We start from the raw sequence: 72,089 nt of genomic DNA on the forward strand, positions 1-72,089 counted from the left end.
AGCCCTTTGGCACTTTCTCTAATCAAATCGAGCATGTATTTGATAATTACCTAAATTCTTTACCTACCTACTAAGTTACGGCTCTGAGAGTACCAACCGTCACTGCTATTTAGTTAATGAATTACACGTCGGTTGTGAATTCATGGAGGGTTATTAACTATGCAGCCGACGTTTCGAATGCCATTCATAATTATTGCCATGAGTAGTTTAGGTAAGTTATAAGTACCTACTGAACGTCAAGAGCTTCATTACTATAATGGAACTGAGAATTTCATTAATTAACAGTGCCAGCGCGAGCTACGCGCTACGAGCGTAGCCAATAACATGGGAAAACAAAACCGTATGTAGCGAAAAACGCCTACGGACAGAGAACCCGCCTAGCGGGTCGCTGGCAGTGAATGTGTTAAGTACAGACAGATATAGTGCGACATAAAATAGTAGAAATTAAATAAAATGGAACTAAAAAATGTTCATACTAAATTGTTGCCATGTTTAAGCATTTTACGTCAAAAATGTGACAGTTTCTACAATTTCTTTTCGATAGATATGAATTTTTTGATAGAGGTCAATCGATTATTATCAGGCATCGTAAACTGCGAGCGAAATCCATTGAAGTACTAGGGTTGTAACTGGTTGTCATACACGGACCACCCAGTTTTTCTGTGTTGTCATACGTCATTTCAATGGATTTCGCTCGCAGTTTACGATGCCTGATTATTATACTTCCCGTGAGATTCAATCATCATCATCTTCCTCGCGTTATCCCGGCATTTTGCCACGGCTCATGGGAGCCTGGGGTCCGCTTGACAACTAATCCTAAGAATTGACGTACGCACTAGTTTTTACGAAAGCGATTGCCATCTGACCTTCCAACCCAGAGGGGGAAACTAGGCCTTGTTAGGATTAGTCCGGTTTCCTCACGATGTTTTCCTTCACCGAAAAGCGACTGGTATAAATATCAAATGATATTTCGTACATAAGTTCCGAAAAACTCATTGGTACGAGCCGGGGGTTTGAACCCGCGACCTCCGGATTGAAAGTCGCACGCTCTTACCGCTAGGCCACCAGCGCTTCTCCCGTGAGATTCAATCGTGTCTACTAATAATAATCCTGCTATCTATTGTACCCCATAAACGTAGTACATATAAGTCAGTCAGTGCCATAAACTTTCAAATTGCGAATAAATGTGGCGCGGGCACGGTGACGGTGACGTCACACAGCACACCCGGCTACGCCAAAATGTATTTTCGTTAGGGAATAACAACATGATTCTTCCACTGTCAAACACATTTTTATTTACTTATTTTTTTATATTACTTATTTGTATCTCCTTGGATTTCATAGGCTTGCGTGGGGATATATATGCATTTGAAGTACAGCCTTCAAAGAAAATAATGATAATAAAAATAAAATCACACATCACATAGTATTAAATATTTATTCATACATCATTAAGTCAAGGCATCTGTGGCCAGAAAATTAAAACAATAACGTTAGTGCAACATTGTTTTTAGAGTCTTACGAATAGTTCCGCTAGCAAAGCTAAGAGGACATTTAGTAAAATAAAATATGTGGCCATAAACGACACAAAAATATAGATACGAGTCGCACAATTTAATCTCACGACACATTTAGGTCTAAACTGGGCCCATTTCCCCAACTTAATTTAATTGATACCTGACACTGATAATTACGTACATTTCGTGGTCGGTAAGCAACGACGTTACATAACGTCAATGTTTACTTAAAATTGGACCAGCAATGTACGGCGAACTGTCAGTCCATGTCAGGCGACAATTGCCAGTCGAAACAAGGGCCAGATTTTCTTTCATACAGAACTAAATTGGTAATTCATTGAATAATCGTGAAATAAAATAGTGAACTTTGACAATACTGGCATCAGCATTAACCAAGCTTATTAAGTGTAACTAATAACGTACGGACATACTCAGATATATCTGATAAATCCACATCCATACTTTGTTCATATTGCGTGTCAATGCCTCAACTGCATTCGCGGTCAACGCATGCACCCTAACAAAGTTATAAACGTAGTGAGATGCTCTATACCGCATCAATCGGTAAATATTTATACATATATAGGGATATGTTACTGGTGTAAAGTAAGCAATAAAGATTATTAAAAAAAAAACAACTGGGAGGCATAATAAAAATAAAACATATTAAAGCTTTAAGACGTACAAATGTGACTGACGCAATATCACCGAGAAAGCTGAGCCACTTTACAAAAACATTTCGTCCATGTAACTAAAAATAGATGTCGTATATCGCTCACTTCACACCAGTTCACCGATACAATATGATTACCTGGGGAACTCTGATAGACGGTTTTATTCATTTGATTCCATATTATCTTTCTCAGGCTTTTTTAACATAACGTAAGATAGAAAATCGAATGACTAAAACCGTTTGCCACGAGCTTCAGATAATACTATAGATCTAACGCTTAACTCGGACGGTTCATTTCATAACACGAATACGGGGCGAATACGGCGCTGTTGCAAGTTTGCTTCGTGCGTTCCAATGAGCGATGTGTTCCAATGTGTGATTTTAGTTTTTAACCGCGCGTTACTGGGCGTTTTGCTAAAATAAATATTGAAAACTTGATTCTTTCAAACCTGGACATTCTTGGGCTCATTCTACTCAGAATCGACAGCATTCTCCATCCTGCCATTAAAAAAAAGATGTCCCAAAATTCCATTACGTCACGTTTTAGTGTGTTTTTTTTCCACTTGCATGTGCGTGACGTGGAATGTACAATTTTCATACAAATTTTTGGGACATTTTTTTTATCATCAGGTTTGAATATATATATAGTGATTTTGAGTTGAAAGAACCCAAAAACACCTGTGAGAAACAGGTTTTCAATATTAATTTTAGAAAACGCCCTACTAGTACGCGTTTAATCTTCTGTGCTTTTGAATTTAGAATGATGAACCGTCTCAGTCAGTCGTCGCCCTTGTTCGTAATGGTGGTAGTAGTAGTACGGGCGACCTAGCAGGGGCGGTGGTCAGGCTGGCGACGGCGCGGCGCGGCCTTGAGGATGTTGTCGACGCGCAGGATCATCTCGGCCGCCTCGGCCGCCGACTCCAGCACCTGCCGCTTCACCACGTACGACTCCGTCACGCCCAGCTGCTTCATGTCGCCCACCACGCCGTTGTTCATGTCTGTGGGAAGACGTTCCGATTAGGGTTTTTTTATGACACTATGAATGAATTCCGTTCATAATGGTAAATTCCGCTGTACGTATTGCCTCATTTACATTCATCCGAAGTGAGCAGAGAAGTGGGCACGATACTTCTCATGCCCCTGCCATTGCCGCTCGCGCTGCCTGGCGCTCCCCAAAATGGCGGTTTTTTGTGCGGAAGTCAAAGGATACGTGTTCACATTCTGCTCCGTAGCTCAGTACTCGCCGAGCGCCTGGAGGAGAAAGATGTCTGCCATTGCCGAAACCCAGCAGAGAAGTGTGTGTGTGTGTGTGTGTACTGACCTAGGCCGGCGGTGACGTCGCCCCTCGCGTGCGCGGCGCGCAGGCGCGCGATGAGGTCGGCGCTGTCGTAGCCGGCGTTGTCGGCGACGGCGTGTGTGTGTGTGTGTGTGTGTACTGACCTAGGCCGGCGGTGACGTCGCCCCTCGCGTGCGCGGCGCGCAGGCGCGCGATGAGGTCGGCGCTGTCGTAGCCGGCGTTGTCGGCGACGGCGTGTGTGTGTGTGTGTGTGTACTGACCTAGGCCGGCGGTGACGTCGCCCCTCGCGTGCGCGGCGCGCAGGCGCGCGATGAGGTCGGCGCTGTCGTAGCCGGCGTTGTCGGCGACGGCGGCGGGCAGACGGCGCAGCGCCACGGCGAAGGCCTCGGCCGCGGCGGCCTCCTTGCCCGGCGTGTGCGCCGCCGCGACGGACACCGCCTCTGCCATCAGCATCTCGCTCGCGCCTGTAACAATCGACACGTTTATTATCTGTGTGGCTAATTTGATCACAATAACAAATAAAAACTTTTATAAAAAAAAGATAAACCGACTTCAAAAAGGATGAAATAAAATATTATCCTTTTTAGGGTTCCGTGTTTAAGTATATGCGTTACCAACTGATATGTTTGAAGTCGGTGCCAAGCCAAATTTTAAACCATATATTCATAGTGATTTTGGTGCAATTCGATAAAGATGCGGCTATATAAGTATGTACGTTGGATTACCTAACGCAGCGTATTACGTAGGCGAACAACACGCGAATGCGAAGCGGCGCGGCACGGCGCCTTAATTAATCTTTTGATACCTATATGTAAGACGCAGCGTTAGACGACGACATTAAACGAACTTTCTGTACACCTCAGAACAGAACACACGGCACACGGTTGAACCTTCTTGGCGCAGTTCGTGCTTGTCGGCACGTTAGTGTAAATCTAATACGTTTTGTCGTCGTATTTTTTTTAAGAGCATTTCGTACTAATTCTTGAACAGTCATAGCACGCAAGTGTGGGATTGGGACTGAGTTATTTTCTGTCGCTTATCCAGGGGACTATATTTCAAAATATAAAACAATTCAAGGAACCTTCATGCAAAATTTCTGCTAAAGCGGTTGGTTGTTTAGCCATGAAAAGGTAACAAAGAGGCAGACATAATTGCTTTCACGTTTATAATGTTTGTACAGTTGTAATGGGATTTATAGACATAAAGCTGATTATTTTTGACTGGTATTGTTACTACTTGGAGTACTTGGCTTGGCACCGACTTCAAACATATCAGTTGGTAACGCATATACACCCCTAAAAAGGATAATATTTTATTTCATCCTTTTTGAAGTCGGTTTATCTTTTTTTTATAAAAGTTTTTATTTTTCCATTTTTAGTTTTAAGACATTGTTAAGAGCGTGACGCATGAATGAAAAACATAATCATGTTTAACTGTAAATTCGTAAACTTTAATAAATAATAAGAATTTTCCTCGAGTCCGTCTGGGAAATCATTCCTGTCACTAAATCCATTCTCCGCCCCGCCACTGACCCAATCCCTCAAACCCCCCGATCACTCAACCTCACAGCACTTCAACCCCTGATCACTGAACCCCTCGACCCTAAACCACCAACCCTTCAACCGCCATTCCCCGACCCCTAACCTTAGACCCCTTAACTCCTAACACTAACCCCCCCAATCCCTTAACTCCCAACCCCTCAGTCCCCGACCCATCAACTCACCTCCCCTCAACCCCCAACCTCAAACCCCCCAAACACTAATACCCTCTACCTTCACCTCTCAGTCTCTTTGGTTGTTTTCAACACTACCTACATCAAAAATCATAATACACATACGAGGGAAGTTATCAGTAGCCTTACCACGAGTTTGACATTGATATATTCGCTATCGTGTGCGTAACTTACTGTTTATGCATCTCGCTCGTACTGGCATATTAGTGTACAAAGTAAGTTACGAAGAATATTTAGTGTCAAACTCGTGGTTAGGCTACAGTTGCACTACATCAAATTGGTGGTTTTGGGGAGGAAATGCTTGAGTTACTTTAGAAAACAGCGAAATTACCATACACGTGCCTTTAAAAATTGAGGAGTTTCCTCAATTCCTCACGGATTCCATCATCAGATCAAAACCAAAAATATTACGAAAACACCTTGTAGAGGTAACTTCTTTCAAACAGAAAAAGAATAACTCAAATCGGATCATGGGTTGGGAGTAATCGCTGAACTCATTATCGTCAAAACAATCATCATCATCAGCTCCACTTCATCAAATTGGTGGTTTTCGAGAAAAAATGCTCAAGTTGCTTAAGAAAACGACCAAATCACCATACATGTGCCTTTAAAAATTGAGGAGTTCCCTCAATCAAGAACAGCACCAGATTAATGTGGGACCACCTTGGAGGTAGTTCCTTTCAAACAAAAAAAGAATTTTTCAAGTCGGACCACGGGTCTCGGAGTAATCGCTGAACATCCTACATTAAAAAAATCATCATCACTATCTTCAAAACAATCATCATCATCAGGTCCACTTCATCAAATTGGTCGTTTTCGAGAGAAAATGCTCAAGTTGCTTATGAAAACACCCAAATCACCATACATGTGCCTTTAAAAATTGAGGAGTTCCCTCAATTCCTCAGGGATCCCATCATCAGATCAGAACCAGATTAATATGGGACCAACTTGGAAGTAGCTCCTTTCGAACACAAAAATAATTACTCAAATCGGACCACGGGTCTCGGAATAATCGGTGAACATACATAAAAAAAAAAAAAAAAAAAAAAAAAAAAAAAAAGCCACAACCGAATACAGAACCTCCTCCTTCTATGAAATTGAAGTCGGTTAATAATAGTACATTATTGTCGAGGCTCGGAAGTAGCTACTTGCTGGCTGAGGATTCGTTTTAAACGGACGACCTTGGGAGTCCTTTTAATTGAATCCAAAGCCAGCAAGTAGCCTTCCAGCCGAGTCATATATAGTGCTTTTCTCAAAAATGGCGCAATAAATGCAAATATAATAGAAATATTTTACAGACGCAACGTTCTTATGTATATATTTTCACAGAAAAAAGTAAAAGGATTTGCTTTGCCGCCGTTTTATTTTTTTTATTAAAAATGGAAGTGTACATTTCTGCTGAAAATACGCCAACCTATTTGAGACACCTAAATAGTCGCGGTACCAACATTATAATAATAAGTACTGATCATCTGTTTGGCTGTTTAATGGACCTATGCCTTCATTTGATATGGTTATTTCAACTTTTAAGATGTTTGCAACTCGACAAATAATGGAATTTGTATGCAACATTGCAGTCCCGAAATCGGGACTGCAATGTTTTTAACTTAAATTTTTGACTGACCATAAACTACGCACTTCGCGACCTACTTTTTAACCGGCAACGTCGACTTTGCCGTCCATTTTTGAGAAATAGTTATTTGTTTTACAAGGGGGAAAAGTTGTTGTTTATCCTTTCGTGCTAATTGATACCCGAGCAAGCGAAATATTCCAAAATTGAAGTTCAAACGATGGAATCTTGAGGGTTGCGAGGGTTTCAAGGCACAAGGGTTAAACAAATAAAGTAGTGAAACACACAATTTTTCACCACACCAACACAAGCAAAATACTAACTGTAAAATATCAAACAAAATCAAAGCAAAACGATTCAAAATGAATGTTATTAAATATTTATCATTGAAAACCATCATTTATAAGTCAATTCTACCAGCAAACATAAGAAAACGACTCAAAATTTATATTTGATTACTTTGCCTCACATGTGAATAAAATGCAACTTTCTTATCAGTTGTTGAACAATCAAGAGAGCCTTTACCAGCTGGTGTGGAGAAAACATTGTTTTCTACTCCAGCATTGTAATTTGTCAGCAAAATTAATGACAGATATATTGTTGATTTTATTACTTTTCGTTACGTTAATTTCTTTTCATACAACAACTTTGGGTGGAGGCCGGATTTTACCATCGCGGCTAACGCCTTGATCCCCTCTAGACCACTCCATCACGAGACGTGATTTTCCTTAATATATATCATTTATTTCTGTTCATGATTTTCATACAAGTTTATTCGACAGTATTTTTTTATTGTAAAGGAGACATACGATGTTTTTCGCCATAATTAAATTAATATTATGTTATTTCACTTTTAGAAATATTGTGTGATCTTATTATGAAACGAGAGAGTAATTAAACCACACTTCTGTTTTAAGGCCTCTCGTTGCATAAACTACTTGCAATTCAGTACACACTGACCTCCGCCGTAGATGACCTTGGGCTCTCGCACGGTGGCGGCGAGCACGCAGAGCGCGTCGTGCAGCGAGCGCTCGGCCTCGTCGATGACCTGCTGCGTGGCGCCGCGGGCACCTACAGTGTACACACTGACCTCCGCCGTAGATGACCTTGGGCTCTCGCACGGTGGCGGCGAGCACGCAGAGCGCGTCGTGCAGCGAGCGCTCGGCCTCGTCGATGACCTGCTGCGTGGCGCCGCGGGCACCTACAGTGTACACACTGACCTCCGCCGTAGATGACCTTGGGCTCTCGCACGGTGGCGGCGAGCACGCAGAGCGCGTCGTGCAGCGAGCGCTCGGCCTCGTCGGTGACCTGCTGCGTGGCGCCGCGGGCACCTACAGTGTACACACTGACCTCCGCCGTAGATGACCTTGGGCTCTCGCACGGTGGCGGCGAGCACGCAGAGCGCGTCGTGCAGCGAGCGCTCGGCCTCGTCGATGACCTGCTGCGTGGCGCCGCGGGCACCTACAGTGTACACACTGACCTCCGCCGTAGGTGACCTTGGGCTCTCGCACGGTGGCGGCGAGCACGCAGAGCGCGTCGTGCAGCGAGCGCTCGGCCTCGTCGATGACCTGCTGCGTGGCGCCGCGGGCACCTACAGTGTACACACTGACCTCCGCCGTAGATGACCTTGGGCTCTCGCACGGGGGCGGCGAGCACGCAGAGCGCGTCGTGCAGCGAGCGCTCGGCCTCGTCGATGACCTGCTGCGTGGCGCCGCGGGCACCTACAGTGTACACACTGACCTCCGCCGTAGATGACCTTGGGCTCTCGCACGGTGGCGGCGAGCACGCAGAGCGCGTCGTGCAGCGAGCGCTCGGCCTCGTCGATGACCTGCTGCGTGGCGCCGCGGGCACCTACAGTGTACACACTGACCTCCGCCGTAGATGACCTTGGGCTCTCGCACGGTGGCGGCGAGCACGCAGAGCGCGTCGTGCAGCGAGCGCTCGGCCTCGTCGATGACTTGCTGCGTGGCGCCGCGGGCACCTACAGTGTACACACTGACCTCCGCCGTAGATGACCTTGGGCTCTCGCACGGTGGCGGCGAGCACGCAGAGCGCGTCGTGCAGCGAGCGCTCGGCCTCGTCGATGACCTGCTGCGTGGCGCCGCGGGCACCTACAGTGTACACACTGACCTCCGCCGTAGATGACCTTGGGCTCTCGCACGGTGGCGGCGAGCACGCAGAGCGCGTCGTGCAGCGAGCGCTCGGCCTCGTCGATGACCTGCTGCGTGGCGACGCGGGCACCTACAGTGTACACACTGACCTCCGCCGTAGATGACCTTGGGCTCTCGCACGGTGGCGGCGAGCACGCAGAGCGCGTCGTGCAGCGAGCGCTCGGCCTCGTCGATGACCTGCTGCGTGGCGCCGCGGGCACCTACAGTGTACACACTGACCTCCGCCGTAGATGACCTTGGGCTCTCGCACGGTGGCGGCGAGCACGCAGAGCGCGTCGTGCAGCGAGCGCTCGGCCTCGTCGATGACCTGCTGCGTGGCGCCGCGGGCACCTACAGTGTACACACTGACCTCCGCCGTAGATGACCTTGGGCTCTCGCACGGGGGCGGCGAGCACGCAGAGCGCGTCGTGCAGCGAGCGCTCGGCCTCGTCGATGACCTGCTGCGTGGCGCCGCGGGCACCTACAGTGTACACACTGACCTCCGCCGTAGATGACCTTGGGCTCTCGCACGGTGGCGGCGAGCACGCAGAGCGCGTCGTGCAGCGAGCGCTCGGCCTCGTCGATGACCTGCTGCGTGGCGCCGCGGGCACCTACAGTGTACACACTGACCTCCGCCGTAGATGACCTTGGGCTCTCGCACGGTGGCGGCGAGCACGCAGAGCGCGTCGTGCAGCGAGCGCTCGGCCTCGTCGATGACTTGCTGCGTGGCGCCGCGGATCACCACCGTGCACGCCGCGCCCAGCTCCACGCCCGAGAAACGGATCAGGCACTCGTCGCCAATCAGCACCTGAATAACGACATGTAATTTGGTCTGTAATTTTAAAATGAAATAGAACGAATTCACGTGACCGCGGAGTCAGTAGGGTTCCCGAACCCACGTATATTGCTAATCCAACGGGTAAACATTGACGCTATGTGCCATTGTTACTTACAGACCCAAATATGTACAGGAAATTGTCAATGTCAACTTGGTGAAACAGACGCCTGGTTTTTTTTTTACCTGACTTAGGTTTTATACCTCTGGGGCAGTAGAGTAATAGGATTGTGCAGATAGAGTAAGGTACTCTGGGAATTATCCAGGACCCTCCCGCATCACACCTGAGTTTGCGACGATGGAATACTCCTACAGAGTTTGCGCGCCAATAACATCAGTTGAGCGGTCTCAACCTGATCTGGGTGTGGTGAGGGAATCAAGCTAATGGGAGTTTTGTTGCTGGTTCGCTAAACCTAGCATAGAGAAGACTCCAACTCAGCTAGGCCCAGCGACTGTCGAAGTAACTATTCAGTACCCGGTCGATAAGGGACTGAATGAGTCGATGTGTACGCGTTGTGTCCGCTAGGGACGGAGACGCGTGGTGTGACACGGACCTGCTCAATAAGTTTGCAGTGCCCCAGCGTGACTTTGTCAGGCGAGTCGAAGGTGGAGACGATCTCGCCGCCCGTGACGAGCGCCAGCCGCTCGATGCCGTCGAAGTCCGCGTGCTCTATGGCCATCACGCCCGCGTCCGCGAACAGCTGCTCCGGGTAGTTGTAGATCAGTTGTCTGAAAACAAAATTACTCTTTATTCAAACAGAGCATAGATCCCTAGTACTAATACACATTATAAATGCGAAAGTAACTGTCTATCTCTTCACGCTTAAACCGCATTGATTTAGGTAAAATTTGGTATGGAGTTTGAGGCCCAAGGAAGTATATATAGCTGGGGAGCCGACGATGCTAAATGTGTAGTTACTCGAACGTCGTAAAGACCTATTGGAATCGAAAGATTAGATTAGAAGAAAAAAAGGTTATATAAAGTTTTCTTTTCCAGCGAGCAGGATAGCGTCCACAATGTTTTTTAAATTTCAGGGGGTTGGTGGAGGGTAAAAAAAAAATCGTTAAGTAGATTGTGGATTTGGTCGTTTTGGTCCAAGTTAATGCTATAATTTTTCTATAACTTAATATGACACTTATTTGTACGCATTTCCTTAATCTGACGACCACAAGTTTGACGCCCGATTTTTACATTGTAACCGTCAGATTAAGGAAATGCGTACAAATAATCATCAGATTTACTAATAGCACAATTATGGCATTAATTTGGACTAAAATGACCAAATCCACAATCTGCTTAGCGATTTTTTTAACCCCCCACCAACTGCTCAACATAGACGACTAAAAGTGGTAAAGGTAGACTCCATGGGATAGCAAGATTTCACTCATATCTAAATCTGACGCGCTCGAGTAACTACACAAATCCCCTCTTGGGCTCCCCAACCAATAGAATAGTTTTTATCAATAATCATTCATCAATATCATCATCATCATGATCCCACGCAGACGAAGTCGCGGGCAGAAGCTATATAGAATAAAGAACGAGATACACAAACAGCCGAAAAAATGGCCACACAGACGATAGCAGTTGGTAGAAGTAAACTTTTTATTGTACAAATGAAATAATAACATAATACTTAGAATTAGGAAAAAGCTAAGTAAAATATCACCGTCGAGCACAGATGGGAATAGGTGTTATCATATAAATCATTCCCATTTGGGACTTATGTATGGCGGCGGTTACGTGGTGGGGACAACTGGGAATACACCAGATGACCAGACAAATCGTGGACTATAGAAAACAATCTGTCCCCTCATTAGTAAAAGTTGGCATTTTTGAAATCCCATTTACACTACTCTTATTTATTTATTTATTTAAACTTTATTGCACATAACACAAAAATAATGTTCAAATAGCGGACCTAATGTCAAATGGCATTCTCTACCTGACAACCATAGGGCCAAACAGAGACATGTAAAAATGTTTGCTCACTTACCTGTTAATGAAGACATTGCACTTGTGTGCCAAGATCTTGTTAACTTTATCCTTCATCTTTTCCTTTTCGGCCACCTCCAGTTCGGCAATCTTGGCCATGGAGTCCACTTTGATGGTTGAACCAAACACCTTAATCTTGTCTGTGTCCATGGGAGTGTTGGCGATCAAAATGTTGGCGTTTTCAAGGCGTTTCGGTTGATGTACTCCCACCTGTTTGGTCATACAATTAAGTTTGACAGTTGAATATTATAATCTTGATTCAAATAAATACCTTGGACTTTACCTAGGGCCAAAATTTTATAATAAACTTCCAAATATCATCACTGAATTATCTGTTAATAAATAAAAAATATGTAAAACGTAAGCTTATCTCCAAAGCCTATTATAGCACACAAGACTACCAGAAACACCGTGGGATTGTGATTGAAAATAATTAATTATTTATTATTATGTTAATAATGATGAAATTGATAATTCAATTAATACCTATATTAGGTAATCCGTATTTTTTGACATTTAGATTTTTATTGTAGAAAGTCGAAAACGCTCGACTTAAAATACGTGAGTGACCCGTTATTACTATGTGGTATTTTCTATAAAAAGGGACCTTATTGTCGATGGCGCTTAGGCCATTATTAACAATGCTCCGATATAAATACAATGCCGCGCGACGCTGTGCGGCGTAAGCGCCGTCGACAATAAGGTCGCTTTTCATAGAAAATGCCCCATATGTTTAATATGTCTGTGTCTCACGGAAGTTTTGTTATTAAACCTATCTCTTTTATTTAAGTATATTTTTTTTAATATAAAGCTTGATAATAACTATAATAAGTAAATGTGTTATTATTTGTGTTGTGTAAATTCCGTGTATATTTAATGTTACTTTCTGGTTTGTTACAGCTTCGCATACCTTTTTGTTTAAAAGAAAGCCTTCATCCAGGAATGACTCTTCAAGGAGGCCGCCAGAGATTTTGATGATCTGTATGGCTTTCAGATTCCCTGAACCCTTCAGGCGGAGCACTGCATCCACGGCGAGTTTTGTGAAATGTCTGTAACATGAGATGAATAATGAAACAAAGTGATATACAGAATGTTTTTTCAATTTTGACCTACATATTAAATAATATTTATCTTGCAAAGAATTGCTAAACGGGCTTAGGGTGGCAACCTAACTTTTGAAAAATCAACCCAAGTGGAGTAAAAACGGGATTCAACAGTTCTAACGACATCTAAATTCAAGTTTCTTAAATTGTAGGTATTTTTTGATGCTATTCGTGTCTCATCTTCTTGCAGTATCCTTATAAATTTCTGGTTAAAAAGACAATCAAGTAAATAAAGTTGATAAACCCTTTTTAACCCGTGGAGCGCCCTAGTATCACAGTAGTATGGAACTCCTATACTAACCACCATCACACGTGTGACAGTAACGGGCACGGGTTAAAACTACTTACTCTTTGTGATTAGAGAGAATCTTAGAGCTTAATGTGGTACGAGCAATATTTTCCAGGTCAGAACGGAGAGCCGCATCATTGAGGTTCTTCTGGTGGTCGAAGCTGGCACCTTGAAGAGCTTTTTTGGCAGCGTCAACAGAAATGCGCCACCCGGCAATAATTGTCTGAGGGTGCAGCTTCTGCTCAACCAGCTTCTCAGCCTCACGGAGCAGTTCAGCAGCTGTAATGATATTTTTTGATATTACATAATAATGTCTCTAGGATGGAATGTAAGTTACATACCCAGACTGTTCAGCTGTAGTCTAATTCTTCAGCAATAGAGTTGTTTTGTTTATATAAATTAAGGGTCAAATTTAACTTGCAAGATTTGACCTATACAAACATAGTTACAGAAGTACATACATACTTACATAGGTACATTGAAAGTTAATAAAAAGCTTGTAAAAAAAAAATGTTTTTGTGCTTTAATTTTAAAATCAAATTCATTTAAAGCAGGATTGATTCATTGTGATGTCACAGAATGTGTATCTCAAACAAATTTCATAGTAACAAATTAGTTTTCACATTTCATAAAAAGAAGCTGATTTGTCTGGAATTACAGATGTAGTGAATAATCCCTTCGCCATCATATTTTCTCGGAAATGTTCGTATTTTTCTTGCTACTTCAGTCAACCTCAGTACTTTTCATACTGAGACAGACTGAAATAGCATAACGTTTTTGTGTGTTTCACTATATCTAGACAATACACTATTTAAATATGAAACTACAACAATCTGCTCTCCCCTCCTCTCTCCCTTAATAATAAATTGCATGGTTAGTTAAATTAAATACCATAAAAAAAATTCAAAAATCAATAAAATTTAATAATAAATTAGACAAGCATAACACTTTATCTAATACTCGTTCATGATTACTATATATCTTTATGATAACTTCATACAGGTCATATCAGTTGCCATAACTGCCTGCCTGCTTATTAAATAATAATAATAAATAAAACCCAGGTTTAAAGGTAACCCAGGGGAATCATGGTAACTGTTTCATTGTTTCATTTCAATTCAACTGTGGTTACTCATAGAGTATGTCTGAATGTCTGCCAAATTAAACCAGTTTGACAGTACTGGCTTCCCTCGAATGCGGCTGACCCAACAAGTAACAAGTGATAAGAAAAAGACCCCGTTGTCTCATTGTCTCTGACTTTAGTCTCAAATATATTATGAGAGAAGTTTACCTAAGACGGTGACTGATGTTGTACCGTCACCCACTTCATCATCTTGTACCTTTGCCATGTCTACCAAAATCTTTGCAGCCGGGTTATCAACCCCAATTGATTTCAAAATTGTGGCACCATCATTTGTGACTTCAACCTAAAAGAAGAAATCATTTAAAAATTATTTAAAGCAATACAGGCGCTTCTGCAACTTAATTCAACACATTTTAAAGTTTTAATAAAAATAAGGTTATGTTTACAAATATCTAATTAAGAATGTAAAAATTTACATTCTTTTCTTTCTTCTTTTTTTTTAACTTAAATTTACATTTATTAATTAAATAACCTATAATAAGAATGTAAATTAATAAAGCAAATTTTCAAAAAGAAAAGTAGAATCGAAATTACCTGTCCAGAGTTTCTACCCATAGAGACCAAAATTTTGTCCATCCCTTTAGGGCCCAGAGTACTCTTTACCAAATCGCCGATTGCAATAGCTCCGATGAAACTGGACATACGAGCCACTTCGGCTCTCTCTTCTTCAGCGTCATTTTTCAATATTCTGATGGGGTTTAGGGAGACCTGAAAGGTATTTTGTAAGATTAAATTTCAAAGCATGACACACGTGCGAATAGACAGCGGTTACATCTTTATGTGAATTTTTACTCATTTCCTGTGGTAATCCACTATAGGATTATTTCATGTTCAGTAAGATGATTAAAAATTTTAGAAATAACATACCATTTTGAGATCTTTTGTAGGGTTAGGCTTAAAAACACAATAAACCACCGGCTCAGCACAATTTACTTTTGCTCGCTCGTCGCTCGTGATTTTTGGTTTGGTTTCTATTCATTCATCCATTCGTGTTCCGGCGATCTGATTGAAAAGAATGACATAGGAGAGTGAATGAATGGAAGAAAGATAAATGCTATAAACGGCTGCTACACACGACAAGACTGCAAAACAAAAATGCAGAGTCCGTCTGCCAAAGAGTAGTATAATATATAGGAGACCGCTGCTCTGCACCGTGGTGGCACCGTGCTTCTAATCTAACAGCTAAAGCTTGAAGGATATAACCAACGGAAACGCTTTGTCTTGTCTGTGATTTGAACGTCAAATGTATACGTAACGTCAAAATAGTCATGTCAGATAAACCTCAGTCCATACATTGTGTATGACCAGTGTTGCCAACTTGGCATAATTGGTGCCAGATATGGCATAATTTCACACTCTCTGGCATCGAAAATTTCCATTTAGCATCTGGCATCTTTTTTAGCATAATTTAGTGAATCAAGTGATTATGTCCCTAAGCCAAGTTTGAAACCTACTTGGCAGTGATAGACAATCCATGGCTCAACCGTCAAAGGAAATTTTATACATACGAGGAATTATAATAAGCCGTAACAGACTACCGCACCGCACCGCGACCTTTTTTTCATACGCGTTACCAATTAAATTGTCAATCAGATTGTGCGAAAAATTGTCTCGTCTACACCGACTAATCTTTTTGTGTTATCTATGGTATAGTCAATGTCAATGTCATGTCATATGTCATAATGGCCGGTTTTTTGTTACCTATAATATTTTAGCATCTTTTTTAGCACATTTCAAAATTATTTAGCATATTTCTGGCATAATTTAGACATAAGTTTGGCATTTTTTCAAATTCCGAGTTGGCAACACTGTGTATGACTATGACGGACTTCCGGTTCGAGCGCCATCTTGATAGTTAGCATCGTGATTAATTACTTTGTTTTTTGCTTATTAATATTGTTTAAAGTGTAATATCGATAGCTTATTATACAGTAAACTAATGTGGTAGTGTGCAGTGAATGGAGAATTAATTTTGAAGCGCGTTTAACCACCATCTTGGAGTCAACGGCCGGTAGTCCACGTGCTTCTTGTAAAGACTAGCTATCGATTTACAAGAGCTAACAAATCACCGTACACTGTCTTGTACAACCGTACAAATTTTTGTCGTTTGTAAACCTCTCAATACCTTGATACTGGCGAAATAGTCCCACTGGGCTGAAGCCATAATTTTAAAAGAAGAAGAAGAAGTATGACTATGACTATTGGCCGACTATTTTCGACAGAGGGGAACGCCTGTTAATTGCTACACCGTTTGGTTATATCCTCTAAGAGCTAAAGAGGATTATCGCGTTAAATCTGTTATCTTTCTACTAAGAGGAACAAGGAAAAACCAAAACCCTTTTTTTAGGATTCCGTACCCAAAGGGTAAAAACGGGACCCTATTAATAAGACTCCGCTGTCCGTCTGTCACCTGGCTATATCTCGTGATCTGTGATAGCTAGACAGCTGAAATTTTCACAGATGATGTATTTCGGTTGCCGCTATAACAACAAATACTAAAAACAGAATAAAATAGAGATTTAAGTGGGGCTCCCATACAACAAACGTGATTTTTGACCGAAGTTCAGCAACGTCGAGCGGGGTCAGTACAGTAATCTGTGGTCAGTACTTGGATGGGTGACCGTTTTTATAGTTAATGATACGGAACCCTTCGTGTGTGAGTCCGATTTGCACTTGGCCGGTTTTTTATCTCTCAGCAGATTACAGTGCCGTTTACAGATTACGTAGCGTGAACCAATCTAGCCCTGGGCGAACGCGAAAACCACATCTTCGCAGATATCAGGCATCTTCGGGCCTTTTCAACGTGTTTTCCCAAGGTAATAAAAAGGTTGGCTTTGCGCGGCCCCCCTAAGTGCGAGGCCGTGGGCTAAGGCCCCATTCGCCCACGCCACGCCTAGCTTACTAAATGTAATATCCTAGGTAGGGTAATGGCCTCTCCAAACGACATCGATTAATGCATGTGATTTGCATTGCGGCATTTGGTCGATTAATTGAATTCATTGCTCCTACTTAACCAGCAATTATCTAAATAAAACCGCATGCCATTTGTTGTAACGTCTGTAGAAGCCTTAACTTAAAAATGTAACTATAGTTTGTCAAAGGACTGTCTCATTTCAAACATAGACAGAGAGAATCATACTATCTTTGTCGTACACTAGTACTAACACCGAAAAGAAAAGGATGAGTATAGTTTTTTTCGTTCTTATTTACTGTCAAATTGGTTTGTCCAACTATACTTGTAATATACTATGTCTATGCTCAAGTATTTTTGGGTTGGTCATGTTTCGTGACGTCACTTGTCATAACTTGACTGACTCACTAGCTACTTAGCTAGTCTAGCTACATATTATTAATCTGTGGACACTCACGTCACGTCATTACATTAATGTATTGCTTCCATCCATTCCATTCTGTTGGTCTATCTTACGCCATACTTTTTCTTTGTATGTAATTAGAAACCAACGAAAACCATTTGATATTATTTGTTTCTTACATAGTAAGTTCTGAGCATCGTAAAAATGGAGGACCAAGGAGGCAGTTCCGCTCCCAGAGTAAGTGACAAGAAGTTGGCGCAGACACAGGCTAAAGTTGATGAAGTTGTCGGCATTATGCGTGTCAATGTCGAGAAAGTTTTGGAGAGAGATCAGAAGTTGTCAGAGCTGGATAATCGCGCTGATGCTCTGCAGCACGGAGCAGCGCAGTTCGAACAACAAGCTGGTAAGCTTAAAAGGAAGTATTGGTGGCAAAACTTGAAGATGATGTTGATAATTGGTGCTATTGGTGCAGTTCTACTTATCATTATAATAGTGTCGCTGACCGGTGGCTCTTCAGGAGGCAACACTAACAATGCCGCCTCAGTGACAGACGCTCCGGCTGCTGGTTCAGGACGATAATCAACAAGAATCAAAACAATGAATGATCCAAGGATTAGCATGAAACTAAAATATTTCAGTTCGGGACTTGACTGAATTCTGTAAGATCCTATATTTTTTAAATTACCTTTGGGCTTTATAAGAAACAGTAATAAAAAAACTACATATTTGAATGTGCTTACCCTATATTGATTGTTACTTGAAATTTTTAGATAATATATGAATGTTAAAAGTAATGCAGCAGATGCTGTAATTTATCTAAGTGTTTCTGCCTGTAGGTTTAATTTTTACGGAAGAAGCCACAGAAACAATAGTTAGGCAGTGGCGGATTTGTATTCTTGGCCACCCTAGGCCCTGTAGTAAGTACTAGCCGCTCTAATTATCATGTAGACTGATCCCTAAAATCAGGCCGCCCTAGGCCCAGGCCTACTAGGCTTTAAGGCAAATCCGCCACTGGGTTTGGTGTTTCAAATGAAGTTTTTTATGTTCCATTTTACTATCCTCATTGTTACCTAATTATAAAGCAATTAGCTTAAATGCTGATGTTGTAGACAGGTACAACAAGATATAAATTGTTAAAATATGGAATGTTGACTTGCTATACTGATTTGTTTTTGATTACAAGAATGAAAACATATTTATACTTTGTAAAACAACGATTAAGGTATTCATGTTCCAAATGTATTTTGGATGTAAAATAGTTTTACAATATCTTTGTAATTATTACATTGAATGGCCAACATTTTGTACCAATTTGTAATAAGTAACTAGTATTAATCAAAGTTGTTATGTATGGCATACAAAAAATTATAATGGGCCAAATAAGGAACTGATATTTATACAACTAAACATTTTACATGTTTTGCCTCAAAACCTAGGAGTATAAAGGTTAAACTAACAATTTAATTTATTGATAATTGTTTATTAGTGTTTGTAATGTTCATAAAGTCTGGATGTAGCACAATTTGCATAAAATAACTAAAGCACAAAGTGTTTAAAAATACTAGGCTGATTTTACATACACGTTACTATTTATTACTGGGATATACTGTAGTGGGTTGGGACCATGAAGAGAATAGTTTTTGTATTCACTTTTTGATATTTACAATGCATTTTCTGATTGAGATTTATATATTTTGGGATGGCGCCAACAATGTTCTTAATAAAATACAGTGCCTAAAAGCTGTTGGGTCATTCCATGTATGGATGGTGAGAGGAAATGTGACTTAGTCTTTTATCCATAGAAAAGCGTTTTTGTATTCCTTCACTGCTTCCTGCTAAATAAATTCGCCTGTAAAAAATGTTTTACTGGAAATAACAGAGTATCACAAGGTCTATGATGTGATGAAGGAAGTTAATTTAGTATAAAAGGTGTCATTTCCTTTCCTCTTAACAATAAAAGCTGATGTCATATTCCTTGTAATTCTACCTAATTATAATATTGTCTTTTATAACTGTTAAGATATAATAAATGTATGTATTCTTCAATTAAGAATTTGTATTCTTATTTTGTTCCTAAAAGTATCAACTTGAATAAGGTAGGTACCTATTGATAACATTTGTAAACCCACTGATTTGATAACATTGTCCTTAGTCATATTGTTGATTGATATTATCAACTTGTTCAATGTTTCAAGTAGGTAGTATTATATTATGAACTTGAAATGTTTAATTTATAAAGGTTTTACATCAATAATCTCTGCTTAAATACATTCCAAAAATGGGTGCAATACAATTACAAGCCACTCAAGCTTGAGAGGTTCATGTTTCAACATTTTATACAAGTGTAATGGGATTGGTTTAAGGGGCCCACTGACTATCAGTCCGCCGGACGATATCAGCCTGTGTTGTTCGGAACTGTCAAATTTTTGTTCTAACTGACAGGCCGATATCTTCCGGCGGACTGATAGTCAGTGGGCCCCTTTAGGTACAGAGATACAGATACAGTACAGACGTCAGGCCGCTTGAAAGTATCATAATCAAGACATAAGGTTAGCGGACAAGAAATTGCGAAAAGCTGGATTCAGGAGATATGGTGGGTACTGGGTGGTTAAGTATATCTTGGAATATACTGTTAGGAGTAAAAATGGAAAAAGCTTGCGATTCTTAGTAGTAGATTGGGCATGAGTAGGGGGTGACTGAGACAGAGCGGGATAGTCTTATATATCTTTCAGAGGAGTAGCAGAGAATGCGCTATTTTTGTTTGTCCTTGTCACACTCACATTTTTTTAAATTCCCCACCGTAAATTTGGTATGGTTTATGGTGGGCAACGAAAAACATTGACCAATCATTTAGTCGCATTGCGTATATTCTCATCTACAGCTAATCTATAGGATCGTATCATCTATGAAAAATTCTAATTCTAGAGTCCCTCCACACTCGTTCGCGAATCGCAGCACGAAGCCGCGAACGTGAGTGTGGAGTCTAGTTCGCTAATCAGCGAAATCGACGCGGCGTTCGCGGCTCGCGCCGCGTAGTTTGCTTATAATAGCTTTATAAGCCGTAACAGACTACCGACCGCACCGCGACCTTGGTGCGGTCAAAATACAGTTGGTCAAGCAAATCTTGTCAGTAGAAAAAGCCGCGAAATTCAAATTTTCTATCGGACAATATCCTTTCGCGCCTACAGTTTTTAAATTTGCCGCCGTTTTCTACTGACATGATTTTCTTGACCAACTATATATCCTTCTCGCTCTAACTTATAGCTGCGTCCTTAACGCACGCACAGCGTCCACCTTAAGGCCATCACACATCATCGCACCGCACCAAGGTCATTGTGCGACGCATCCATAAGTAAGAGCGAGAAAGCGATATCTCTTTCTTGCGCTTACTTATGGGTGCGTCGCACAATGACCTTGGTGCGGTGCGATGGTGTGCCTTTACACTACACTTATATTCTTTGCACTACACACTATCGATACGTGCGCTATCTGACATAAATTGCTTGTGTATTAAGTTTCAAAAAAGTTAAAGCTAAATACGTGTTTTTGCTAGTTGATAATTTTTTATTCTTCTGTGTACTAGTTTATCTCATTTTGTTAAGCGCGCTCCAGACTACGCGGCGCGAAACCGCGAACGCGAGTGTGGAGTAGATTTCGCTGATTAGCGAACTAGACTACACACTCGCGTTCGCGGCTTCGCGCCGTGATTCTTGCATGAGTGTGGAGGGCCCTTTATGGCTTTTTATAAGTTGGTCAAGCAAATCTTGTCAGTGGAGAAAGGCGGCAAATTGAAATAATGTAGGCGCGAAGGGATATTGTCCCATAGAAAGTTTGAATTTTGCGCCTTTTTCTACTGACAAGATTTGCTTGAGCCATAGATCTAGTATATTTCTATAGATGCGGCCTACCGCGTGCGCCCGTAAGGGACAGACATAGATGACATCATAAACGTGGAGATACCATATTGGTAAAAATTACCCCAATATTTGATATCACGTTGGGGCGATTACCCTGGAGGCAAAGTTAGCTTGTTTGACGGTATTAAAAAATTGTTAAATAAAATGTCAATGGGCCGTTTTTTTTAGGCGTATGAACAATGAAATACCTTCTATAATTCGCGCAGGTGGTACAAAACTAAACATGTTTAGTAAATAAAACGTAAAATAAAATGTATTATGGGTTTTAATTTAAAGAAATCACAAATCGCAATCACACCAATTAATGTACACCACATTTAATCTTCACAACATTTGTTAAATTTTTTTTGGAATTAGAAGTACGAAAAAACTTCGAGGTCAAAATTACCCATAAAATTATGATATTTTTATCTGGTATCCCTAACATGATTGTTATGCAGCTAAATTAAGAAGAAGTTTAAAAATGGCTGACCTCAGACTCCTACCTACCTACGTAATTTGGGCGGATAATTTTACAAATAATGTTTTGTTAATTTGCGTAAATAATTGTGATATTTTTATTGAAATCGTTTGATTCTACATTGCTTTGAGTGTAACGTAATTTTACGATGTTATTCTCACATATTGCGTTAAGAGGAAGTTGCGTACTTACGTTTGAAAGGTTATGATCTCATATTTTGCTCGGAGCGGCTATTACAGCCGATTACAGAACAATTCACCATTATTTTATCAAAGTTCAAGCATTCAAAACGCTAACCATCACTATATTTCATAAGAGAAAGCACAATTTCATACAAAACAACAATAATTAAAGCAACGAACAAACATGATATGTCACGTACTTATTTGTTTGCCACAACCTCGGTTGTGGCAGCGGTGGAAAAGTGAAACTATGACAAGGACAAACAATAACAGCGCTTTCTCTGCTACTCCTACTGAAAGATACATAAGACTATCCCGTTCGGTCATTTTCCCCCACCCCTCATGACCGATCCAGTTATACTAGATTCATGGCTTGAGCAAATATATGTGTATTTTTATGGGTTTTTGTGTAATGTTTATGAATGCGACTGAAGGACTTGTATCCATGGTCATGAAATAAATTAAAAAAAAACATCAGTTTGTCGTTCGAAGTTTGACAGTTTTGACACTGACACTGACAGTATGATTCAACTTCACCAACTTGTTTTGAGTAATACTGTATTTTCCAAACTTAAATTAATTTTAGCCTTTAAAAGCTTACTTTTCCGCTATATTTTTACTTCTTAATCAACAACAAGAGCTACACAGTATCAAAATGAGTGATCAAAACGGAGCTGCGCCTAGAGCAGGCGATAAGTTAGCGGAAACTCAACAAAAAGTCGATGAAGTGGTCGACATTATGCGAGATAATATCGAGAGCGTTATGAACAGGGACGAAAAGTTATCCGAGCTGGACGATCGCGCTGATGCCCTGCAGAATGGAGCAGCGCAGTTCCAACAGCAGGCTGGTAAGCTGAAGAAGAAATACTGGTGGAAAAACATGAAGATGATGATGATCATTGGTGGTATTGTTGCAATTATAATTATTATTATCATAATTTCGCTGACAGCTGGTGGTAATGGAAATTAGGCCCCAGTAAGGGCTACTCTGGTTTTGACAGAATGTAAACCATAATGAATAGTAAGGGATATCATAAGGCAAGATATTTAGTCCGTATGAAGTGTATATTTTTACTCAAATATTAAGATAAGGAAATCAATAAATTTATGATATCTACACTCGATTGGTGCTAATGTTGAATAATTTAATAATTGTCATTTTAGATATCCAAGGGAACATATTGTAAAATTATAAAAAATAATAAGAAACATCAATATTGAATTATTACTTAATTGTGTATACTCTTGGCCATTTTTATATAGTTACAAGGTGAGTTTGGGTATTTTGAGCAAGGTTTCATAAATGTAGCTTTTCTTTTTTCTAATTATTTTTGAAACACTTTATTTAGAGTAGGTCACATCTAGTCTTTTATAAACACAAAGCTATTTTATTGAGAATATGATTATATTCCAAACACATATTCTTAAGATAGAAAAACTGTTGTAATACTTGGCTCTATATATATTTGGAGCAGGTTATAGCACTGAGAGAGGTTATTCATCAAATTTGGATGCATATTTACCTAAACTTTGGTGTCTGCCAAGATTTTAAATTGTATGAAGCCGGACTCATTTACTATTATTTATATCTTAATTTCGCACTTTTTTTATAATTAACCGATTATGTCAATATAATATTAACTATTTACAATATACAGAGCTATTAAATGCTGCTTAATTTCCTTTAAATTATTTTTTTAAGAATCTTATTCCATATATGCTTTACTTTTTCTGGGCAAAACCCTAGAAAAATATGCATTTAGCATTTCTAATGCCAGGTCATCACAAACCTCTAGGTGTGGACAGAACATTGAGTTAGCAAGTGACACGTATGTTGTAAGGCGCTTAGCACACTGGATACGATTCCCATGTCGCTCCTATGTTTGTGTGAGACAGCGCTATGCACATATTATAGTGACATCCCACTCGCAAATCTGAACGAAGTGTGAATCGTATCCTGTGTGCTAAGCGCCTTTATTCAAAGTGGCACATTTGAAGCAATATTAATCAATTCTAGTGTATGCATTTGTAAATGTCATCTAGATAGTATTTATTTTCCAAGAACTGAAATGAAGAAACATCTCTTTTTTACTGTATACAGTTGAATATGTAACATTTTTACATAAGTATATCTTTGACTTATTCTTAGTGTGTTAATAGAATGATGGAAAAAGAAGTTGGAAATACACAGTCATGGTATGTACTTACCCCCTTATTCATAAAACTGTACGGGCCTGATTTAGTTAAATTATGTTTTATACTTTACGGGCCTAATTTAGTTAAATTATGTTTTATCCCTTTCTTACAGATACCTAAGTCAAAATGACAGATAAAGACAAACGATTCATAGCTAATTCAAGCCAGTAACGCGTTTATGAATAACGCCATTAGTACTTATCCTAAGGCCTTATGAATGCCATACAATAAAATATTAACCTCTAATCTCATTTACAGTATTAAACATCACAAAATATATCAAATTGAAAGTACCTAATTTATAGGATTTAAATAAATTTAAACATTTGCTTATTATTAACATTAGCTATTGATATTAGTCTATGGATTAACCACAATTTATAGTGTCTTTAAAGCACAAATGTGTACTAATATGTACTATTTTATTGTAAGCAAGCTACTTTATTACAACTACACAAATATATTTTTTTAAAGTTTTTATATATCAATGATTAAAAAAGAAATTAACTGTGTATATTAAAATGTTACCTTGTTAACTTTTCTGATGCATTTTCTGATTATAGTAAGGTCAGGTGGGGTAAGAGATACATAGTTTAATAATTATTTTGCTTGCGGACCATATTTCGAAAGTCCTTCTACTTAAGTATTTTTAAGTTAATTTTATTTATTTATTAGTTTTATTTAATTTAGTTTTTTAGGGTTCCGTACCCAAAGGGTAAAAACGGGACCCTATTACTAAGACTCCGCTGTCCATCTGTCCGTCTGTCTGTCACCAGGCTGTATCTCATGAACCGTGATAGCTAGACAGTTGAAATTTTCACAGATGATGTATTTCTGTTGCCGCTATAACAACAAATATTAAAATAAAAACAGAATAATATAAATATTTAAATGGGGCTCCCATACAACAAACGTGATGTTTTTGCTGTTTTTGTCCGTAATGGTACGGAACCCTTCGTGCGCGAGGCCGACTCTCACTTGGCCGGTTGTTATCTTTAAGTGTCTCTGTTTAGTTTTTTTATTGTCCCTAGAAGTGTTTCTCTTGTCCCATCTAACTTTTATTACGATTTAGTTTTTACCAAGCAGAAACGTCTGCAAACGATGTTATTAAGCTTAGAATAAATTTAAAAGTGGAAAAATTACTGCCTTGGGTGAGACTTGAACTCAAGATTCGCTGACTATGGATAAGGTCTTGGTGGCTCAGTTAGCAGAGCGCTGGAGACGCTGGAGTGTCGATCCAGAGGCCGTGAGTTCAAGTCTCACCCAAGGCAGTAATTTTTCTACTTTTACATTTATTTTATTACGATGTTGGGGACAACATGGGACCAACTATTATTACATTATACCTACAGTGCCTAAAGTTAGATCCCTATTTATGTTTAGGTACAGACACATTTATATTCTACTATGAACTGCAATTATTTTAAATGTGTAATAAATGTACGTAATTACATGTATTCTTTTATTATTATTATATCCTAAGATTAAAGTTTTAAAGTAAGCAGGTATTAACTATTTACAAACATAGTGCATTGTATAATGTTGGATTGGAGAGGCTACTTGCGCGCGCTGTGACGAAAATGGGATTTTTTCACAAATAGATAATATATAGAATACTCTTTATTGGCACACCTCAGTAAAAGATATAGCTTAAAGCAAAACAATTGAGACAACAGGCGGTCTTATCGCTATAAGAGAGATCTCTTCCAGACAACATCTATATACCTGTTTATATATACCTTGAATGTTTTCTATGTAGGTACTCAGGTATTGAAATATTTACACACAAACATGAAATTACTCTTACTCAAATAGCTCACTCAAATTTATTAAATAGGGTTTGCAAATGTAAACAAATCAAGGACAGTGAAACTATTTAGAAGTCTTAGAACTCGAAAAACATTAGAATCATATAGTACATATGGTATGACTACAGTAGCCTTATAAATATGTAAAGTTGTAGTGGGCAGGTGGGCGGTCGCCGGTCGCCCACGTACCAATACCAATACGAATCGGTTCAACCATACAAGGAACGCTCGAGTCAGGAAGCGATTGCACAATCCACTGGTTCATTGTTCATTATGACGCGCGGGTATTTTGCCTTTATACGGCGAGCTACAGCTATGACAACTGTTCATTAAGTCAGGGGTGCGAAACTCCTCGCTTCGGCCAAACTCGGCTCCGTTCGGCTCAGCATTGCTCCGAGCAATTATTAGGGCACAACTTGAGTAACTTGAATTTTGACAACATATTAGAGAATGAGGAGGAGAGAAGGGACAGCATGATTCGACCCTAAACCGCTGTCAAACTTCGGTTTTGTAGGAAGTTTCCTTTCTGTACTGTAGTACTATTATTTTATCCTGTGATTAAGTCTAATGCCGATAAAATAACTTGTATGATTGAAGTTGCGAGTTAACAAGTTTAAGAATGTAGTGCCCAAAGGTTTGTCAGGAAGAAATTGCTTTTTAGCGATAATACCGCCTTTGGTTTACCGATGTAATTTGTTTGGTTTAAGTACGTGTTTACCAAATTAATAGTAGGTATGTATGTATGTATGTATGTACATAAAATATATACAATAAATTATATAGGTATACAAAATATATACAATAAATATAGGTACCTAATAAGTACTGGTGGATATTACTCGAATTCTTGTTTTAGGAAATGCCTACCTATGTAACATAATTTGAAAATTATTTTAGTCTAGGTAATAATCGCTGGACTCGCTCTACGCTGACTTTCAGCATCAAGATAGAGACGACGTAAGTGGCTTAATATATCGTAACACACGTAAAAATAAGGATGTGTTTCGATATACTTGCCCATTTTGGCCGGCACTATCTATTTGGTGCTGACCGTAGGTATACCTGATGTGATAGGATGTGGATAGGATCCTTAAAACGGACGGATGTCCCGCAATCCCATAAAGTCATTTGGCTTCCAAATTCATAACATAGGTACAGAATGTTATAGTTGACGAAATATAATTTGCATCGATTCGCCATAAGTATATATAATATGTAAGTCGTTCGAGAGATCGGTGCAAGTTATTTGTGCAATAAGAGAGGAGAGGAAAGTTGGTTTTTATTGCGAGTGTTGAGTCCCTCGCTACGCTCAAGATTCTAACTTAGAATCACTCGCTTCGCTCGTGATTCAATTATAGGATCTTTCGCTTTCTCGGGACTCAAAAACACGAGATGTAAAATAACTTTGCTCTCGTGTGACACATATAATTTTTCACCTCAAATGTATTTCGAATTTGTAATAGACCCCGAAGTATGTAGTGGCAGTTCATGACCTTCACTAAATTAAAAAGCTACTTTGTTTCACTCCCTGGAGTGAGGAAAGTCGCACTTTCGTCACTTCAGGGAGTGACGAAAGTAGGCTTGTTCGCGCTGCTGAGGTGAAAATTATATTTCGTGAACCATAAAATACAGTCGATGCTCTTTTTTGGATATGGGTGACAAAATTTTCGAGACAGAAATCGTTACTTTATCCTATCACAGGTAGCAAAGTGACGTCAGCGACGTCATAATTACGTCATTTATACGTCATAATGACGTAACGGACGTCACAATGACGTATAAATGCTACCTGCTAATGCATAGCGGTCAGTTTTCTGCTTCAAAAGTGTTTGAAACAACAAGTAACGCGTTTTAATTACGTATGAAGTCATTGATAATTCACGTTATTGGGTAGATACAGCATATATATCAGTGTGAAGGCCCCGGTTTGCTGCCGTCAGCGCGGAGTTAATTTCTAAAAATATCCATCGCCAGGGCAACATGCACTCAACGAAAGTCTGACTCATGTAAACACGCAATAGCAGGCAAATTGGTTCTGAATGGGGCTGATGAGAGTTACCTACGACCTACGACGGATAGCGCCAAATGAACTGCTCTTCCTGTACGGATCAGGGATGTTGCGGCTGCAGATTTTTTGACATCCGTGGATGCGGATGCGGATTTTTAGAGGCTCACATCCGCGGATGCGGATGCGGATGTCGAGATTAGGCACATAAAAAACGTCAAATATTACACTTTAGTAATTTTTATTAAAAAAAACGAAACTTAGTATTTGAACAAGAATATAGGTGCCCCACAATCGCATTACTATACTAAAGTCCAAATAAAACAAACTTTTCACTTCTTGTCGCTGTCTGTCATAGGCTAAAGTGCTCGATCGACGAATCACAAAAACGAAATGAGATTCCTATTGGCTAATGACGCAATTACCTAGCACTTACGCCGCCGCTAAGACGTTCCTGTACCTACCTTTTCCACATCCGCATCCGCATTAAGCTCCGCATCGATTTTATGCGGATGCGGATGTTGAAAATAATGCGGAAGTTCCGCGGATGCGGATGCGAATATTCGCAACATGCCTGGTACGGATAGGGGACACTTGTAGGTTTCTAGAGCAAAATATTTCAGCATACAGACATGAACCGTTTTATCCACATTCACTTCTTAGAGTATACCTTTACTATCTATTATCTACCTACTGTACCGGGCCTATACCTACCTACTAGAAGAATCCAGTCGACTTTTCTATATCTACATACCTACAGTAAATACCTACAGTAAACCTGAAAATATCACCAGCTATAAAGAGGTTAGAGGATACTCGATTGTTTTTGTCTCATAGATTTACTTTTATCAAAGTATCTATCGACATAACGCCGCGCCGTAGAAATGAGAAAACACCACGCGTATTAGATTTCATCGAAACTTTATAGGCTGTGAATCAAGTGTGTAAAGTGTGTTCGTCGATTTCTCGATCAAGGCTGGGATATACTATTCTTACAGGTAGTCCCATTATCAGGTGGAGGAAACTCTTCAACTATTAGGATAGGCACAGGTATTTAGTAACTCGTGCATTTTCTCGAACAGCAATTTATTTGTACAGTAGTAACTAAGTGATAATAAGCTCTAATAGAATAAAGTTGCATACTACTACGGCTCTGAATAGGTATCTCTGTGAATATACCTACTTATATAAAATTTACTAAATTTGTTACGTCATAAATATTAAAGTTTTTTTAAATAACTATAGAGCGCGATTTTTCAGTTCCTAGTCGGGTTCTAGTTTTTGGACTTATTTTTTTGTTAATCCCTCTTTTTTGCTTGAAAAAGTTCTAGATAACGTTGACATACTTAGTTGTGGAACATGGCATCGTCTCGTTCCGCTCCGCTTCTCAGACGGTGACACAATAGGTACTATGAACTATGAATGATAAAAGCTAACCTTGTAACGGTGCTCTTAACATTGTCCTTTAAATTTTCGTAGGCAGATTATATATGTCTTCACCAATTTAGATTCCAATTTATCTTTTTGTACCCGAAAGCTTTTTTTATGAAATAGGAGGCAAACGAGCAGATGGTAAGCGATTACCGCCGCCCATGGACACCCGCAACACCAGAGGGGTTGTAAGTGCGTTACTGGTCTTTAAGGTGGGCGGCCTTTTAAGTAAACAACATTGATCAAAAAACCTATATATAGCCCAAAACTACGTCGCCGAGACCGGTATTAGGCGAAATTAGGCTGTTGCCAGTAGCCTTAAGTATTTAACTTTCCGAAAAAGTTAACTTTTTTTCTGTGCGTGTGTCACAGAAAACCGCGAGTTTAAGTAGCTAATATCAGGTGAACTTTTCGACTTGAGCAGGTGAAGTGTAATTTTTTTACAAGCCAATATTTGTTTTCATAGAGGAATCCCTCAGAGTTACTTATATGCATTTAGGGAGGTTTCTAAAATGCCCTTTAGCTTTATCTGCGATTTCTCTCTTGTCTTGGTTTCGTAGATATTTATGAGAACCTTTATTTGGCACAAAGCATGTGGGCTGTTTGATACCTACATGTTTGCGTTGCGCTGCGCGGAAACGTAGGCTGATCGCGTTTGAAATTCCAAATAAGTAAAGCGTTACGTCACGTTCTCGTTGCTCCTAATTAGGAATGGTCGTTAACCCGCACATACCTTATCGACGACATAATAAGCTATCCTTCAATATTTTTATATGTTGGCTATCTGGGTCTGGGGCGCAAAGGCAAAGGCAAAGTAAAAGCTAAATGTAGGTAGATGGCGCTCTTGTAGATTCAAGCCATCATCGATTGATATTTTTTTATGATCTAAGTATTTTTATTGCACGTAAATCAACTTAACATGTAAAAGTGCTCTTTTGGCCTATTTGCTGATTAAATGTTTGACCTTAAATATTAATGGTTCACATTACCAACCAAAGAGGATATTACAGTTAAACGTGAGCTTGTGAACAATTATACGTAAAGTAAACAGCTTACGGCTGCTTGCAGGTTCGCATGTTCAGTTTTATTTGTGTTTGGACTGTTTAACAGTACACAAATAAATCATTAAAATGTCGTTTGCTGCACAATAGAATTTTGACGGTTCACATCGCTGTTTAACATTGATCGCCATTTTATTGTAAATAACCTATACATTTTAGATAACTTTTCCAACTTTTATAAGGTTTTGTGCATGAGTTCTTAACCTATTCCATTAGTTTAGTACTGCTTAATAACGTATATTATTTTTTATCTCATAATTCTGTCCAAACCACTGAAATTGTTTTTACACGTAGCTTATTTAAGGTGCAGCGGGTCAATTTCGACTGGAAAGGTATAAATAAAGTGCAACTTTGACCATCGAAAATTACTATCTACTTAACAAAATGTTATATTATTGTGATGGCGGCCGTTTGTATCATCTCACTATACTAATAAGCATAAGCTGCCTTCCTTACAACCATTTAATTTTGGGGGTTTTCGGAAACGGTCCCGGCAACATGTTTTCATACATTTGTCATAGTTAATAGATAAAAGTTACCGCCAACAAACTGTTTCACAGTTTGGCGAAACATTAGCTTAAGGTACTTATAATGTTGTAATTCTTGTTTAATAAAAAAAAGATGCTTTCCCGCTTTTACATGCGTTTCTGACGTTGGCTCTTTCAGAATAATAAGCTTAAGCTGTATGTAGTATTCTGATTTCTTAGTGGATGTAAAAAGTAGCCTAGTTCCTTATCTTATTCTCATTATAGCAGCATCCTGCTTCTCATGCCGGGATGTGAACGACCTGAGTTTATCGCTTACATCAGCAATAAGAAATGTTTCGCGGTGCAAAAGATATAATAGCAAGTTAAACTTTGACACGACAATAAGGTGTTTTGATTAATTCGTTAGTCGTTACGAACAGTAAAGGCAAAATACGATATCGGATAGAAGTAAAATGTATAAGTTACCTCTACATTCTCTACAATATATTACCTATGTATTTTTACTGTAGGTATTTACTTATTGCTAAAAAACATTGACGCAAAAAAGGCGTCATCACATGTTTACCATAGCTGTTGCGGTCGTAACTCGTAACAGCGATAAATATTAGCACAGAATAAGTAACCTAATACTACCGTACTGAAATAGTTATTTACGATACAAGTGCGGAAAAAAGTGTATCGTACAACGTTAAACTTTCGACATATGCACGAAAAGTGTTCTTTTACGCACTAGTGCGAGAAAGTAGCACCATATGTACTGTAAAGAAACTTCCTACATGACCGAAGCTTGACAGCGATTCAGGGACGAATCATGCTGCCCCTTTGTGGCCCCTCTATGTATGGTACTATACTTTTCGGCTATTTAGGGTTGTCAAAATTCAGGTCATTATCTTATCTGTCTGTGGTCGTACACTCACAGGGACGTCAAGTTGTGCCAACACTAATAATTGCTCGGAGCAATGCTGAGCCGAACGGAGCCGAGAATGCCCGAAAGGAGGAGTTTCGCACCCTCTTATTAGGTGTGCTACCTGTCATAGTTTTTTTCAAACGGCATGGGTACGGTGACAGATGTCATCTTCGTACAATTTTTGCCTCAAAACGCAAACTTGTAAAATTGTACTGAGATGAGATGACATCTGTCACCGTACCCTTGCTGTTTAAAAATACTATAAGTACCTAGTTAGTTACTCGGCAGGTATGCAGACTGCGTTAGAGTAGGTACTACTAATTTCATACTTTCATAAGTGTGAATGGGTTCCAATTTTGCGTCCATGTTCGCTAGTTAGTACCATAGACAAAACTGCAAGTTCATATTAAACATAAGAAACATTAGGTACACTCTTTTTCGGGCAGTCGTGTAAAAATAAAAATAACGATGGGTCGTCTTTGGCGCAGGTACCTTACTAGTGCTGCGCGAGAACCTACTGCGATGCCGGCGAGGAGCCTGTGTCTATATATTTTTAGGAAATAATAGTAATAATAATAGTAGTAATAATAATATAATTTTACCCATAGTACGACATAAAATAGTAGAAACTAAATAAAATGGAATTAAAAAAAAACCATACTAAATTGTTGCCATGTTCAAGGCCATTCCATCGGTTTGCCGCTGTCACTGTCACATTTCGTAAGAAAGACAGGGAAAGATCATGCGCGCCATATATGTGTCAATTTTGATCGAATTTTGTCGATTTTTATTTATTTTAAAAACGTTATTTCGAAAGCTATGAAATTACTATTTAAGGTAAAATTGTTTTTTCTTCTTTTTTTGTTTATAGTATCACATAATAAATAACCGAGTAAAGTTGGATTAAAAGTCAGAGTTAGAGGTTACTTTGGGAATTAATTGTATCGAGCGAAGTGTCATAATTCGTGTATCGGAAGCTATGATATTAAAGATAATATAGTCAAGAACTACATATATTATTGTCACGTCTACGAATATCAACGCCTCTTAGAAAAACATGATCATATAAGATTTTTCGCCTTCTGGCTCAGGGAACCGCCTTAAGCATTTAACGTCAAAAATGTGACAGGGTGTGCCCTCAATAATTTTCTACAATTTCTTGTAGTCAATGTTAGTCCGACATTGACTACAAGAACTTTAGTCGGCGTTTAGTCGACTCTATGGCTGCTGCTCGACGCAACGCTGGCGCAACTGCGCAGCGACGCAATTTTCCATAGAGTTGACTAGACGCCGACGCCCCTATTACTAAGACTTCGCTGTCCGTCTGTCTGTCACCAGGCTGTATCTCATGAACCGTGATAGGTAGACAGTTGAAATTTTCACAGATGATGTATTTCTGTTGCCGCTATAACAACAAATACTAAAAAGTACGGAACCCTCGGTGCGCGAGTCCGACTCGCACTTGGCCGGTTTGTTATAATCTTGGGAATACACATTGAAAGAAAAGGGCCTCGCAGATGCGACTTCGCCCAGGCCTAGATTAGTTCACACTACACGCCACTACGGTACAATTGATCGGGAAGCAATTTGGCGTTTGGTGTGAATGCAATCCCATTCCCATTACAATTCAAATTCCGATATCGTTGAGATTGTTTTGTGTTCGCGATAAGCCCTCTGAATCTGAAGACGACGGCCCCTTATGCCCGCGATTTGTATAGCTGCATTAGATAAACGATAAGAAAGTTAGACGGAATCGTGACTGCGAAGAGATTTATTAATCCCACTACCCAGGAGATTATGGCTTCACACAGTCTTAATAGGTACCTCGTAGTCGTATTATACTTAGCTAGTTGCTATAAATGGTATAGGAAAAATCGTGCGTTTTGTCTGCCGTTTGTTATATATGTAAAAGATTTATTGGCTAATGTGTCTATTATTTTGATATTTTCTTTATCATGAATATTGTAAAAATGAAAAATACTTAAATTTACTTCGTCGAGTCTATTTGTCGACTATTGTGAGTTCGCTGTGAGAGTTACTATCACAGCGAACTCACAATAGTCTTAAAGTGCCATGGACCGTACTAGCGTTTAAGTCCTTCATAAAAAATTATGATAATAAGACAAATTCTATCCAACTACCAACTGCTCACAAAATTTCATAAGAAGCTGTTGAGAAATGCGACCTGTAATTCCTGTAAAGGAAAACTTCCGGACATAATACCTACGAAAGCATTTTTGCCCAAGCTGAAAACTTTCGCTGACCATAAAATAAGCCCATTTATTTTTATTTTCCCGTGATGGCTGGAATGGATATATTAGAAACCTATAAAATACCTTCTGTTGGGTTTATTTATTTATTCGTATGGCAAAAAATATACAATCGTTCAATATGATGATGTAGGTAACAGGTATATAATTAAATTATAGCAGTACGCCCAATTGCTGGATCCATTGGGTGACGTTGTTGTCTAGGGTGAACAAGTCCACTGGGTTGCCCTGGTATTTGGTGAGTGGGCATTCGCGGATAATATTCTGTTGAGTGGGATGTGTGTTGGAGTTCGGATTATTGTTCCACTGAGTCCGACTCCGTCCGAGTTCAGATAGTTTGGGTCACACCCTCTCACCCTTTAATGGTACCTAGTAACTTTCTTAGCATTACCATATAGCTTAGCAGAAGTAAACTCAAAACTGCCTGTAATTTGAGGCGTGTTGAACGTATTTATGACTTCCCTAGCCTAGTGCAATAATGTAAACAACGGATATCATTCCCGCAAAGCTTTTACCGCGTTCTACCCCACTCTCTAGCACCCATTTGTTAATGTCAGCCCACAAACGCAGGAAACATTATGACGGCTAAAAGGGAACGTATCCATTGGCACTATTTTTAGAAATGATTCCCGTGCACGTTTTTTCAGTTTTAAATTCTTCCGTGCGCATGTCATTTGGTTAAAATGAGGGAAGATTGCACACCCGGCGTTGCACAAATAAATTGTGGTTATTTTGTTTCAGTTACAATCGCGGATTTTAATTATAGCCATTTAGGGTTTTCTTTACATTGGACATTAGTCACATTAGATAGCTGTCAAAACGATTTTGTTACAATGGAATTTATATGAAACACTAGCATGTGATGTGACGTCACAATCAAATTACCTACTCTTTATAGTTTTATACGGGTTTTAAAATAGAAATATAATCCGTTTTCATAGTTTTTTTTCATGAGTAACTATCGCGGTAACCGAAGACAATATTAACTTAGTAAAGAATTAGCTTTAAGTTTTTGGTTGGGGACTGAAAATCCGCGGTCTCGCTGAGTCTCATCCATTTTACTAAATAAATATTTGTAATTCTATCTAATTTTTTTGTTGTACTCGCCATGCATTGTTTTTTGTGTTGGTAAATAAATATATTTTTTATTTTTATTTATAATAAAATAACGTAACGTCAAAAACTAAGAACAATAAAGAAATGTCTAGACACTGAGACTGATGATCTCATCAGTACACCTTGTTGAGGGTATTCCCAAGGCTCTCTATTTCCCATACGTAGTCGCCAGTCAGGAACTCATCATCGAGCAATGTGCTTCATCCCTGTTTAGTCTCTAACCTTTGCAATAATATTACTTGTATTATGAGTGATGTGAATGCGACCGGTGGTAACGTTGAAAGCGAACGCAGCCGACGCGATGCGCACGAATGAGGGTAGACCGTTTTGACACCCACCCGCTATCTTTAGTTACCCGTGAACAAGATGTAACTGCGTCGAAATATCGGGAGAAAGAAAGAAAGAAATAAGAACAGAAAGAAATAAGAATAAAGGAGCTCGAAAACAATACAAAAGGGTTAGTTACAGTTACAGGTGTTTGTTTGCAGAAATCGCGAACCGTCTGGTTGACGTAACTGGTGACCGAAGAGCTTCGGCTTCGGCGGCATCCTCGCACAACGTATCAGCGTTTGCGATACAGCGAGGAAACGCCGCCAGCATCCTTGGTACAATGCCTCAAGGGCCTATTTTAGATTTAAGCTAGTTATTAATTTCGTTTACGTAGTACCACTGTATATCTTGTAAGTTTAAATTGATATTCTTATATTCATTCCTACAGAGATAATAAAAAAAATACAATAGGTATTCACGGTCCATATCCCGGTCAATATAAGTGTAGTATTACTAGTAATGTTCCGCGGGGAAAATCCTTGCACAACTTTCTTTTTATTGTCCTTTGAGCATCATAGATTTTTCTTAAGACCCGTGTTTTGTGAGGTCATTTCATTAGGTCCTGTCAATTTAGCAACACGTAGAAAAACACACATTAAAAAAGAGAAGTAGCTACAGTAACATTACGATTGTAATTGTAACAATAACTAAGAAAAGTGACTCCTTAGACTAACATAAGTCGGTTAAAAATGACATTACATCGTGACGTCAGTATATATCGCTTAGAAGCCGTACGTGGAAAACAAGGAAATTGCGATTTAAAATATTGCGTTCATGTATATTGTTGCCATACATTTTTGTTTTAAATAAAATGTAAGGAATCGAAATGTACCATTATTTTTTTCCTATTTGGAAGTTAAAAAAAATGTTTTTTTTTACTGGTGCATTTATTTATTAAACCCATATTTTTTAAGTTTCCAATTTATTGTGGTAAATTGCTCATTTTCTATATAATTAACTAAATTAAGTTATAAAATTCAACATGTGGAAAATACCCTATTATTAACCAATTCTTAAGACCTGTAACTAACCCTTTTGCTGCAAATAAATTAAACTGAATCTGCGTGGCATGAAGCATAATTATACCTACACTACACATGCAGCTAAAACTAAATTTCTGATGCCATAATGCTGTCGTTAGAGTGCCTAAATAATTATTTGGCAATTTATCAACAAAACCCACATATTTAATCAAGTGCACTTAAAAACAAAAACACGTTCTAGTCATTTCAAAGAATGAGTGAGTAAGCCAAGTCTAAATAGACTGGTTGACGAATATCCACAGCACGCACAGGAAGTCCCCTTGCCAAATTATGTAAATAGGTCATAGTAGGTACCAGCACTCTTAATTTACCGTATGCAGACCTTAACTTTTCAATAAGGTTTAAGAGTTGTACGTACAAGTTCTAGTAAGAAATGGAAATGGAAACATCTTGCGTAGTTTATGTCGTATGAATGAGCAATATCAACCTACATCGTTTTATAATAAGTACCTAGCCATAAACGTGGTCATATTTGGATGTTTTTGTTCTTAATTCAATTTAAAGCGTGACTCATGTCTTAAAGGTTCATCAGTTAGTTCAATCTTGGAGGGGGCTCGACTGTTAATGGAACCATTCTACATTGTTTTGAACACAGCGATCCCCCTCAGAAACTGGAACGATTCATATCTGAACTGCATGCAATGTTTGTATATGTATGTATAGGTACTTTCGTAACCCAAATTGTATGAGTTGTATCATTCAATATTTGGTAAAGATTGCGTGAAAAACTTTGGGTGAAAAATTGTCGTTTAAGGCCAAACGCAGGACGGCTCGTGCGAACGTTGAATTGCGTATCTATCTCCAGCTCTATCGTTCTTGCAAAATTTGACCGATAGAGACGAGGATAGACGAACTTCGATTCTCGATGTTCACGGTTGTAGAGCACCTAGACATAAACATGTACAAAAAAACTTTTTGTCACAAAAACATGCAACGTCAGAGAGTTTATTTGGAGGGTAGGTGTATAGCAGGGTTTCTTAAAGTGGGGTCCACGGACCCCTTAGGGATCCGTACCGTGTTTATCTTATTGGGAACTCTTATACCCAGGTAGCAAAATGACGTCAAATGACGTCAGCGACGTCGTAATGACGTAATAATGCCGTCATTATGACGTCGCTGACGTCATTTTGCTACCTGGGTATTTAGTACCTAAACTTGACTTGATGAGACCTATATTAGGCCTCGGTGTACTTTATGAAATACGAAACGCATAAAGTACGCTAAAATACTTTATTATATCACGATTGTATAAAATACTATTGAGATAATTGATACTATAACCTAATATTTTTCCTATCTCCCACTTAACTATTTGGGGCCTATTTGAGTTGTCAGAACCAATTTGACGAATGAAATAAATGCGTTTGAAAATGTCTCCGTGTCTATAGACATTCCAACTTTTTTTTAGTTTTTGACGTTACGTTATTTTATTATATAATTTTTAATGAAGAAGATGCTCAAATTAATAATCCCTGAAAATGTTTATGCCATTCTGCCATTGTCAGTATTATGTATATTTGTATAACCACACTGTAACTAGGGAATAAGAATAATTGTAATACTGTGCTGTAACTACTTATGTGATTCTGATTATCTATTCGGAAAGTTAACGCTCACAGTTCTAGGCTTCCAGGGTTAATTTATACAGTGCTTCAGTCACCCAAACAACTAAAGCAGACTCATTGTATTAAACAATAGCACATATCATTTGGTCATCTTCACATTTAATGATACAACTCATAAAATGACGAATATCTAAATGTCGACATGCTGCAAATATATTCCAATGAATAATCCTTAATACATATCCTAGCCGAAGAATGCCTTAAGCAGAATTAGCAGAACCAAATTAAATGAGTCATCCTTCAGTCAATTACGTAGCGACAACTCCTAACACCTTGAGATGGCGCCTCGCATCATGAAGGAACTACGGGGTATGCCTGACTTACCAAAGAAAAATGCAGAAAGAATGTTCGGGACTCGTACAAACTTACAATCTTCTCCTTCTGAGACGGAAAGTGAACCACGGCGCGACTAAGGGGCTGTTATTGACAACGCTAAGAAAATTCATGCCATCAGGATAACCAGTATAAATGCAATTGTTGATAAAGTGTAGTTGTTCCGGATCTTCGGTCAGGTTATACTAGCGACGATCACGCAGTAGAGACAAAATCTATCGGAGATTGGGCTGCGAGTCGTAGAATGAGCGAGAAGCAAAGTGTGGGTCGAGCGAGTGACGTTGGACGCGGGCGTTCCAACATGAGGCTATTTAAAACTGTGCGCAGGCCCGTGGCGCCGAGTCGACAACTAATGATCAGTGCTGCCTTGTCTGTCGCCCGTGTCTAACGCGAACTGTGTTTGTACTAGTGTTTGTTTAGTTTCGACAGTTTACATAAACCTTGAAGATGGCTGACAGCCTTAAGAGAAACATCCCCATCAAGCTCGGTGACTTTTCAGTCATCGACACGGAATTCTCCAGCATTAGGGAGAGATTCGACGCCGAAATGAGGAAGATGGAAGAAGAAATGAGCAAATTCAGATCGGAACTCATGAACAGAGAGAGCAACAACTTCTTCAAGAGCACAACAAGGTATTTATTATTGTAGTATCTCATACTAATAAAACTTTTGTAACCGTTATTTCTTTTTGTTAAAATTGTATAAGATTCTAACTAGAAGTTTGCAAGTTTCCGATAAGAATCTAGTTAGTCTAAATAATATGTACAAAATAATCAAAAGAACAACAATTTCAAGACTAGAAAGTATTACTCATAGGTATACAGAGGTTATCACAGCATTTTGGACCATTGTAAGCTCGCGCATTTTACTTTCTGATAGCGACCGGCTCGCGCTCGGTTTTCTTTTAATGAATCTCGAATTGATGAGTTGGAGGTTTCGCAACGAGCGCCCGGTCTCGACGAATATTTCAAAAGGCATTATTCGGGATCGCCCTGCGGAACGGCTTCTACCTACTGCAGACATCTCAGCCGCCTCCATTTAAAGCGTGCAACGATACGTAAGCCCGACGCGGGATGATGTCATAAATAGAAATAGCCGCAGACGGAGAACATTGTTCCTAAAACACAGAACCGCGCGAAACTGTAAACATTATGTAAATTTTTACCTACTTGTAAGAAACGACATTTTTCCTCGTCAATTATATAACAATACCAGCTTAGACTTTTCTTCTACCAAATTCTAGGTGCTCGAGAGATGACGACACGTATTATTGATAAAAGTAAAAATAAAAATGTTCAATACGCCATACGGCTCACAAAAACTAGCAGAACAACAAGGCTTCATGAAAACCGGTTTATGGTAATGTTATCGAATTGCGATTGGTAGGTGGCGCATACTTTACAGTAAAGTTTACAGTGTAGGCGGGTAGGTATTCAAATTGAGTTCACCAGCTGAAGTTTTATAGGCACATATGTGAGTTACATTACATGACCTACTTGAAGCAAGCCGGTGTTGCTTCAGAGAACCTGGCCTCTGACGCAATCCAATATTTACTCAAAAGCCACGAAACTGCAAACAAAAGCAACACGCGAGTTTCTCAAACCTTTGGGCGTCAAATTTTTACTTCGAGATTCTATTGAAGTCAGGGGTCAGGGGTTCATTTCTCGAACGGTATTAGACTAATATTATTTGTCTACAAACTGTTAAATCCTATGGGTTTCCATGACAACACACTAATAATATTAGCCTAATATGGTTCGAGAAATGGGCCCCAGTTCTATTAACTTGTCAAGTAGTTGGTCTTGTGCTTTACATAAATTAAGCGAAGTATCTAACTTCAATAAAATGATTATTACCGAGATGAAGAATGTCGTCAGCGATGACTTAGGTTTTTGTGTACACAAAGCGTGGGTTGACGACTGATCCGATCCGCCAAAACTAATGCGGCGTAGGCAGGACTCGTTTTTCTAATGCAACAACCGCTGGGAATGTTGGGCCAACGCAGTGTGATAAATCAGTCCACTTTTGAAATAATAATCTAAAGCAATAGGTACAGTACGGCCAAAATGTCGTAACCTAAAATGGTGGATACTTATTGACAATAACTGCTTAAGTTCTTTATTGTTTAGGGCACGAACGGACAATATTTTTTTATGAACCTATGCTTGTATTATATTATTTATAATCATGAATAACATAATAATTATGCTGGCAGGTATCTTTAAACCTAACTGCTTTTTATTTTAACACATTCGCACCCACTGTCCCACACGTCAAAAAAGTAGGTACCTATATACCTACCTATTGTTTATAATTATATCTTTAAGGCCGCTTACCCACTGACGTCGTTATTTGCGGGTACGGTTTTCTGCAGGATCCTGTTTTCTGTAGTATGCGTGCAATATCCCGCAAACAGAATGCTCGTGTGAACGTTCCTACTCGTATATTAGCTGTATTAGCACGTATAACGGAAACGTAAAACGGAATCCTGGAGAAAACGTATCCCGCAAAAAACTGGACGTCAGTGGGCAAAAGTTCTAAGTGTCACTAAACGGGTACAGTGGACGTGAATTCATTATTGTTATTTTATTATAATTACGCTGTCCCAATATTTTGTGAAAAGCGCCTTTGTTTAGAAGATAGAGGTATACTGACTAGATGTAGTGAATATATATTTTCCATAATATTTTCACGGAAACGTACGAACGTCTTGCTATTTCAGTCTGTCTCGGTACAAAAAGTACTGAGGTTGTAAGATGTATCTGTATGTAACAACTTTAACCTGTGGCAAATATAGAGGTACGATACGAGTAAAAGACGATTCAATAGTTATTTACGATACAAGTGCGGAAAAGAGGAAATTCGAAACGAGTGGCGATAAATTAAAACACGACCGCAGGGAGTGTTTTAAATCGACACGAGTTGCGAATTACCTATTCGCACGTGTATCGTACAACGTTTAACAGTACATATGGCTCTTTAAACTTTCGACATATGCACGAAATATGCTCCTTTACGCACTAGTGCGAAAAAGTAGCACTATATGTACTGTAAAGTTCTTAACTTCTTACCATTAGTTTCATATCAAAAGCGCAAAGCTCGTCGACTAATCGTTCCTCTAAATTTGTTTCATTGCTATAACATATGCAGTATTAATTAATAAGCGATATTGCCTTTTGCATGTCTTACAACTTTGAATCTGTTTCCTCCGGAGGAGTAACCAAGTCTTCAGAGAGGTAAAGAACGAAGAAATAATAGGTTGAGTAACCGCTACGTATTGGTAAATTAACCATATTTATTAAAAAAACTCATTTCTATTTATGCATGAACTTATGTAGTACATATATTTAATGTATGATCATTATATTTATCAATTAGCTAGTAACGAAACGTTAAGTACACAGTATTGTAGATATAGTACTGTAGTTTTACCGTCAGTTAACATAGAAAGCAGACATTTATAAATTTCGTAATGACATATTTAAAAAAAACCGGTATAACGCGAGCGCGAGGAAGATGCTGATAATGAGTCGAAAAGTATTAAAATTTTGCTTTCATCGATAATCATAATCATAATCATAATCATTTATTTGCACATAAAAAGGGTTTTACATAGATATTATAAAAGTTACATTGGTCTAGCCTTTTTAGCTGTTTTTGGCAGCATGCAAATGGGTCCTTATAATACATTAAATTTGTACATTAAATTTGTACACGATGGACATTATTAAAAAGAAAACTGTCACTTTTATTTTCTGCGAAGACAACGGAAGTTACGGAAGGGACTGACGGAACCAGAAAATCGAAAATGGAAATTGAGCCGAAATACCTACATGTACCATAACATATACTAATCTATGCATGTACCTATGGAAACTAAATTAAAAGTGGCAGTTTAGTTTCAATTAAAATGTCCAATGTCATACTATGTAGATGAAGGCATGTTAACATTTTAACACCTGTTAAGTACCTTGTCACGACCCTACATATATGTATACTGGCATTGCATGTTGTAAACTCAAGACTCGTACATAAATAATCTGAATGGTTAACGTTAGCGCGTGGCGTCACTGTTTACTTATTGGTAGCTGATGGTAGCTTGCCTAAATATGCATTTTGCGCTGTCTGTTGCTTGAATTCTCACCAAATTTTTGGCACCGTTGGATGCACTACAATTAATTCTACAGTGTCAACAGCTCAGCGAACTAAATATGTTTTGTAACATATCATGTATGTTTATCACCCATCCGTCCCAGGGGAATAAGATTGGATGGATTTATCATTATTGTATCTGCCATGATCTGCCAGGTGCCTATTTCACCAACTTGACAATTGTCACCTGTCACTGACAATATCCAGTACATTACCTACTGAGTCGGTAAATAACGTACCGTCAAGGTTTAGGTACTCGTTGAAAATGGTTAAAATAAAATGGAAATACCAAATACGATGACCAAGGTTTGTCCATGATGGATGACCTATATTAAAAATTAATAAGTTAACTGCGTCATCATTATGCTCGAACCCTATGCCCTTGGAGGCGGCCGTGACCGGTTCTGGAGGTGTGTGTTTACAATCAATTACAATGGCTATAAGGACTAAGGACGCACCAAGACGACGACGTTTAATTCTTCCACAATTAATACATCAGGACCAGACATAGATGTTTTTGTGGCAAAATAAAGTGATTGACAAAATGAAATATCGACATGTCTGTTATCGATGTTACCTTAACGTTATAGATATTTATTACATGTTATAAGAAGCTAGTTATCAAAATACACAACACGTTCGATTTCTTCCTCTCTTTTGCACGGTATACTACATGTTTACGTTATAATTTTTACTAGATAAGTATATGTAATAAAGAAATTATGTACCGCTTTGTAATTGATTTGCATTCTTGTAATTTCTCGGTAACTTACCTACAGCAAGTTCTATTACTTATCGATAACAGATTTATCGATGTTTCATTTTCTACAAAAACTCGTTTTTGCCACAAAAACTTCTACCTATGTCTGAATTCAGGACACACACGGGCTGCGAGATACAAATAAGATAAAACTTGAGATGCATGTCGCACTTATAAAAAGACTTAAAAATGCCGAGCCGGTGTAATTATTTAAAATGCATTTGTATTTGTTTCAACTTTTTTGCACATAATACAGAAGATTTAACCGAAGAGTTGTCTTAACCGAGGACACCATTTTGGGGAAAAGGATCCATCTTCTTTCGTTTTGGCAGAAAGTTCAAATTCTATTGACAGTTTTTTGTGGATTGGATCCTTTTCCCTAAAAGGCGTCTGTTATTGTCTGCCAGGGAACCTTGGACATGCATTAACGCAATTTATTGAGTTTAGAGTTTTACAGTACATTTGGTGCTACTTTCTCGCACTAGTGCGTAAAAGAGCACTTTTCGTGCATATGTCGAAAGTTTAAAGGGCCATATGTACTGTAAAACGTTGTACGATACACGTGCGAATAGGTAATTCGCAACTCGTGTCGATTTAAAACACTCCCTGCGGTCGTATTTTAATTTATCGCCACTCGTTTCGAATTTCCTCTTTTCCGCACTTGTATCGTAAATAACTATTGTAGGTTTAGGATTAGAAATAATATGTATATTACATCAAGCCCATTCCAGTCCAGTGTCTCTAACCTTGGTATTAAGGCATATTGATTGATAAGAGTTCAAGTCTGAGTTTAATAATTAATTACAAACGTACATGGAATATGAACCTATATTTAAATAGAAAGGAAAACAAGCGCTGACGTAGAGCGCAGTAGAAGTAAGTAGGTAGGTACCTAGACTTAGGTACAGTCAAGTGTAAAAACATGGATGCACTCATCATACTCAAAAATATGAGTAAGTTGTATGCATATGCACCCATATTTTCACACTTGACTGTACTGTGCAGAAGTGCAATAAAATATTTTTACCACACCAGCTGGTAAAGGCTCTCTTGATTGTTCAAAAACTGATAAGAAAGTTAAGTTGGATTTTATTCACATGTCAGGCAAAGTAATCAAATGCTTGCTACGCTCATGGTTCAATTTTGGAATCGTTCGCTTGCTCGGGTATCAATATTAGCACGAGAGGTTAAATAACAACTTTGCCCCGTTGTAAAACAAATAAATATTTGACCTGTAATTAAATTCTATTGGTATACCTGCCTAAGTAAATTATCTCCACAAAGTCAATGAATTTGTACCTATTATATAAATTCCATTAGCCTTAAAGCCGAATTAATATATTTTGTGTCTTTCCACACAGAAGGGTCCTATACTTCAAGTGCAGTAAGGAGTTTTTCGTCTGAAATTCCAACAGAAATTCTGATAGAATGGTCCTTGTTGCACATGAAGCATAAAGACCCTTCTTTGATGGAAAGCCACATTTATGTTCAGTGTGATACTTTGCGAGCATCGTGAGAATAGATGCACCAAATTGGCACAATGGATATGTTATTGGTCACAACTGACATTGAATATAATGGAACTCGTAACGGAAATTATTGGTCACAAATTAGATTGAATGCTGCGCTAATACCGATGAGCTCATGTTGACACGACACTGACCTTGGATCTGCAGCCATGCGCATGACATCATCATTTGTGTGCTATTTTACATCCAAATTGTCAATCACTTCAGTAAACTTAAAAGTAGGAACTAACTGAGTAGATACTCGTTGGCTTCTAAATAATGAATGCAAGTCCTTTAGATGTTAAATGAAAAAAATGTCTTCAACGAACGTTAAATCGTCTACAATTGGTTGATTCTGTTGTGTAACGCAAATTAGTAATGTAATAAATTTATACACGAGTAGGTATTATAACTCTCATTACATAAAGATTTATTTAATTTGTGGACGAGTTAATTAGATTTCCTAGGCAAATTCCGCAAGTCGACAATTATTGTGCCTATTTTACGTGCAGGGGAGTCGCGTCGCGCTACTCTAACCATTCCGTAAGATTTCTGCGAGCAAAATTTATTTCTGGGCATTATAAATCATAACGCAAAATTGTAATATTTATATTGAATTTTTACACGTTTTTACAAAAGCAAATGCTGTAAAAAAATTCACACGGAAATTAGATTATGTTTGCAACATGGCATGGCAGACTCCAACCAAAAAACCTAGGTTAAAGTTGCTCCTGCCATCCCCCGGCGCCTGGGAAACCAGTTCACGTATTCAACTTCAATTAAAATTTAATTGATCGTTAACACGTCAAGCGGTCGTGATAAAATGTCTGCATGTGCAAGCGAACTAGCTAGGTCGATCATTTTTTTAATAATTCTATTCCTAGACTACAATGAGTGCATGTTTAATGAAACTATGTCGCTAATGGAATGCTATTTTTATGTCCCCTTAGATTACCAAGTAAAAGCTAACTATACTGTTTTAGAATTCATGTAGATCGCATGTAAAAGGTATGTGTTTGATTAGCCCATTTAAATTTAACTAGTGCACTAACTACGGTTTTTGTCCCCAACGCTAACATAGCGCAGGTTCTAATTAAGTAGAATTAAAAATAAGATTCTACGCGTTCAAGGGATTATTAAACCCCTTGAACACCATGAACAACCTATGTTGGCTATGTTACAAGAAGTTGAGTAACGTTAAGTATGCGGTGGGTACAGGCAAGTACACTATCAGGATAAGAATGCTTTTATAGTTATTTGTTTTACAAGGGAGCAAAGTTGCTGTTTAACGCTCGTGCTAATATTGATACCCAATATTGAGCAAAAGAATCTTGAGCTTTGCGAGGGTTTCAAGGCACGAGGGTAAAACAAATTTTCCCACCGAGTAAACTACCCGATTCGATTGATTGATTGTTGAAGTCCCGTTTTACAATTTAATAATGTGTAGAAATCGTAAAAGTTTAAATCAGAACTTTCTCATCAGTTTTCGAATAATCAAGAGAGTCTTTACCGTGTGGTGTGGTGAAAATTATTATGTTTGGTAACTTTAGACATTTGATAATTGGCGGTCTAAGGGTTATCTACCTTTATTAATTAGGAAATATAAAACAAAATTGAACAATACACATAGCAATAAATTTTTCGGGCGTTGGAAAGTTATCAACGAAATAAAATAAAATATACCAATGTCAAGGTTATCACATTAGTTACGATTACTATTGTTATAATGGTAAATGTTTGCGGTTGGTACGCAAATACATATTTAATTGATGACTCATACGTTTACTTAGGCATGCATGTTGGAATTCATCTCGCCATACTTTATATTTCGAACAACGTTTTTATTTGCGCCAATGGTTATTTGTGCTAACATATAAATTGATTAGGTATAGATAGTATTTTCACGCACGTTACCGTGTAGTTCAATATTTGTGCCATTCTCAACCAAAAGGGTACTTATTGTCGGTTGTCAATAAGGCGCTATTTCCATATAGCTTCAATTTGAAATCAACCTTATCGACTAGCGACAATGTGGTACCTTTTGGTTGATAACGTCACATTTATAGTCATATAGTCTTCAGTATCATTGATCGTGTAATGCACGGTTCTTTCTTATTATCTGTAGTAGCTAGTAGCACAACTTATTACTTCAGTCACTAAAATGGTATTCAGTATTACCTAAATTAATAAAGCAATTTAAAATTATACTATTCATAATATAAATTAATTTTTAACAAGCAGAAACGTCTGCGATCGATGATATTAAGCTTAGAATAAATTTAAAAGTGGAAAAATTACTGCCTTGGATGAGACTTGAACTATCCAGAGGCCGTGAGTTAAAGTCTCATCCAAGGCAGTAATTTTTCCACTTTTAAATTTATTCATAATATACTTTTTTAAAGAACTACAAATGAGTAGTAGAACCAAAACAATAAGCACGCGGTGGGTGATCTTCATCTAAATAAAAATAAAATGCTTGCAAACGTCAATTTACTCTTATGTGATTCTGAATACCATTGTAAATATTGCCTAACCAACCGTCACTAAAAGCCGACAAAAAAAAGAAATTCTTCGCGCTTATTAAATTCGCACCTTTTTCTGACGGAAATAGTTGGACCATTGGACATTGACATGACAAAGTGTGGAGTCCCATAAACGTATATACAGATGTCAATCACAATGAAAAAATCAACGATGACAAACTCTGGTCAACGTGGGACTCGAACCCACATCCACACACACGTCCTTCGAGGATTTTTTCATTGTGATTGACATCTGTATATACAATTTATAGATTGAAATAATGTGGTACGTCCAAATATATTAACATTTAAGTTTGAAATAATTATTTCACACGGTGTCATTGCAAAGTTGCGCAGAGTTACTTCGACTACAAACGCGTAGGTACCTGTGTGACCTGTCATTAACGCTGATATTTTACCTGTCCACAGCTCCACCACATCCTCACAGCACAGTGACGGCCGACAGCTGGCCGAACCCAGCCACTGGGACAGCCTGAACTCGCCCCTCATCCAGGACCAGGGCGACGGCAAGTCCCTGAAGCTCCGCTTCGACGTCAGCCAGTACACGCCAGAGGAAATCGTCGTTAAGACGGTCGACAACAAATTGCTTGTAAGTTTATTATTGATCTCGCAAAAAATTTAGGATACACTTCGGCCGCTTCTCTATACAAACGTATTCCTCATTTCCTCTGGATATTGACATTATGGAAAATGTTTTAATATATGTATTTTGATGTATATTAACCATAGCTATTTGTTTGACTTTTTTCGATTTTTTATTTGTGTAAAAATTAGGAGCGAGAAACAGATTTCATACAAATTTTTAAAGGCTCCTAAGTCTTATAATAATTAAAGATTCGAAAAAGAACAAACATAGGGGCATAGCTGTGCTTGATATACAACAAACTGTGTCAAAATATTTTTAATAATGTAAATATCCAAAGCAGAGAGGAAAATGAGGACTACGTTTATATGAAAAGGCGATTTCGCACGGCCGCGGTGTATCCTCTTAAGGACAGTAATTTATTCACCAATTAATTGATAGCTTTGTAAAACAAAAAAACCGGCCAAGTGTGAGTCGGACTCGCGCACGAAGGGTTCCGTACCATTACGAAAATAAACAGCAAAAAAAATCGCGTTTGTTGTATGGGAGCCCCATTTAAATATTTATATTATTCTGTTTTTAGTATTTGTTGTTATAGCGGCAACAGAAATACATCATCTGTAAAAATTTCAACTGTCTAGCTATCACGGTTCATGAGATACAGCCTGGTGACAGACAGACGGACGGACAGACGGACAGCGAAGTCTTAGTAATAGGGTCCCGTTTTTACCCTTTGGGTACGGAACCCTAATTAACAAATGTGTTATAAAATATAAATGTATACTGACTGATATAAATGACTACAATGATAAATAACAAATTTTCGTTATGCAATGGAATTAACTAAATTGAAACTCGATACAAAGAATTTCAGTGGGGTAAAGAAGATACTGCAGAAATAAATTCCATTGTTTAAAAAAATACTCGTCCAAATAATTAATTTCCGTTACACAAAGAAAAGGAATCAATAACATAGCCTGTCCTCAATTATCAATTAAAATGAAATTAATAAAAACAATAATTCATCAATGCTTTGATTTGATTTGATAAGGAACTTATCATAAGGTTCGGTTCAAATTAGTGGAAACTTTTTAACGTTATTTTATAATTCCTGCAAGGGGTAATGGCATGGGTCATTTTTCAAACGGCTGACTGGAAATACTTTAGTCACAAATAACCGTCAGAATTTTAAGAAAACCAATCTTGTCCAAATCTTTAAGACTAGACACGGTCTTAATTATTTTCTACGGTACCCTTTTGTTACATCGCAGTGTGTGATTGTTTAGCATAGGTATTCATTTATTCTTCTTTACACTCTAATGAAGATTAATTGTCTTGAAAAAAAAAAACAACACGTTTATTTACGAATCTTCACTAAAATTTGGCTGAAACCTGACGGCGGGCAATTTGCCAGCGACGGCTATCGCTTTTATGCACGCAACGGAATATCTAGTTTCGTTTTTTATTGGGGTTGACGAACGGCTGTCGGCGACAGATCGAAATGTTATAATTTCTGTTTTAAGGTTCTGACGTCATGCCAATTTAATTTCAGGTCCACGCGAAACACGAGGAGAAGTCAGACACAAAGTCGGTGTACAGAGAGTACAACAGGGAGTTCTTGCTGCCGAAGGGGACCAACCCCGAGGCCATCAAGTCCTCGCTGTCCCGAGACGGCGTGCTGACCGTGGAAGCCCCCCTGCCGCAGCTGGCCATCACTGACAGGAGCATCCCCATTCAGAAGCACTGAGTTCCATCTAGCTATATAGCGGTTCAGCTTGAAAGCAGCTATTCCATACATACTGTTAATTATTTATTATAATTTACGTAATACAAATTATTTAAGGATACGAAATTTTTAGTTACTTATGAATCTTTAGAGAATCTCTGTTAACACTAGAATGAGTCGCTTTATCGTGCTTAGCCGGCGTTGTCCGGGGCACAGTTCTCACTGATATATTGCTTTCACTGTGATTGTTAGGAGCCTCGCATTCATGCAATGCATTTTGAATTGTTCTATAGAATTCTGAAGTGTGATTGTGTAACTTAAATTAAGCAGTTGTTGTGAACCCCGTAATTGATGTAAGGAGCTTGAAAGTGTTCATTTTACACTGCTGTTCTACCGACAAATTCCGACTTTCTTGGTCAAACATCTAACTGATAACATTAATAAAATAAACATAACGTAAGACAACGACGGAATTATGAAGTGTCTTTATACAACAAACATACAAGTCCATTTTCTTAACATTAGACGATAAGAAGAGCCATAACAAGCATGTTTTGAATACACCAATTGTTTATGAACGTTTTCAGATGTCAATAAAACATTTAAAATAAAGTGGTTCACTTATTGTCCGTGTATAAATCCTAATAAGATTAAGTTTTAATAAAAACAAATGTTACTAGTATAAAAATAGAGATATTTTTTTTTTAAAGTGGAATGGCAGAAAAACAAGTACCTATTCTTACGAGTACAATCCTTCGAATCCCTACTATTGCAGTAGGGTGAAAATAGTACATTGTGCAACGTGGGGGGTAAGTGTAATTTTGCAAATGAGGACTTTAGATGCATGTCAGCCGCAGGCTGGAGTGCATTACAGACTCGAATTTGTTTTTCATCACACTTGCGAAGAAAAAACTAAATTTTAAGCGAAATCGTTCTTAAATAACTACGGAGACATTTCAAACATTCGTCCGCCATTTTGAAATTTTTTGGCAGTTTAGGCATCGAAGGCACAGACCCATCGGCATTCAGCAACAATTGAAAATTGTGTAAAAATATTTTAAACTGCTATTAAATTTATCCAATTAAATATTTTTAAACATAAACAAAAATATAAAGTTACAAACGTCAGTATTTTATAAGTAAAACTCATTTATACCTAGCTAATTGATATGAATAAGTAACATAATTAAAAAGAAAGCTGTAGCGTATAACTCACCAGTGAGTTAATCGGTAATCAGTAATTTATTGCTTTCATAGGTACAATAAGGTCAATTAAAAAGCACTGCTATTCCCGTATCAAACTTACCGTCCGCTTCACTACATCCTATGAGTGTGTGTGTGTATGTGTGTGTGTGTGTATGAGTGTTTGTGTAAACTGAGACTCAAAAAACAGAGATTATAAAAGATTTGACAAACAGAGGTGTTCAACAACAGATCGACATATCAGTAGAATGCGTATCAGTTATGGTTTTTTTTTTTTCACAATCCATAACTCACGCGGCTTTGTCCTTCAGTACACCTGCATGAAATAAGATATTTTTCGAGCAACAGTGATGAAAAATACATTAGGTGTATTTATATAAAAATGTACCTACTTAGGTACTTAAGTCTTCTACAGTTTAAAGTAAAATGTTTTTTTTTTGTATGGGACAGTCGCCAGAACGTCTAAATAAGTTAACCCGCAATACAATAAAAACCGGACAAGTGTCACAAGTGCGAGCCGGACTCGCACACCGAGGGTTCCGTACTCTTTAGTATTTGTTGTTATAGCGGCAACAGAAATACATCACCTGTGAAAATTTCAACTCTAGCTATCACGGTTCATGAGATACAGCCTGGTGGCAGACAGAGGAGTCACAGCATTATAGCAGGGGAGCCGGCGATGCTAAAAGTGTAAGTTACTCGAGCGTCGTAGAGACCTATTGGAATCGAAAGATTAGATGATAAGAAGAAAAAAAGGTTATATAGTTTTCTTTTCCAGCGAGCAGGAAAGCGTCTACAGCATTTTTTAAATTTCTGGGGGTTGGGGGAGGGTTAAAAAAATCGTTGAGTAGATTGTGGATTTCGCCGTTTTGGTCTAAGTTAATGCTATAACTGAATACGAAACTTATTTGTACGCATTTCCTTAATCTGACGACCACAATTTCGACGCCCGATTTTCACATTAAAACCGTCAGATTAAGGAAATGCGTACAAATAATTGTAAGATATAGTAATAGCATAATTATAGCATTAATTTGGACTAAAATGACCAAATCCAACTGCTCAACATAGACGGCTAAAATTGGTAAAGGTAGACTCCACGGGGTAGCAAGATATCACTCATATCTTAATCTGACGCGCTGGAATAACTACAAAAATCCCCTCTTGGGCTCCTCGACCATTACAATATTCCCTACAGTAGCACGACGAATGTAAGTACTTACACTTACGCCGAGCAACGGAGAACGGAGGGGAACTCGCGGGGGGCGGGCGGCGCGCTCCGCGTCGCGTCCCACAAACACGCTTAGTTTGTGGTACCGAGCGCGAAGGGCAGACGCGGGCGTGTTTTTGCTTCAATTATCATTACTACATTAGTAATAATTATACATATTATTCTATAATGGTGCGCACAAACTGTTCTGTATACGGATGTTATTCGACATCGAAATCCCATAAGGATTTAAAGTTTCATAGATTTCCCCGCGACGAGAGGTAGGTTTTTTTTTCATTTGTCTACTTATAAGTTGGAACTAAATACCAAAACACCATCTAGTAAATACCTACTTACTAAGCATTATGTAATTATTTGTATTAACTAACTTAAGGGCTACTTGCACTTTATCGTGACGAGAAAACCCTCATGAAGTTTTATCAAAATTATGTAGTAGGAGGTACAATCAGCATTATTTACCTACCTTAGGTAAGTAGGTAGGTATGTACATCTACTTCTACCGGCGGCTTCATGACATTTATAAAATTGCCAAGTCGTAATTAATTTTATATAAGTAGGTACCTACCTACACTAGGGAAAGGGTCTATCTATACCTAACTACATAATCATTTTATCGGCACTTAGGTATGTGTTTGTTTATTGGATTTATAGGTACTTACTTCTACTTACTTTCCAGGCGCGAGTTATGGATAGAAGCTTGTCAAAGACCGGACTTGAAAAATAAAACTGTTGAACAATTATATAACATGCACGTATGTGGTTTACACTTTGAAAGATGGATGTATATGAAAACAAAATTAAAAAGCACTGCTATTCCCGTATCAAACTTACCGTCAGCTTCACTACATCCTATGAGTACACAAACTGAGACTCAAGAAACAGAGATTATAAAAGATTTGACAAACAGAGGTGTTCAACAACAGATCGACATTTCAGTAGAATGCGTATCAGTTGTGGCATCCACTAGTGCCCAAGCATCGCAGACTACAAAAAAATTGATAGATCATACTCCAAGAACAAGAAAACTTCGAAAACAAGTTACAAGTTGTGCCAAAAAGTTGAAGTTTATGGAAGATGCTAAGTCGACGGACGTCACCTATGAACAGTTCTTACAAGGATGTGACAAGTTCTTATCACCCAATCTATGTAAAATTGTCAAAGCACAAGCCAATTTAAAACCTCATTCTAGGAATAACAGATAAGTATTCTAAAGAATTTAAATATTTTGTTTCAATATTTATTACTCAAGTCCACATGCGTATAAGTTTTTTCACATCACTAATGATTCGAAAAAGGGCTTTTTCTTCCCTGCTAGGAGGGATCAAAGTGGCACTTTTCTTCCCTGCTGGGAGGGATCAAAGTAACACTTTTCTGTTCTAGGACACTATTTTTACATTTTTTTCACATTATTTTTTTAGTTAATAGTTTTAAACATTAGAATTACCTCATAGGTGATGTGAAAAGCAATATGTGTCACATGGTAGCAAAATTATTTCCATCTTGGGCGTAACATACTTGAATCCCTCACTACGCTCAGGATTCTACTTTAAAACCCCTCGCTACTCTCGGGATTCTATTATAGAATCCTTCGCTTCGTTTAAAATTCAATTGTACGCCCTCGCCGTAAATATGTCATTTTGCTCCCTTGTGACACAATCTACTATAAAATTTTATAATAAATAATTAAAAACATCAAAAAATAAAGTGTCACGTAAATATCCAGTGTCCGTGTCCAGTGAAACATATGTAAATATATATTTACGAATAAATAATTACAGTACATTTGTAATAATCACAATAATGAATAAATGATTACATCAGAATAGTAATAATCACAATTGTTTTATTTCCCATTTTGTGACAACCCTAGCATATTTGCATGTGACAGTCATCGCGCGACATCAAAGGCGTTGCGCTACTGTAGGTAAGAATAATTGTAATATTGTGAAGGAGACTGTATTATAGTCCCGTTTTTACCATGGGCACGGAACCCTAAAAAGAGGCATATTATTTTTAATTTTTGAAATTATAATACGATACCCAGTATGCCCTTAAACTAATCCTTATCCTTACTATTTTTGTTTAACCCTTAAATGCATGATTTTTTGTATAACTTTTTAATAAATTGAAATAGATGTGTCATGTTGTATAGATTGAGGGAATAATATTTTGGATAGCTGCATATTGAGCCACGGACCATCAAATATACGATGCATATATACATCATTATGCATTTAAGGGTTGAACCTTGTGTTAGTGCCTCTACACACCTAAACGATAATTGCATGCGTATATTACGGCATTTGATCGATCGAATGAATTCGTTGCATCTACTTCGATGGCAATTAACTATCTAAAATTGCACGCATCTGTTTTAGGCCGACGTACTTACAGACTTGTTAAAAAGTGCTATTATAACAACATCATTGTTGTCAGAGCAGTTAGGGCTTGCTGCCGTGACGTAATGTACCGTCTATGTACATGGACGGAAACGGATGTTGCCAATATCGCCTAAACAATTCGTCAGGCATTTCGACATACCTCCAAACAATGAGGCTTGCATTTGCGTAATATTTAGTACCTCTTATGTATTTAAAATAGAACTCGCCTAATACGATTTTCTGCCTACCTAATACGCCCTTTGACACAGGCCCTGTCACTTGTCTTCACACATTTTATCACGCCTTAAATACGCTTCCTCGTGGTCCCTTTAAAATCTTCATGGGAACTGCGCACTGTGCAGTACTTAACCCTCGTCATACCAGGTGGAAAATATAGTTGGTCAAACCAAATTGTCAGTAAATAAGAACAATAAATATTCTCTCTATGTTTGAAATGAGACAGTCCTTTGACAAACTATACTATTGTCATCATCATCATCATCTCAGCCGAAAGACGTCCACTGCTGGACAAAGGCCTCCCCCAAGAATCTTCACAACGAACGGTCATTCGCTGCCCTCAACCAACGGTTTCCCTCGGTAACCAGATCGTCGGTCCATCTAGTCTTCGGGCCTTCACACGCTGTGTAATACTATTGTGAATGAATCTATTATTGCATTTTGTGGAGCAATGTGTAATAATTTTGCATTTTAATATTTTTTCCTTATTTTTGAGGATATCTGTATGGATAAAAAAAGTATTTTTGATAATTAAATAATATTTAGATCAGTAGGTACGGTTTCAGTCACTATTATTTTTAGTCGCTTTTGGCGACATGTTTCGGATTCTAATAGTGAGTGAAACCGTACTGATCTAAATATTTTGAAATAATATATGTCTCACGATAGTTTAATTACGAATAAAATAATAATTATTTTTCAATCATTAATCAAACTAAAGCTTGGGGTCTGTAATACCCCACCTGTTATGCCGAGGGTTAAGATGATTCATAAATGTGGGCCAAATGGTCAATTGGTGTGAAGGGGTGCGCAGTTTAGAAATGGTTATTTTTCTTATCCTACTCTTAGCACTGCACTTAAATAAATAAATAATAATAAAGGCCGCATCTAATACCCGATGTCCTTCAATTAATTATATTAACCCTAATTAACGTTGAGTTATTTGGTTCATTGCCAAGTGCGCCTACCTATAAATAATGGAACATAGCTACTTAGGTATAGCGAGAAACAGCTAAATGTACAGTTCCGTTAGGTAGGTAGTAGCAAGTAGTAGGTTAGATACTGACAGACAATATAGGGATGATGACACATTACATGTTGAATTTTAAAACAAAATCTAGTAAAATAAATAGCAAATGAGCAATTTATCATAAAAATGTGGATATTAAAATAATATATAGAAATGATACAGGATACAGGATCAAAATAGTTTCAATAATTCACCGACAAAATCGCAATTTTACTTATTTTCCATACATTCAAGATGGGCTCTCAGTGATCCACGTTCACTTATCGTTTTGTTAGGAGCGTTTCGCGAGTGAAGTACGACTGTCGGACTTTGACTATCATTTCTGATTTTTGTATTGCTTTAATGCAGTGGGTCCCATACAGACATTTGATCCCAAAAACAAACCTGATCGATTGATACCATTAATTAAAATTTGTCATCAAGCCTATTGTCTATAGCGTTATACTAATACAACAGCCTAAAGTGTTGAGGTAGCTAGGAGTCTCAAATTAAGGGTGCTATAGGTAACGTTCGGATTCCGACTACACCAGCATTTTACCTAAATATCGTAATCGATGTTGCTGCCCGGAATTTTGACATTTTGCGGCCACAAAGTAATACTGGTGCAGTCTGATGTATCCGAACGGTACCTTAACCATTCCATGCTTGATTTGCCGTCGAAAAGTTGACACAATTGCGAGATTTGCACATTGAATATTTTCAGACTTCTCACATTTTTGTATTACGGTGATAGAAATTTCCCATTTGCAAAATGAAAGTTTCCTTTATTTCCTGTGAAGTTTTCCTGAAATTTCCGAGAACATTTCAAACTTTTTTGAAAAGTACTTAAAAATAACATGCCCATTGGGCAATTTCCAACCCACTGGAAACTCGCTCCTACTCATCAAAATAAGAAGGACCAGATAAGAGGGTCTACCGCGAACACCGAAGTTCGCTAATAGGGTATTTGACTGTATTTAAAATAAATTATTTTACACTATACATGAAATAAAGCACTAGAGAAACGTAGACAGCAGTTACTTTTGGACACAATTTCTATTTTAAAACTCGTAAAAAACTATAAAAAGTAGGTAATTTGATTGTGACGTCACATGCTAGTGTTTCATATAAATTCCATAGTAGCAAAACCGTTTTGACAGTTCGAAAAAAGAAACTGATTTGACTAGTAGTCAAATACCCTCTTGCGGGTATTTTTCTCTGTCACTCTAATTAAGCTTTAATTTGAGTAAAAGGAAAAAAGATGTCCGCAATTTGCGAACTTCGGTGTTCGCGGTAGACCCTCTGGAGTTTAGACCAAAACCTAAGTTATGTGCTATAAATGGGCTAAAGTAGTAAATCAACCGTTCAACAGTTGCATCGTAATGGTAAATGTAGGCGTCAATGACTCGGTTCCTTGGAGCAGACATGACGAATCACGAATGCTATGTGAATTGGCTGCGCTAAAACGAATCGTGTGTGCATTTGAAAACTAGTTCAAATTATGTGCTTTACTGCGCGATGACAAGGTTATTTTTCGAATGAATTTTCAACGGTTGAGCGGCGGTTTATATGCGACAGGCAAAACGTCCTGTTAGTTATGGTTGTTGAAATTAGTTTGGCACTAATTTTTAGGTTAGACGTTAGGTCGATCCTATGTCATAACGTCGTGTGTAGGTATAGTTAGCGAGTAAATTAGGCCGAAATGTCTATAACTGAATCAAAAAAAGGAGGAGGTTCTCAATTCGTCGAAATGTTATTTATGTGTGTGTTAAACGATTAGGTAGGTATAGTATGAATTATCTCAGATGATTTTTTTCGGCCTCGGGCCTTAATCTGTTAAACAAAAGCCTTTGTTTCTTTTAAGAGCGGTCTTCAGCACGTGTCAAAGCAACTATCGTGATAGTATTAAGGTTCAAATTTGTGTGACAGCTCATTCAGAGAACAATCAGGGTAGTATTTTCTTTCGAGATAACAAAACGTGTTATCTCCGAATGGGCTCTTTCATGAATTTGAACCATATAAATAGGATGGATTGTTTCCGTTACTTATGTCGGAGCTATTAGCATTAAGCTGTGTAATCACTGCATAAAAGTACGGGAAAAAAAATGTTTAACAGACTAGGGCCCGAGCCCGAAAAATCATCTGAGATAATTCATACTATACTCGAAGACTATTCAAACCGATTTCAAAACAATATTTCTTTGTTGTAATGCTCTCTATTTGGTGCCATTGTTATCAAGTCAGGATACGATAACAGGTTCCTGGGATCATGAAATCGAAGGAACACTTCAATAGGAATTCGCCGCTCTATCGTGCGCTGACGCTGTTCAATGCGCTCCTGACATCTGCTCGGCACCTGAATGTGACTTGTTTGCTTGGAGATGGGCGACTGTGTGCCGTAAATGTTTTAAGTTCTGCGAGTTGATGGACGGCAGGCAGCACTTATGTTTAACGTCACTTACATTCATTGTACAAAAATATATTTCATGTGTTTGTATACTGTGTATTTTGCAATGTTTAATTTCTCGGTGTATTGGCTTGTCTGTAATGCCGTGTAAATATATTGTTAGTAAGAAAAAGTACATTGTGCAAGAAGCTATGGGCAAAATTGTTAACGGGAGTTAACCTTTTGGACGCCAATGACGGATATATCGGCACCGCAGGTCCAACGCCAAAGACGGATTAATCGGTCAAAGATCACAGAGCAACATAGATCTACGTGTTTATTGTGACCTCGGATTTATACCTACGACTCGCTTCCCGCCGGCGGGACTCAAGCTAGCCAGTTGGTTGCCACACGTGCTCACGCACGCACGTCACCGCGCGCTATGCCAAAGAAATGTCTTCGTCACGAACAAATAACACAGCTTGTAGTGTGGATGGATGCAGAAACAACAAAATTAATAAAAAGTATAGTTTTTTCCTCTCGACGGATGAGGAAAAGTAAGTAGACATTCTCACCTACTGTTATTATTTTTACGATAGTTACAAGCTACGTATGTACTATTAAATTGTTTTAAAAATGTAGGTAATGGTTTTTACGACACATTTATAGCTAGATATCTACCTAAGACACCTAAGTGTTTGAAAGAAGTGTCGGCAACCCTAGTGTTGTGCCGGCGCGCGCGGTGCGGGGAGCGGCGCGTTGAAGGTAACTCCATTGTATTTTGTAGGTATCAAAACGGTAGGTATTTGCGTTTTCTTTGAGAGATAAATAAGTATCTGTTCGTAAGAACTATTATATAACGTCTAGTAGACAGAGACTCATTCATACTGATCTACACATACTTACACCTGAACAATAAAATTATCTTAAAATCATTTTGACCACCTCGCTCGCTTAGCTTCTTCTGCTAACTGGGCACAACTTATGTGTTTAATTGGAATTAATCAAATAACCATGCCTATTAACTTTTATTTTATTTTTTAACAAAATTAGGAAGCATGTACCTGATGGCCAAGCCGAGGGAACAAATAACAACGGCCCGTGTACTGTAACACAACACTGCGTCTTGTAACGATCTCTCTTTGATGAGGTCCGCGGGTTTCGGGTTCTTCTTGGTTACCTGCAACAATGAAATGGGGTTCGAAAGGTTAATTATCAATAGGTCATCTTATCGGTGGGCGGATAGTGTAGGAAAGAACTGTGTGCACGGCGTCAGTGAAAGCTGGCGTGAATCCGCTCTGTAGGCCGAGCACATGATTGAAGCGACAGTATCTCGCCGCGAGATAGACTACCCGTCTCTTACTAACTGTATGAATTAAAGGAGGACGGGTAGTCTATCTCGCGGCGAGATACTGTAGCGCCAATCATGTGCTAGCCCGGCAGGACCGGGTAAAATGGCGCGCTCTTCTGTTGGAGGCCAAGACTAATTTTGGGTCATCACACTCATCACGTCAACTATAGTTTGTCAAAGGACTGTCTCATTTCGAACATAGACAGAGAGAATCATACTATCTTTGTCTTACACTAGTACTAGCACCCATAAGAAAGGGATGAGTATAATTTTCCTGGTTGTTACTGACTGACAAATTGGTTTGACCAACTATAAATAAGTAAGTAATTATCAATAATAATTATTAATAATAGATAAACGAATAAAGCTAGAACACAGACAGTGTAATACTCGTATGTTAACGGAAATGTACGTACGTATGTAATTACTACAAATAAAATATATTCTATTCTATTCTACCTAGGTACCTAGTCCGTCATTGTATATAATTTCTAGGACATGTATATAATTCCTAAAATCGCCCGGAAATGTGTGAAATAAATTATATTAGACATATTTCCTAGGAAATCTATCATCGGAAATGTATTGTTCATCACACTTGCTCGAAGAAGATTTTCTTTCATGCAGGTGTATGAGGTGTACTGAAGGGTAAAGGCCTATATAGTTCCCGCGAGAGTTCTGAATAATGAAAAAAGCTTTTTTTTATGTCATTAATTCATACGAACGAAGTAAAATACTTTGTTTAAAATAAAGGTAATATAAGGGAGTTTTACTTTTAAAATGCTGATGTTTATAATTTAATATTTTTGTCTATGTTTAAAAACATTTAATTTGATTAGTTTTATAGCCGTTTAAAATATTTTTGCACAACTTACAATCGTGGCTGAATGCCGAATGTCTGTGCCTTCGATGCCTAACCTGTCAAGAAATGACAATATGGCGGACGAATGTTTGAAATGTCACCGTATTTATTAATTATTTCGCTTAAAATTTAGTTTTTTCTTCGCAAGTGTGACGAAAAACATTGTGTGTAACTCCGGGGGTAAGAATATTGTAACCTCGAGTCTAATTCACTATAGACCGAGGTCTGCACACACCTGGTCTGTAAACGAGTTTACAATGTACTAAAATTCTAACCTAACCTACTCTTCTGGCAACAATTCTGCAGTTTATTAACGTGTTTTATTAATTTTATTTATTTATAAAGCATTCGTTTTATACATTTCCTAGTACAATAGCGGAATTTCATACATTTCCCAGGATATGTGTGTATTATAAAATCTTTGAAACTACTAATTGCATTTCCGGTAACATATACAAAGTCGCGTGTCTGCAATATTCAAAGCCATGCTCCTCCAAGTTATTTTTGAGTTGAGTTAAAAGCTGTAACAGACGCCCGTCTGTTGGAAAAATATAAGAACGAGCGTACCGGACCACGACCTTGGTCCGGTCAGCATATCTCTTTCTCGCTCTCACTTATAGCAGCGTCCTTAACGGACGTACGACGTACCTTCCATACGATCGAACATACCATGACACGGACCAGATCAAGGTCGCAGTCCGGTACGCCTGTCTGTTACTGCTTTTATATCTTTCTAAGAAACTAGAGGGAACTGAGACCTGAGAGAATATCAGCCCATTAAGGATTTAAAGCGCCCATTAAAAGTAAAACAATACCTCACCTTTACAAGAATACTCTTCATAATCTTCATTTCGCCCCTAATATTGTTAATGTTTGCAAGCAACTTCGTTGCCGTGTTCTTGAATTTGGTAAGTATGGGCGAGTCAGGTGGCTCGAACTTTATTTGATCTTGGACTTTCTTGTACTCCCGTAAAGCGTATTGCACTGTGGTTTCTAAGATGTATATCTGTTGCAGGTGAGTGCCTAGCGTTGTTAAACAGTCTAATACACTGAAAGAAAAAACATAAAGGACCATGGGCAACTTTGTATGGAGCCTGGTCCAAAAACCAACAGAAATGAGTTAGGTCATTAGTCAGTTAGGTCAGTTAGGTCAGTTAGGTCTTTTCAACCTATATATAAATGAGCTTATTGTCGCGCTCAGCAGCATGCATGCGGGCTGTCACATAGACGGGGTTAGTATGAACAACTTGAGCTATGCCGACGACATGGTGCTGTTGAGTGCGTCAGTCTGTGGCATCAGAAGGTTGCTTAAAGTATGTGAGGATTATGCACACACGCACGGACTCATGTATAATGTGAATAAAAGTCAGTACATGGTGTTTGGGGTCGAGTCTAAAATACCATCTGTAATACCTACTATCAAACTAAACACGGTTGCCCTGCAAAGGGTATACCAGTACAAGTATCTAGGTCATTTAGTTACTGCCGACCTCAAGGACGATGCTGATATAGAACGGGAACGTAGGGCCTTATCGATCAGAGCTAATATGATTGCACGCAGATTTGCTCGGTGCTCAAAGGAAAGTAAAGTGACATTGTTCAGAGCTTTTTGCACGACATTTTACACCTGCAGTCTGTGGCGAAAGTTCACCTTGAAGTCGTATAAGGCCCTACAAGTACAATATAATAACGCGTTTAGGGCGCTGATGGGGCTGCCGCGATATTGCAGCGCGTCAGGGATGTTTGCGGAGGCGCATGTGGCGTGTTTTAAAGCTACTATGCGCCTGCGAGCCGCGTCCCTGGTGCGACGCGTCCGCGCCAGCTCCAACAGCGTCCTAGAAATGATTGCGGACAAGTTTTGTCCGTATATCACATTTTGCTGCGGACTTCATACGCCCGGCGGCACTGTGGTAAACACATTGAGAAATAGATGAAGGGTGTCAATGTGTTTACCACAGTTACCTACCTTTATGTAATTTTTGTAGTTTGTTTGTTTAATGTTTGTGTTTTGTTTAATGCTTGTGTTTTTGTTTAATGTTTGTATAATGTACTTATGAGTCACATCAGATACTCGAATTAAATGAATTTTAATTTAATTTAATTTAATTTAATTAGATAGGTATTTCTGTGTACTTCATTTCGTTCTATGGGCACCAAGCGGAATTCCATTGCAGAACTGAGATATTCGTATTTTAGTCAAAATGTCGTCGCTCTTATTACCTAGGCAATAGAGTCCAAGTAAGTAAATTAATTGCTGCAGGGTAGATGTTCGCGCACCGCCGGGCGAGCGCGGCGAATGGTTTGCCTCGCTCGCCCGGCGGTGGACTATATTGCCTAGGTAATAAGGGGGACGACCTCGAGGAGGGCGAGGGGGAATGCAATGGAATTCCGCTTGGTGCCAAAACGAAATGAAGTTCATAGAAATACCTATCTGATGACCTAATTGTCACCTCAACTGTTGGTTTTTGGGCCATTTTGACGCATAGTCCTTTCAATACGTCTTTAGTAGCATACCTACTTTTAAAGAGTTATTGATTGTAATTGAGATAACGTCATATTATTGCCATTTAAGGTGCAGTAGGTTCGGCCAGCAGAGTTTTTTGAAAAGGCGTTCAGAAAATATACATGGCAATTTTGAGGCCTTTCTCTAGTAAGTTCATCGATTCGAAACCAGATTTCTCAACTATCGCTCAAAAAAATCACGAACATATGTATAAAACGCAACTTAAACATTTGTAACTATTTTTGCACAAAAGCTAAAAATATGCAAATTGCTTCTAAAAATGCGTCATTTTATTTTTGATCGAACTGATAGATTACTTTTTTATGTCAAAACTTACTATAAATAACAATTCAATAATATGATATCCGCGATACCGGGCACGCACAGCCGTCTCGCGTATGTTTAGGGTCATTAAGAGTGAGAGAAGAACCTGACCTGAACCCACGGGGCCTTAAACAGTTATTTGTTAAACGTTCACTCGTCGTCCCAACTATATTATTTTTCAAACTCGATGGGTACGCTGACAGATGTCATTGTTAGATTTCATTTGGCGTTTTTAGTTTATAAATTACTAGCTGTTGCCCGCGACTTCGTTTGTGTGGAGTTAATAATTTGGGTATTAGCAATTTTTTTACCCAATCTGCTTTTTATCGATTTCCCATACAAACTTCCACCCCCTTTTCACCCCTTAAAGGATGATTTTTGTAATAAAAACTACCCTATGTCTTTCCCCGGGACTCAAACTATCTATATACCAAATTTCAACTAAATCGGTTCAGCGGTTAAAGCGTGAAGAGGTAACAGACAGACAGACACACTTTCGCATTTATAATATTAGTATGGATATGGAGATGACACCTATCACCCTACCCATCGAGTTTGAACCACACTGTGTTACAGAAGTAAAAGATATCAAATAGTAAGTACATGTAAGCGAAATTACTCACCTATAATTCTTATGTTTCTGCGCATACAATCCTGCCACAGAATTAAGATTCCAGCCTTTAGTATGAAAATTCCGAAGGCCAACCTCCAACCTGTGTCTCTCGAAGGGCATGTTTATTCCTAGTTTTACCATATCATCTACTTCTAGTAGTAGGAAAGTTCTAAGATCTATTCCGCTTTGGTGTATTAGTGGTCCGAGCCTTTCGCAGCTCATGCCGAAGAGGAGATGACGGATCTCGCTGGCGTAATTTGGCCTGAAACAAAGGAATAAACATAACTATGGACGATTAAAACAAACAATATGCAGCGCTCAAACGGAATTTGAATTATTTTAACAAGATGTCTAAGCGCCGTACAAAATGTATGGTATTGAGACCTGTTTCTAAATAACTCTACGTCCGTCCAGTAGATGGCGCAGGAGAAACCGAAAGCAGAGGTCTAAACGCCGAACAAAACGACTGGAACTTATTAATGGATGGAGCCTTAGTGACGCCATCTGAATATTGGAGGAATGCGATTTTGTATAGACATAGTCTTTTTTTTTTTTTGCCACAGCCTATTCACTCTTGTTTTAAAGAGACCGAGGTCATATTGATCAGGGAATACAGATGGCGGGAGCGCATTCCATTCCTTAGCCGTCCGTACCAAAAAGGAGGAGGCAAAACGTTTCGTCCGAACGAATGGAATGTGGACCACGAAAGGGTGCATTCGCTCCCCGCGCCTGGATGTCCGATGATGGAAAGGGGAAGGTGGGATCAGGTCGTGTAGTTCCTGTGCGCACTCCCCGAAATGTATCCGATAGGCAAGCGACTCGACGGCGATGCTCAAGGCTCTGTATCCTTGACTTGACAGATGGGTCATCGCCAAAGTGTCTATGAGCCCGGCGCTCTATTGAGTCACAGTGACAATCTTCTTGTTTTATTCGTCCATGATGTAAGATGCAAAATACATGGGCGGGTCAACTATTTCTTGTTATTATTCTGCCCCGCCAACCAAGGGACGGACGGAGGGAGGGGGTAGACTTAAAAAAAACGCTGGTGGCTAAATCGTCAAAGTCTAGGCCCATTATTTTGGTAGGCTGAATCCGCCTATGTGATAGATGATAGATAGATAAAACGTTTATTTGGATGCTGCAAAACACACAATTTTAGTGTAAAGTATAAGTAGGTACATTGCAGTCAGAACAAAACTTAACTACTAAATTAAATTAACAAAAAAAGTATGTATTAGGTACCTATCTTTAATTGCATGGTATTCAAGTAATGATTGAGATTAACTATAACCCTGTGGAATTCAGGCAGTTTTATTTTTAAAGAAGGCTACTATAACCTTGAAGCGCTACATAAATTCAGTTTAGTGACACATTATGCCTAATGTTATACAAAGAAAATATAGATATAAATAGGTCAAAAACTACGATTAAATCAGCTACGAGTAATTTGGAAGGCATTCTACTAAATATCTCTTCTAAAAAGTCTGGCAAACCAATATTGTCAGTAAAAAAACCGGACAAGTGCGAGTCGGACACGCCCACCGAGGGTTCCGTGCTTTTTAGTATTTGTTGTTATAGAGGCAACAGAAATACATCATCTGTGAAAATTTCAACTGTCTAGCTATCACGGTTCATGAGATACAGCCTGGTGACAGACAGACAAACAGACGGACAGTGGATTCTTAGGTCCCGTTTTTACCCTTTGGGTACGGAACCCTTAAACCCTTTCTTGGATGACGGGAAATCGTTTTGTCGACTATACGAATCCAACATTAAGACGAAAAGTTTACAATTGTAATTTATAGAGGAGAAACCTGAGAAATTATAAGAACTCGCAAAAATCCAAATATTGGAATACAATGAATAAAAACAAAGAAATTTAGATCAGTACGGTTTCACTCACTATTATTTTTAGTCGCTGTTGGCGACATGTTTCGGATTCTTTGGGAATCCTTCCTCAGGCACGAGTGTCCGCGGCGTTTGTACGTCGTGCACTGCCCGCGCCGCCCGCCTCGTCGCTCGTTACGCGCGCGCTGATGGGGCGGGGGCGGGGGGCGCGGCTAAAAAAAGCGACTAAAAATAATAGTGAGTGAAACCATACTGATCTAAATATTTTGAAATATGTCTCACGATAGTTTAATTTCGAAATACAAAGAGCTGGCATGCATAAACTTACTTGAAACCTTTCTCTATACCAGGATAGAAATCATGCCAAGAACTAATATCATTCACAACATTAACATCAGCGTCAGTACTGTCATCAGTCTTGAAGTGTGGGTTTAGAACATCTATAATTTGTTGGTGGTCGTGTGAATGTGCTATGTCTAAGGGGGTGCGGCTATTTTTGTCTACCTCTCTCAGTCTCGCACCATGGGCTATAAGCAATTCTAGGATTTCTGGTTGGTTGTGATGAACTGCCCAGAAAAGTGCCTGTAAACAAGAATGGCTTGAACTACGGCTACATACATGCATGGAAAATGAAAAACTTTAGTTAAAAACTTCTCTTTTCATTTTATCCTAGATAAATGTACTTGTATAAACCTCGGTCATGTATGCATAGGTAAGAAGAAGTATTAACTAAATTGTCATGTCCTTTAGGAGTAATTTCTTAGCAAACTAAAAAACACCTATGGTAGGGCTTACATGATATTATTTTTGAGTGTTTGAGGGCGTCCGCTAGGTGCCGCGGGTGCACGCACGCGGGTGCGATTGTAGGTAAAATCCGTCGCACGCGTCCGCGCCAGTTAGCAACGCTCTCAAACATTATGTATATACAGGGTGGCTAAAAAATAAGTGCATTCCCGTTGCCAGGGAGGTTTTGGGATTATACTGAGCAACTTTTACTATGGGACTAACCACGAAATCGTGAAAAAACGTACCCTCCCATAGAAGATGGACCAGCCAAAATGTATGAAACAGCCAAATTTTCTTTCCCGTGTTCGGGGTTGGCCCCATAGTAAAAGTTGCTCAGTATAATCCCAAAACCTCCCTGGCAACAGGAATGCACTTATTTTTTAGCCACCGTGTATATATTATGTCATGACTACTTATTTCAAGATTTGTAATGTCCGTATTATATACTTACGGTCCAACCCTGTTGATCTCGCATCTCTATATTAACTTGGAAATCTATCAATTTCTGTACCACCTCAAGCCGGCCGCTGCTGATCGCCCTCATGAGTGGGGTCTGACCGTACTTGTCGCCAATATTCAAAAGGCAACCTTTCTCCACTAGACTACTAAATATGTTGAGGATTGCCTCATTGCTGGCACTGGAGTTTGAACATGCCACCATCACCGGAGTAACAGAATCTGTAAAATTTATAATACATATATTATTATTTCAGTCGACGAATTATTTCATTATATTCAGTGGACGAATACATGGAATTAAAATTAAAATAACTGTTTGACATTATAGTTTAGGTAAAATTCATTTTATTTGACATTCGTTCTGAACTATTATTAATTATTATATATTACCGCTCTTAGTTTTTGTATGACGATCATTATGAGATACCTACAAGTATTTCTTGTTTGACATGTATTGTATTCCATTATTTAGTAAGTTTTTAATTTGACGGTAATTTTCAAATACCTTTTTAACTTATCAATTGTTAGTTTTCATAATTTGTATTGTTTTTTGAATATCATTGTTGACATTTTATAATTACCTATATGTTTGCATGCCAAATTATTGACGATCATAATATAAATTCATATAGATTAGCGTAAGAATAATTTATACTGTAATTTATCATTATGAAATAAATAAACTAAGGTAAGGTGGGATAAGACTATCACCGGGGCAAGACAAACATTTGTATGGAATCCTCATACTGTTTGTCTTGCCCCGAGCAAAATAAACTATGTTCGTCTTACCCCAACTTAACTTAAACTAAACTAGTTATAGTGGTTGGATGTTTGAATGTTATAACATTATAATTAATTTTGATTTCACATTATAATGTGAAATGGAATAGAGAGTGTGTAATTGGAGTAAAAAGAAAAGATAAAATTAAAGGTATAACCAAATTCAGAGATGCGAATAAAGTATGTAAAACACAAAAATGGAAGTGGGCAGGACATATGATAAGAGAAAAAACTGATGAATGGACCAGGAAGATAACGGAATGGTACCCAATCGTGGCTGTGCAAGGAACCAGGGTGGCCAATGGAAACGCTGAGAAAATAACCTCAAAAAAGTGGCCGGCCCATGATGGATTACACTTGCAAGAGATAGGAAGAAATGGCAATCTTTAGAGGCCTTTGTCGAAAGACAAGCTGTTGTTACAAAACCCAATCGTCGGAAAAGTAATACCTAATATTTTTATCAATGTAGAGCAGCAATAAACGCTTACTTTATTTTATTTATTTATTTATGTGAAATGTATGAGACAGGCGATTTTTTTTGCGATTTCGGGGTTGGCCCCATAGTAAGTTGTTCAGTACTTATGACCTACATATACCACCCCTCAGAGTTTGGTCAGAGATAACAAAATCATCCTGTATTTGAGATTCTCACAATGAGACCTTTCATTTGATATACGAGTAAGATATAACATGATATAGTTTGCAAAACTTATTTTTTAATTTTATATTTATTTACCCCCCAAATTTTGTCTGGCTTTGGGTCTCAGAATATTTGTAACAACCTCATTGGTCCAGTAGTTTCGGAGCAAATAGGCTTTGATAGACAGATGCAGACAGACATTTTTCAAATTATTGGCTTTGATTTCTGGCTTTTGTGTTGTGTTGCAATTGTTCCTACACTCATTTGCTTCACATAAAAATAGGATAAGTCTAGGCAAAAGAAATTTACAAACATGCAAATCATAGTTACCAGAGTGTAGGTTGGGGTCAGCCCCTTCTTGCAACAGGTATTCAACAATTTTGTCCTGGGCGTGGAAGCAGGCATGCATCAGTGGAGTCCAACCACTGTCTAGTTTGGCATTTGCATTGTTTTTCAACTCTGAAACATTATGAGTTAAACTTATAGCAAAAATTGTTAATGTTGTTAAAATTAGACTTATATTGATCGGGATATAGACCGTGATTACCTTTTGTATTGTGACCGTAACCCATAACCGTGAATCATTCAAAACTTTTATTGTTAAAATTAGATTAAGTAACTTCAATAATCAACTTTCTACTAAGTATTCTGTCAGAAATGTCAGAATACTTAATATATTAAGGAAATATAATACTAATACTTATTATAAAAAAACACTGCTTTAGAAGATGAGAATTCAGTACAAGGATTCAAAAAACAGAAGCAAATTACAAAATATTAGTTTTTTTCAAGTTATATTAGGCAATATTATGTAATATGTTGCAATCTATGAAAAAGTTGAAGTAGAAACAACTTGAACAGGCAGAGGTTGTTTAAATGCTCTTTATAAAATAAAAAATCGCTTGTAATCATACCCCGGATTTTCGGGTGCGGGAATGTTTTACACTAGCCAAAAAATAGGTAAAAACTGTAAAAAAAGAAACTATTTGAACATTTCTAAGCCCGTTTGGAGCTTACTACCTATTTTTTATTGATAGTTTGGTAACTATTTAACAATAAACAAAGTTATAAGCACACAAAATCGTTTCCTCACCCAAAAATCCAGTGTATGCTCATAATTCAAAAAAGGTTGTAAAACATTCAGCATTCTGCCCGTCTTACCATTAGAGATGATTGTTTTGACTTCATCCAGATTACCATTGATAATAGCATCTTGTAAGATATTTTCAGTCCTTCTCCTATCATTTTGCTGTTGTATTGGATTATATCTTCTAGCCTAAAACAAGTTAGTATTTTTTTTATTGTGACACTTTTATTGCTGACTATACTTCTTCTTAATAAGGTATTTGACTACTAGTCAAATCAGTTGCTTGCAGTATTTGAACTGTCAAAACGATTTTGCTTCTATGGAATTTATATGAAACACTAGCATGTGACATCACAATCAAATTACCTATTCTTTATAGTTTCATACGGGGTTTTCAAATAGAAATTGTGTCTAAAAATAACTACTGTCTACGTTTCTCTACTAATCTTCTAATGCTTTATTTCTTGCATGGTGTAAAATAATTTATTTTAAATAGTCAAATACCCTATTGTATGTCTATCAAGACCTTTCCAATGAGCCTAAATGAATGTGTTTGTTTTTCCATCAAGGTGTTCCGTTTGCTACCTTCTGATTGCATCATCAGATCAGCTCCATGTCAGCATACTATTACATTCATACATTATCATTGGAATTAAAGAAGTACTCCAAATATCCACTGAATCAGATACCAGAAACTGGTTTATATTTGAGTGACAAGATTTGAAGCACACACATACAAGCAGTAAAGCTAGAAAAAGTGTGTAAAACATGTGTTTGCCACCAATAGTTACTCAGCTATACTAAAATAGTATTGCCTAATTCCTATTTAATTATATTTTGTGACATTAAGAGGTCACTAGACTAGAGATGACTAGACAGTGTTTGAGGACAATTTATATTGAACTAAGCAACTAACACTCACCGGTTTTTCGTAACCATAATCATCGCTATCCGAATCAGAGTCGGAGAGTCCCGCGGGCCGGAATGTAGGCATTCTGCTATAAATGAAAATTTATTATAACCACACCAGTAAAATAATTATTTTTACGGTTAATTAGAAATATCACATTACCTGAATATATTAAACGATTATCATTCTTTCCTTGAAAAAGCTCAGCGTAACTATTCGCAACAAAATGTTGCAGTTTTCGCTTCGCTTTGCCGATTCTCATCAAGTATTTCTAGATGACAGTGACAGTTGACTTTAACAAATTTGACATAAGGGTGCGTTCCTAAAAGCAAGTAGGTATAGGTGATGCGTCCGTATTTTATGCAGCAATCTTTTGGCAAAAGCATTCAAACATTTAAGCCTTAAGCATTTAAGCCCTACTATAGTTTGACAAGCCATTTCCGTTAATAGAAAAAGGCGGCAAAGGGTTGTCTTTCGCGCCATTTTCTACTGGTAAGGTGAGAGTATATTTTAAATTATATGTATTTTATTATATTCAAAGATTAACGCAGGAGGCGTTGTAACCGTTTAAAAAAACCGGCCAAGTACGAGTCGGACTCGCCCACCGAGAAATACATCATCTGTGAAAATTTCATCTGTCTAGCTATCACGGTTCATGAGATACAGCCTGGTGACAAACAAACGGACAGACAGTCGGGCAAACGGACAGCGGAGTCTTAGTAATTCGGTCCCGTATTTTACCCTTTGGGTACGGAACCCTAAAACAGGTAATTATTATTGCCAAGCGTTAGCGAAGGTCTCCGTTTCAGTTCGGGCAAAAATGCTTTCGTATGTCCGGATGTTCTCCTCTGCAGTTCTCAACCAATTCTCGTAAAATTTTGTAAGCAGGTTCAGTAATTAGATAGAATTTTCTGTCGTTTCGTTTTTTGGAAAAAGTTCAAAAAGGTGGAAATTGGCATAAAGGACAATATGCTGCATCAATAACGCAGCGATGATCAGATTTAAATAAAAATACACTGTTAAATTGCCTCATGCATAATTTCCCGCTTAAACTTCAACATCACCCTTAAAATAACACGCAATTTCTTTGCTTTAGCCGTAATTCATTAAGGAAATGAAATTGCTTTCTTCGTAATGGGCTACTTGAATTAATGCCTCTTTTTAATTAGCGCTAAGCGAGCTTCTAGCGGAGGTTGACAGTTGCTGCGATAATACAGATTAAATTATTGTAGAGATATACCTACCTCTGCCGCATTCCTGACATCCTGAGGTAGGCGAAAAAACAGCTTGGCTCAAATGGGACTGGGCCTGTTACGTCTACCTGTATACGGATATACTTAGCTTAGCCACCAAGTGGATCCGGTAGAGGAGCGTAGAGGAGGCAGGCCCAGACGGTGTTGGCGGGATGGTGTGGA

At 38.4% G+C, this 72,089-nt stretch overlaps 4 protein-coding genes and 1 non-coding gene across 7 annotated transcripts; 3 read left to right on the plus strand and 2 right to left on the minus strand.

The window, feature by feature from the left end:
* Window positions 1-1,419: 1,419 nt before the first annotated feature.
* Window positions 1,420-15,300, minus strand: LOC134741564 (T-complex protein 1 subunit beta). Its single transcript, XM_063674391.1, has 10 exons — window positions 15,174-15,300; window positions 14,841-15,014; window positions 14,454-14,589; window positions 13,222-13,441; window positions 12,681-12,819; window positions 11,772-11,980; window positions 10,329-10,503; window positions 9,570-9,747; window positions 3,748-3,951; window positions 1,420-3,188 (listed from the first exon to the last, which is right to left on the minus strand). Exons 1-10 carry the CDS (start codon window positions 15,174-15,176, stop codon window positions 3,016-3,018), a joined length of 1,611 nt encoding a protein of 536 aa, XP_063530461.1. The 5' UTR covers window positions 15,177-15,300; the 3' UTR covers window positions 1,420-3,015.
* A 2,381-nt stretch (window positions 15,301-17,681) lies between these two features.
* On the plus strand, window positions 17,682-19,673 carry LOC134741482 (synaptobrevin-1-like). The gene has a single exon (XM_063674268.1). It carries the CDS (start codon window positions 17,825-17,827, stop codon window positions 18,197-18,199), a length of 375 nt encoding a protein of 124 aa, XP_063530338.1. The 5' UTR covers window positions 17,682-17,824; the 3' UTR covers window positions 18,200-19,673.
* Window positions 19,674-25,564: 5,891 nt separating this feature from the next.
* Trnad-guc (transfer RNA aspartic acid (anticodon GUC)) lies at window positions 25,565-25,646 on the plus strand. Its single transcript has one exon. It is a non-coding gene; the product is annotated as a tRNA-Asp (tRNA).
* A 13,462-nt stretch (window positions 25,647-39,108) lies between these two features.
* On the plus strand, window positions 39,109-50,183 carry LOC134741549 (heat shock protein beta-1). 2 transcript variants are annotated; one of them, XM_063674373.1, is made up of 4 exons: window positions 39,109-39,424; window positions 41,975-42,028; window positions 48,164-48,344; window positions 49,891-50,183. In XM_063674373.1, the coding sequence occupies exons 1-4, from the start codon at window positions 39,240-39,242 to the stop codon at window positions 50,083-50,085; spliced, it is 615 nt and encodes a 204-aa protein (XP_063530443.1). In that variant the 5' UTR covers window positions 39,109-39,239; the 3' UTR covers window positions 50,086-50,183. The 2 variants fall into 2 exon arrangements, with proteins under 2 accessions (XP_063530443.1, XP_063530444.1); XM_063674374.1 differs by lacking the exon at window positions 41,975-42,028.
* Window positions 50,184-59,531: 9,348 nt separating this feature from the next.
* LOC134741483 (ankyrin repeat, SAM and basic leucine zipper domain-containing protein 1) lies at window positions 59,532-70,958 on the minus strand. 2 transcript variants are annotated; one of them, XM_063674269.1, is made up of 9 exons: window positions 70,837-70,958; window positions 70,687-70,759; window positions 69,839-69,953; window positions 69,008-69,136; window positions 67,250-67,476; window positions 66,341-66,594; window positions 64,175-64,426; window positions 61,545-61,773; window positions 59,532-59,691 (listed from the first exon to the last, which is right to left on the minus strand). In XM_063674269.1, the coding sequence occupies exons 2-9, from the start codon at window positions 70,756-70,758 to the stop codon at window positions 59,545-59,547; spliced, it is 1,425 nt and encodes a 474-aa protein (XP_063530339.1). In that variant the 5' UTR covers window position 70,759; window positions 70,837-70,958; the 3' UTR covers window positions 59,532-59,544. The 2 variants fall into 2 exon arrangements, with proteins under 2 accessions (XP_063530339.1, XP_063530340.1); XM_063674270.1 differs by having other exon boundaries at window positions 70,687-70,762; window positions 70,837-70,899.
* Window positions 70,959-72,089: the final 1,131 nt, after the last annotated feature.

This window comes from Cydia strobilella, chromosome 5 (genome assembly GCF_947568885.1).
Source record: "Cydia strobilella chromosome 5, ilCydStro3.1, whole genome shotgun sequence".
In the NCBI taxonomy this organism is placed as follows: domain Eukaryota; kingdom Metazoa; phylum Arthropoda; class Insecta; order Lepidoptera; family Tortricidae; genus Cydia; species Cydia strobilella.

Excerpts from the sequence above, each read along its gene's own strand:
- LOC134741564 (XM_063674391.1), bottom strand. Across the intron at positions 13,442-14,453 it reads AACATCAGTCACCGTCTTAG|CTGCTGAACTGCTCCGTGAG; the intron begins GTAAACTTCTCT and ends ATATCATTACAG. Across the intron at positions 11,981-12,680 it reads GCTTTCTTTTAAACAAAAAG|GTGGGAGTACATCAACCGAA; the intron begins GTATGCGAAGCT and ends ATGACCAAACAG.
- LOC134741482 (XM_063674268.1), top strand. The coding sequence starts at position 17,825 with ATGGAGGACCAAGGAGGCAGTTCCGCTCCCAGAGTAAGTGACAAGAAG.
- LOC134741549 (XM_063674373.1), top strand. The coding sequence starts at position 39,240 with ATGGCTGACAGCCTTAAGAGAAACATCCCCATCAAGCTCGGTGACTTT. Across the intron at positions 39,425-41,974 it reads TTCTTCAAGAGCACAACAAG|GTCTTACAACTTTGAATCTG; the intron begins GTATTTATTATT and ends TGCCTTTTGCAT. Across the intron at positions 42,029-48,163 it reads GTAACCAAGTCTTCAGAGAG|CTCCACCACATCCTCACAGC; the intron begins GTAAAGAACGAA and ends ACCTGTCCACAG.
- LOC134741483 (XM_063674269.1), bottom strand. The coding sequence starts at position 70,758 with ATGCCTACATTCCGGCCCGCGGGACTCTCCGACTCTGATTCGGATAGC. Across the intron at positions 67,477-69,007 it reads TGACCCCAACCTACACTCTG|ATTCTGTTACTCCGGTGATG; the intron begins GTAACTATGATT and ends TAAATTTTACAG. Across the intron at positions 61,774-64,174 it reads CAGAAACATAAGAATTATAG|TGTATTAGACTGTTTAACAA; the intron begins GTGAGTAATTTC and ends TTTTTCTTTCAG.